The 72,089-nt window shown below is 43.1% G+C and overlaps 1 long non-coding RNA gene across 2 annotated transcripts; it reads right to left on the reverse strand.

Moving 5' to 3' along the window:
- On the reverse strand, positions 27,234 to 28,985 carry LOC110432321. 2 transcript variants are annotated; one of them, XR_002449748.1, is made up of 4 exons: positions 28,587 to 28,985; positions 28,369 to 28,517; positions 27,840 to 27,925; positions 27,234 to 27,469 (listed from the first exon to the last, which is right to left on the reverse strand). It is a non-coding gene; the product is annotated as an uncharacterized LOC110432321 (long non-coding RNA). The 2 variants fall into 2 exon arrangements; XR_002449747.1 differs by having other exon boundaries at positions 28,369 to 28,984.

Genomic DNA, 72,089 nt, shown 5'->3' on the forward strand with positions numbered 1-72,089 from the left:
AGTATAGGCACCGATGATCAACTTGCCGATATATTCACCAAGCCACTTGATGAGAAGAGGTTTTGTAAGATAAGAAATGAATTGAACATACTTGACTTCTCAAATATGTGTTGATGCACCCCCACTATATGACATGCCTCTCCTTCAAGCAAAGCAAGGTATAATTGTTTGACATGTCATTCATTCTTTGCTAAGGACTTGTTTAGTGCATCTTGTCATTCCTTACATGTCTTAAGATCATTCATGAAAATAAAATGAATTTGATGCTTGTATGTACCACTATTGCTTCTATGCTTGACTTGATCTAGTGGTAGCATATGACATGTTTGTGGTCTTGCAATCCTAGTGTTTGATCTAGAATATGAGCTATAAGTGTTTAACTCGACATGGTACAAGATAACCCATATTTGGAGGTGTGAAGAAGCTTGACCTTGGATCAAACCGAGTTAAATATCTTAGGCAAGTAATCTAGATTGGACCAACTTGGTAAAATGATCTCACTTCACATGGTTTTTACACTAACCTATCTAAAATTTGAGCTCACCTTTTGTGGTCTTTGATGACAAAGGGGGAGAGAATTTCCCAAAGATTTACTTAAGGAGGAGTGAAATCACAAAGAAATACAAAGATAGGGAAGTAACATGATAAAACAAGGGGATCAATTCAAATTTTGAAGCACACAAGTAGGGGGAACAAGCTCATAAACTTGTATGTTGCATTTGAATGTGCATCACATGTGTTTGCTTGCATTAGCATTAGCTTTAGAAGCTTTCTCTCCAATACCTTGCTTGTGTGGTATATGCTAGTTGTAGGCTTGATTGTTGAAATGAAGAACTAGCATGCATAGGTAGTGTAATTAGACTTTTAGTTGTTTCACAAGTGATACTAGAACCTTGTGTATAATGTTGATCTCACGAGGTGTTCTAGTATTTGTGAATGTCTAATTAATAATGGTGCTAAGGATGGTATACATTGGCAACTCCGATTGGTATCACGCTTCAAAGGTCCATTCTTTACACCTTAGCATCACTTGGTAGAAATTGACTCCTAATTTCCTATTTCAAGCATATGTGCAAGCTTTCAAATCCAAACTCTTTGCACATATGTAGGGGGAGAAATTGCTACCAATTTGGGTTTATGAAACTTGCCCATAACCTTTGCACATGGTAAAATGCTTGGGCAAGCAACATGAATCCAAGAAATTTTTTTATTGAAAATCTTTGTAAAAAAGGGTTGTCAACAATTACCAAAAAGGGGGAGATTGAAAGCCCTAGCTTGGTTTTGTATAATTGATGAAACTCTAGTACTAACCTCTATACTATGTGTGTGTAGACTTAATGAGGTTGGTACATGCCAAGTGATGAGGCAAGTGATGATCATGGTGATGATGGTGATGACCACAAGGTGATCAAGTGCTCAACTTGGAAAAGAAGAAAGAGAAAAACAAAACCCTATGGAGATCAAGGCAAAGGTATTGCTTAGGGTTTTAGTTTTGGTGATCAAGACACCATAGAGGGTGTGATGACATTTAGGATAGACAGCCGTACTATTAAGAGGGGTAATCTCGTTGTGAAAACGGTTGTCTAAGCGCCACTAGGTAATTGGATTCCTTGCATATGCATTAGGACCTAGTGGACTAATTAATTAACCCTTGAAAAGTGTTTTTGAAATATGCTAACACGTGCACAAGTGTTGAGACACTTTGTTGTTGGCACATGGAAGCAAGGGAAGAAAGTGCAGAGCGTTTAGTTGAAAAAATAGCTTTCTGTGCACATCAGACGCGTCCGGTATGAGGTCAGACGTGTTCGAGTTGAGCATTCGGTGTGAGCTCAATTTTATCGCACTCTGTGTTGAGTCTGGTGTAAATCGTCCGGAGCAGACGCTGTCTCGAGTAGCTCTCTGAGTTTGCGTCCGGTGCACACCGGACGCATCCAATGTGACACCGGACGCGTCTGAGTTAGCGTACAGTGCAAATTCTTCTTGCAGAGCTCTCTGAGTTTAGGTCCGGTGTACACCAGAGGTGTCCGGTGTGACACCGGACACGTCCGGTGTGTGAGTCCGGTGTAGCGTCCGATGTTGTGACGTATTGCAACGCTCCCTGAGTTTAGGACCGGTGCACACCGGACGCGTCTGGTGTGACACCAGACACGTCCTGTGCGTTCAAAAGTGAGAGTTCGGTGCCTTGTCAGCGTTGCGGGCAACGGCAAGTTTTCTAACTATCAAGAGCACCGGACGCTGGTCTCGTCAATACCGGACGCGTTCGGTGTGAACTAGGACACGTCCGGTGTGGACGGAGACAGTGGGGTAAGTGGCCAACGGCTATTTGATGCTTGGGGCTTCTATAAATATGCCTTGGCTGGTTTTTGCTCACCCTGTTGACTCTCTAACTTGTTGATACACCTTGTGAGCATACTCTCACACCTCCCACTCATCTTGTTCAAGTTTTGTTCATCCAAAGTGAGATTGGGAGAGATCCTAGTTGCATTTGCTTAGAGCTTGAGCATCTAGTGGCACTAGTGATCATTGAGCAGTGGGTTTGCTTGTTACTCTTGGTGGTTGCCGCCACCTAGACAGCTTGGAGCTGCAGAGGAGCTTTGGCACGAGTCGGTGATTGTTTGTGGCCATCTCCCGGTGATTGTGATGGGTCTTGTACCTTCCCCGTTGGAGAGCCAAAAGGTAACTCTAGTGGATTGCTCGTGTCATTGATTTACCTCACTTGTGGGTCGGTTCTTGCGGTGTCCTAGTGAGGATGAGGTTCGTGCTACACCTCTTAGCCGCCGAACCACCAAGTGTTGGTCGACACAACGGGGACGTAGCATGCCGGCAAGCACGTGAACCTCGGGAGAAAAATTGCTTGTCTGCATTGTGTTTGTTGATTGGATTTCTCCCGGTGATTGGACTTCATATTATTGATTGGTTCATCCCCTCTACGTGGCGCTATAAAGATCAAACCATCTCTCTTGCATTTCCACCAACTTGACTAGCTTACTTGTATAGAAACTTTAGATAGCTCTCTTTTGTAAGTAGTGACATAGCTCTTGTGTGCCTAGTGATCATATCAACTAGATTGTTGGATAGGTGGCTTGCAAACACCCCATTAGAGCTAGAGCAAAAAGCTACGCTTTGTTATTTACTAACCACTTGCTCTAGTGAGTTTTGTAGATTTTTTAAATAGGCTATTCACCCCCCCTCTAGCCATATTAGGAACTTTCAGTGGGCGCCCCTCCTGGCAAGGGCGGCCGCCCGGGGAGATCCACCAATTAGGGTGAACCTCGCGGATCATGCCTCCACCGACTTTGAGGATTAATCTTAAGTGCACATTTAAGTCGGTTTGATCCAAGAGTTGTGGTGCTTCCTAAAGGGCTATAAATAAAGACCTTGAACCCCCTGGAGAGGAGTTCATAATAGTTCTCTAAGAAGATCAAGAGAAGAAGTAGACAGAGAGGGGTCCCTCGAATGGATGTGTCTATATAGGATTCTTAGCCACCATCTCAGTTAGATCTCTATAGTTCTTTAGCATTGCTACATAGGAATAGATCTAGAAGGAGTCAAGTCAATCTTGCAGTCTGGATCTATCTACAGTTCTTGGTAAACTCTTATTCTCTTTGATATATTTATATTATTTCTTGCTACTATGAATACGACTTTGATCTATTTGATTATATCAGAATTTACTTTATTCTATTTGCTTATGTTCTTAATTATATTATTATTAGTTTACCATGATTATATGCTTAGTGTAGCTAGATTAGAATTATGTTTATGCATAGGATCGTATAGCGCTTACTCATTAGATCGATGGGTAAGTGGTAAATATTGTGTCAGCGTGGTGCCTAGACAATATTTATCTCTAATTACCCCTTATAGTCTAGAGCTTGAGGTAGATCGTGGGAGTGACAGTCCTGTTGAGTTCTTTGTATTCCTTCTCCTGATTATAAGGATTGTAGAGCACCATTATTTTAGGGAAGTGATTGCTATGTTCATGGTCTTTCTTGCTAATATCACTATGCATAGAATAACCTTTTCTAGTGATGATGCTAAGTGTACTTGCACTAATCAAAGTATGCTTTAATAGTATAGTTAGAATACTTAGGATTTATTCTTGTAGATTATCCAAATACCATGCTAGTGCTACAGACTTAGAGTAATCTAATTGAGATAATTATCATGTTTATCTTATGGCTATGAATTCTTATTTATCCTCTGTCACTTATTATTCATGTTCATATATTTATCTTATGTGACACTTACCCTGCATGAGAGATAGATAAAGACATGGTTAAGGTCTCCATGATTAGATGCAGATCTCATTACTCATTATCCATTGCTAGTCCCTTCCCACTTGTAAAAATATAAATAACGATACCTAGAATACTCCTAGTTAAAATGCTACATTGGTATTATCTGTGCGCTTGCGGATCTTTTATTTATTTATTTATTTATTCCTAGAAAAGCATATAGATTTAATACCAGCACTTCTACATCATGTTAGGGATGACAACCTAGCTTAAGTGATGTTAAGTAATTTTGAGGCCATTGCTAGGGATGATTTAAGAGTCTATTTTTAGTAGTTGCGTTAAGAAGTGTCAACAGGGGGTCAGGATTGTATTTATAGCCCTCTAGGAAGCACCACAGCCCTCGGATCAAACTGACCTTGATAGATGGCCAAGATTATTCCTCAAAGGTAGTGGAGATAGAATCTATGAGGTTGAAGCTGATTGGCTGAGAGGGCTAGGCAGCCACCCGTGTCCTTGGGCGCCGCCCCTGGCTCTCCGCTAGATGGGAGGGTTGCCTTCTCGAGTCTTCTAGAGTATTCTTGAGTTACCGACGTAGTCTTTTCTCTATGTAATTCTGACCTATAGACCATATTTGCTTGTTTTCAGCTGGCACCCTGCAAAAATAGACATTCACCAAAACTCATGGAATTATATTAGTGATAACCCTATATCTACTAAGTGTTTGTATGTAGGTCCATTTTCATGGTTATTGATGGTTAAAATTAGGAGTTATCTACCATCAACAGAGCAAAGGGTGCTGGCGGTGGCAGAAGCGATTCCGATGAGGTTCACTGAGCTCCACGATGACGTCCCCATGTACCTAGCCATGCACAGGAGATTGGAATGAGTGCATGAGCTTTAGCACAATGGGACAGAGCTAGAACACACTCTAGGGAGGCAACCCACCTCCTGGAACGACCTAGCCACGAAGGACGACACGGTGAAGTCTCGTCGGAGTATGAGCAGATGATAACGAGCGCATGCGGGGCAACCAGGAGCACGCGAGTAGGTTCAGCGGGTGCCTATGGTGTGGCAACTAAAGTAATTGGAGTTAAAGTCGAAACAAGCTGGGTCAGCGGAGAAGCATGCCAGCATCACTGGCATTCGGTGGTGGGTAGATGCGAGGTAAAGCTAGGAGGGTGTTGTGGCTCTCTCCTCGAATGAGAACAACACTAAAAGGGGCAGGAACAAGCAAGCACACAGCTTTGTGGAGATCATGCCAAGTGCCAACGTGGGCACAGCGATGCCAGAGCGCGGGCGTTGGCCGACAGCGATTGGTCGACTATTGTAGGTGGACTTATCCTCCTCTTTTGTTTGAGTTCAAAATTAAATTCAAAATTTGAACAAAATTTGAAATTTGGCCAAAATAAGGTTGTTAAAAATTTAGTGCTCTACAAATCATCTTTAATGACCTAGAGCTAATTTGAAGTGGAAAGAGGTCAATTTGATCAAAATAATTTGAAATTCAAATTTCCAATTTGGTGCAATTCAGATTTGAAATGGGGCAGAACTAAAATTCCAAAATTACTTTTGATCTCGCTCAATAACTTGAAAATTTTCCAAAATAAAAGTTGTTCATTTTGAAGAGCTCTACAACTTTTGTTTTGGCTACATTTCAAGATTCTGAACCAATTTGAAATGGATGTTCAAAATCAAAAGGGGACAATTTCTAGAAATCTATATTTTCAAAATTACATTGAATTTCATATTGAAACTTGAAACACTCAAAACACCAAATTTGTACATCTCAACTAGATGTACAACTTTGCTTTTAGGTTGTCCCCAAATTTGGCCAAGATTTTGAATTACACCAAAAGGGGTAAATCTAGGGTTTAAATTAGGGTTTTTCTTAAGTGCTTAATTATATCCCTCCTTAATTAAAGATTTCTTAACCATCACAAACATCATTTCAAAAAGTAAACACACTCTATTCCCTTAAGCACAAGCCAACTAAAAGAAAAACCGTATTTTAGGTTGATGCATTGTGGTGTGCTAATAGGTATGCTCTGCATTGCACATCATGACATGGTAGATTTTAGTATCCGTAACATTAGTGATGTAACACTTCCTCATCATGAGATAGAGGAATGGATCGTCATTCAAGGTTTCTACCATGGCCTGACTAGTTTGGCCTGAAGTCACCTTGATGCCACCGCTGGAGGGGCATTCTTGCAACACAATGTCAACGATGCCAAGGACCTCATAATGAAGATGGTCACAAACCAAGGATGGAATGAGAAACGTTTCTAGCTATAACACCCTAAATTTTGCTTCTTTGAAAATAGAGCTAAAATAATTTATTTTGTATTTCTGTGCTCATGAAAATATACTAAAATGAAAATTTTCCTTAAATTAAAATTCATCATAGGGTTTAGCAAAGTTGTTTTGCATACATGCTGGTATATATGTTTTATGTGATGTTTGTTTGTTGCTCCTTTGTGTGTTAAGACTAAGCAAAGTTTTTAAAATTGCATTTAGTAGAACGATCTTCCTTGGTCAGTACATCTTTATCTTTATCTACAACCAAATTCCTTATCTCTAAGCTAAAGTTTTTATTAGGAGCTTCCTAAAATCTTTTCTTTGTCACTCAAAGCACTTCTTTTAGTTCCTCGTCCATCAAGCAATTTCTACAAACTTTTCGGGAATTTTTCCAACTTCTGTTCTCACTTTTCTATGAGCATGATCTAGTTTTTAGATGCTCCAAACAATCTTATCATGAGCTCAAAAAAAACTTTATTCGGGTTCTCCATGTTCTATAATATCTTTGAGAAATTTCCCTGAATTTTCAGAGCTTTCGGAGTATTTTTCGTGGCTTAACTACTAATTCTGGACTTTTCTACAATTATTTTATCCATGAAAATAATTAATTCCGAAAATAATAAACCTCTTACTATTTTTCCAACGTCAAAGCCCATTTGCAATAATCATAATAAATCAAAAAGACCATGTATTTATTTACTAATGAGCTTTAATAATTAATTAGGTCTATTAGTAAAGATGAAGGTTGCAAATCAATTAGTACCATATCGCTAATTGATGTAAATGTGGAAAGTTTTTCTCCCTACATATGTGTACCAACCCCTTGGACAAAGCATACTAAAACTACTATATGGGACCAGGTAGTTTGGGAATCTACACGTCGTGTTGCCTCTTCGTCATCAACGAGAAAGCCGAGCACCATGCCCGATCGGCCCTCAGTCCTTGGTCCAAGGTCAAGCCGCCCTCGGCTGCTCTCCACCAGCCGAAACTCTAATTGGCCAGAGTCAAGTTCACGTACAACACAAGGAAGAGGGTGCATGTTGTGTAACTCATCTATTCATTCAATTATTCTAAAAATCTATACCATCTTAATCGTGTTTCATTTAGTTATTCTAACTCCAATTTAATCCATTCAACCACGTTAGAATTTTGTAGATTTAATCTACCTACTAGTACTGCATCTTCACGTGTTGCCCTATATTTGTAAATTTTATTAATTTAAATGCTAGATTGATTAATGTTTATGTACAATTATTTTACTAATTTAGAAGCGAACATACTAAATATTTCTGAATTTTATAATCTAAAATATACTAACGTTGATGTTTGTGTGCAACTGGTTTTCTAATTTAAAATCCATATAGATTTTATACTTTGGGGTTTCATATATAAATATTAATATGGTAAGTTACTAACATAATCTTATTTCTAAATAATAAATTGCTTAGCTCAAACATGTTTCATATACGAAATTCTAATTATACTAAATACTCTCACATATTTATTTCTTTTGCAATTTGCAAAGATAAAGCTTAATAACTTATTTAGTAAATTAGGTGATAACATTTATAAAAAATATATGATTAGCATCAACTCAGATTTTAAGTTTAAATATGTTTTATTTAATTTGAGTTAATGTTACTCACATTGTTTTTGTTAATTAATATAAATCAAGCTCATAGTAGTTTCATTTACGGTATAAATTTTTCGGCAATTGTTCCTTTTACATCGTAGCTTCGACCTCGATGGTTCTTGCGTTTTTGTGACCATGATCAAATTAGACTACTTTTCATGTCTTTGTGTTCGTAACGATAGATTAGTTTTAAACCTTTTTATTGTTTGGTGTATTGTTCTAATCATAGCTTTGTTTGTTTCATGTATGTTTGGCTCCTATTTGCTTGTGTGTTGCTATTCGATGATCGAGTTTAGATGGTGAGCAATTCATGGTGAACAAGAGTGCTTCAATGACCAAGATCAGAGCCTTGGCAAGTAAGACCGGCACAACCAAAAGGATCAGCAAGGGCAATTGGATCAAGGTAAGTATAGCATTTGGGTTTTATTTCTGTGACCATGATCCTGTGACTAGATTAATGTTATATAATAAACGATAAAAATGACTTTTTAGCCACCTGATGATTTATCTGTAAGTGATAACCGGGACAACAGTGCAACCATGAGGGCTATAATGGCTCTGGCTTTAGCTGAGTATGAAGACCTTTTCTAGCTTGTTAGCGGTTACCCAAAAGGGTGCTAGAGGGGCTTGCCGTTTTGGATATAGTGTGGCCTTTCTTTATGTGTATAGGCTACGAGTCATTGTCCCATTGGAAGGGGGGCTCTATATCTGCACGCCCGGAAAACATTGCGGCCCTAACATGTTAGACGAACTTTTGAAAGGCTTCATAGTGATCCCTACCGACCTTCCTTGGTAGTGGGTTAAGAGGTCGACGGGCCTCAGGCGAAAGGGTAAATTATGACTCATGGGTAAAGATGTACAACCTCTGCAGAGTGTTAAAACTGGTATACTAGCCGTGCTCACGGTCAAGAGCGGCCTTGGGGATTCTTGCATTAAAGATGATGATTCTTGTTGTGTTAAAATGTTCATGTTTATTGTTTAATGATTTACATTATTTATGTCATATTGATCATAAGATTGTGGGATCTATACAATCTAGTTGCTATACTTGTGGAGTTCGACATGGACTCACTCTTGCTATTTCCTCCACACTTCAGGAGATGCTTTAGGCTTGTTATCAACCAGTCAGTTGGATCCTATAGAGAGGAGTTAATACCCAAAGTTTGGAGTTGTCTATGCACTGTTTGCTATCAAATGTTATCTCTTTTATACTAAATACGTTATATAATTTATGCATTGTATTTTGATATTACCCCTTATTTGTAGCTATATGTGAGATTTGCCTCCTAAGACTCACATATGGTGCATATCTGGTTTTGTCCTTAAAATCGGGTATTACACTAGCCTGAGAATAGAGGTGTCCATGCCCTCAATGAGGTGGACATGCTCTATGCTAAAATGGACCTCTTGATGAAAAAGATCTAAGAAGGTTCCAAGAAGGAACAAGAGGCCATTCAACCTTATGCAACCACACGAGCCGTCAAAACTGATCCACGGTGCGAGGTGTGCGGAGGAGATAATCATTTAGGCAATATGTCCCAAAACAAAGGAAGAGATAAGCTTCATCAACAACAATAGTAAAAATAATGGGTACTAGCCCCAACAATAGCAACAAGGACAAAACTCGTGCCCCTTCTACTAAGGAAACCAAGGTAATGGTTACAATCATAATTTCAATAATTCTTTTGGTAACCAACCTTGTTTAAGAGATCTTATCTTAGGCCAATCTAAAAGAAATGATAGTATTAACAATAAAACAATGGCTAATGATAAGATTCTTAAAAATCTACGTGAGAAAATGGATAGCTTTATTTGTGCTATGAAAAATCAATTAATCTTCAATAAAATGTTAGAAACACAATTAGCTTACTTAGCAACAGTTGTCGCATCCTTTGAGCATGGTAAGATCCTAGGGAAACCTGAGGATCCAATTGAAGGTGTTAAATTAGTAATCACGAGGTTCGGTAAGCCTCCGGTGTGGTCCAACTAGAGTTATCTCTTTGATCCACCATTCATCGCTAAGAAGGTCGATCTAGGCCACCCAATCATCACCTGCGAGATTAGACCACAAATCTTCCACAATGTCTTCTGCGACCGTGGATCGGGTGTTAACATCATCGCCAAGGTAACCTATGAAAATCTACTAGGGGGCATTTGCACCCCAAATTTGTTCATTTGCAGATAGCCGATCAAACATTTCGATTCCATGAGGGACTGGCAAGGGATATACTAGTCAAGGTTCAAGGTGATTATGTCCCTGCCGACTTCATCATATTGAACATGGGGCCAATAATGAAGTCGCTTACATCCTAGTAAGACCATTCCTCAACATGATTAACACCGTCATCTACATGGGATCTGGCCAAATTCATTTACAATTCCAAGGAAAGAAGGTAAAGTGTCCATTCAATGGTTATAAAGCTAACATGCAGGTGAAGGACAAAGAACCAAAGAACAAAACGTGCTATTACTGAACATGGGGGCAACAATGAAGTCCCTATTATCCTAGAAAGGACATTCCTCAACATGGTTACCACTGTCATCAATGTGGGATCTGGCAAAATTCATTTCCAATTCCTAGGAAAGAAGGTAAAGTTTCCATTCAATGGTTATAAAGCTAACATATAGGTGAAGGACAAAGAACCAAAGAACAAACCTTGCTATTACCCATGCTAAAGGAACAAGACAGCTAAATAGGCTAAAAAGGCCGAAATAAAGAAGGAAGAACTCGCTAAACTGCAAGCCAAAATAAAGCAAGTGTGGCGGGAGAGAGGTGCAATCACGGTCCCATCTTCAGGACCAACCGAATCACCTGAGGAATGAACAAGACAGAGAGGTCCAACTCTATGGACCTAAAACATGGAGCCCTTGAAGGTAAGGTAAATCAGTATTTATCTCATATTTACTTTCCGCATTTCAATTCTTGCATTTCATTTTCAATTGCATTTTTATTTTTAATTCTGCATAGTTTATTTCCACAAAACACTTAGCCATATTAAATAAAACCTTGAGAATAATTTGCAATAAAATTTTGAGTTGTTGGATCACCCAAGGTGGGGTCGGCTGACCCCACCGTGGGCCCACGTCCATTATTTTCACTTTGGCTAGATGCTCTAGTTTAGGGCCAGCACATGGATGCCCTTGGGGCTCTCAAGTGGGGTTTGGCCGACCCCCATCTTGATCCCTTTTGCAGCCTGTTGTCTCCCATTCACCCCACATAGGAATCCAATGCATGCCACTATAGCCAATGTCTGAAAAGAAAGTCCCTTGGTTCATCATTTTAAGCATAAGATGCTCTTTTTCATCTTGGATGCTCTTGGGGCCAAACCACTAACTCAAAGTCTACAAAGTGGTTACCTATGCATGCTCTAGTGCTCTCATGGTTCATAGGAATCTCTTTTGGCATGTCTCTACTTTAGCCATTCATCTTTTCTCTTTCACCAAGCACTACGCCAGGGAATTTCTAAAAATTGAATCACTTTCAGTCCATGTTAGTATAAATTAACTGCACTCCATTAAATAAGTTTTAAGTAGGATTATCCGCAAGCGCACAGATATCATACCAGTGTCACATTGTACCCAAAGGTTTTAAATATCATATTCATAGGGAATAGTTGTGATGATGACAAAGTATATAGACTTAACCCTACAATTAGGCTAGATCATATCAAGAAAAAGGAAATAACTAATGCACTCTGGTTCTGATTCTGGTAAACTTTATATAATATCGTCTTATCGGACAAGTAACCCGAATAGGAGAAGAAAGAGTAATCTCCTACCAGGCACCTATAAGCCTATCAGTCCTATCAATGGGATGTTGACTACAAAGGATTCAACATAGCCATAAAGTCACCTACGCAAGCTACCACAGTCCAGCTAATCAGGGGACATGAACAAGTAAACCTAGCCTAGGCACCACGCCTACACTATGAAATACTACTTCAACCAAGTAATGATCAAGATCAAAGCACTCAATATGAGATGTGAACCAAAGAACGAATAAGAAGAGGTTGCTTACTTAAATCGGAATGGTAAGTACAAAAGTACCTTAGAACGCAGCTTCGGGCGAGGGAGCTGAATCCAGACGAATACAGCCATGAAGAAGCACCGATAGGCCGGAACTCCTCTACTCAATCTCTCTAATCTCTAAACAAGACTAAATCTAGAAGAACTAGTCTCTCCTAATTTCTATATCTAGATGAACTAGAACTAGATGAACTAGGACTAGATCAACTAAAGGGACCCTAACCCTAATTATGTAGAGAATATGAAGCACCGGGGTGTAGAATGCCTCTTGGAGGGGCCTTGGGGCGTCATTATATAGGCCGAGGTGGAGTAGGGGGTAAGGAACTGCCATGTCATCGATCCGTGTCTTCATCTTGCATGCACCATCGGATCAAACCGACCTAAAATCAACGTAGGGGTACTTTGCTTTGCTTCTAAGGAGGCGTGGGAGGAAGACTCTAGAAGGTGGCGGCCATCGGTTAGCCTAGGGCGCCGACTGGCCCTAGGGTGGGGCCGGCCGGCCCCACCTTCTCTCGTCTATGGGTCCCGCTGCTTTGGGTGTCTTCTAGACCCATCCTAAGCCCAATGATGATGTTTTCCATCGCGGATACGTTTCATGGTAATTATGCACTATAATCCCATCTTTTATGCTTTTCAGGAATAATCCCTGGAAAAATATAGAATCACCAAAACTCGTGGAAACTGTTAGTTAAAACCCTAGACTAGTGTGTATTCATGTGTTCCTTTGTGTCTAAAGTTCTAATAAATATTGACGTTATCAACCGTCAACAGTCCACAGCTAGCCTTTACTTTACCAGACACTTAATGTCACAATGTTTGAAGTGCCGGGATGCCTAGGATGGGGTTCTGCTGACCCCCACTTTGGACAATCTCTAACAAAGTTTTCAAACATCCAGCAAGATTCCATGTCCAAAGTTCAACATAATACCCCAACCTTCACTTCTCCTCCTATAATTACCCTTGAATTGTGAGCTCAACTCCATAGCCAAACTAGTAGAATCATCTCGAGCTCACAATCTCTCTTCTTCCCTCCATTGTTGCAAGTTCTTTCTAAATTTTAGTTTAGTAGTAGCCTTCCAAAAACAAAAACCCAAAATACTTGTCCCTTCTCTTGCATCATAGTAGTAGTAGTAGGAGCTTAGGCTCTCACTTGTGTAGCTAGATGAAGAAGTTCCTCACCTCCTGGTTCAAGAAGTCCAAGAAGGGTGAGAGTTCTTCCCAAGGCTGTCACCAAACCAATGAAGGAACCCATGGGATGAGGGAGGAGGAAGAGATCTACCACCAGATGGTACTATATGAGCCTCCATAAAGAGAAAGAGAACCTGAGAGTGGCCTCATGCTGAACCAAGAAGAGCTACAGAAGTACAACACCCCTCAAGCAAGCAGTTTCCAATGCACAAGCATCATCGATCTGGTCCTCTTGGAATGAATAGGTATGAGTGCAAAATTTAATACTATCTTTAACACAATTGGTTGGTGAGGATTTTGGCAAGTTCATGAATTCAGTATAAAAGTGCTTACCCAAGAATTTCTTTGCACCTTACAATTAACAAATAATGGGGTAGCCTTTTGCATGTATGGGGAAGAATATAGTTTAACTTGGAGCCTCTTAAACAGTGCATTAGGATGTGATCATGATTGGGAACTTAATCTAGACCTTGCCACTAATGGATTTAACAAAGATGAATTTTGGAAAGCAATTTCTGGCTCCAATGATTGCTCTAATCCTTCACCCTCTCGAATCCATAATCCAACGTTGCGCTTTCTTCATTACTAGATGATTGTTACTCTTTTTCCTGACACTAGAGGTTACACCTTAAGTGATGATGGTCTTAAACTGCTCTATGCCATGGTATGCAAAATTAAAGTCTCAACTGTCAAACTGCTAATAAACTTTTGGCTTAGTTCCATTGAGCATGAAAATCCCATCTATTTCACATCTTTCATTACTCGTATAGCTGATACATGGGGTTTGCTAGAATCACATACCTTTGAGTACATCGCCTCTGATAGAGATGTTTTAAATGAGTATTTCTTCATTCATATTAATATGCTCAAAAGAGGTCCAAGAGGTGGACTTAAATTGCTTTATCCTAGCCATACAGTCCAAGTTCCTCTCCCTTGTGAGAAACGTCGGTTGTATACCCTCTGTACACTAAAACCATTAAATTGGACAAAGGAGCAAGAGGCCAAAATGTTGTAGGAACAAGCAGAGTGACAAGAGGGATGTCACAGGCCACTCAAATGGAGCTTGGTGGCCCCTCACACCTTGCAGGAAAAGAAGTTGAAGAAGGCAATGAGGCGAGCACCATGGACATTTCAGGGTCCATGGGGAGTGTAACACCCTAGGTGTTAAGCATGCACTTAGTCTCACAAACTTACTCCTAATCATTCTCATTAAGCATGGGCATGAGCATAGCATCACATGAACATAGTAGCATTTAAATTGTGATTTTATGTGCTTGAGTTAAATGAAATTAAATATAATAAATTAATATACTTGTTTCAAAATTGCTTGTGATGACCAAAGTAGATTGAACTATGTTTTAGAAGATTTAAGAATAATTGTGTGAAATTTTTGGAGCTCTAGCATTTGAGAAATGAATTTTATACAAAAATCCCCAAAATGCAGACTAAGTGCATTTTTAGAAGACTAGCTTGGTGGCCCCTCACACCTAGGACTAGTTTTGAATTGCAATTAAAATTCTATTTGGAATTTGGGGTTACAATTTAAAGCAAAGTTGTAGAGCTATTTATTTTGGTCAACTTTTGTTTTAGGGACCAAGTCTGAAAAACATTTTTAATAAGTCAAAATGTGCTTGGAAAATAATTTGAGAAAAAGAAATTCAGAAAAAGGGAAAGGAGGCAGCCGCTGCTGAGCCGACCCGCCTCCCTTTCGGCCCGCTCGCACGCGCGGCCCAGCTCTCCCCCTCATCCCCACGTGCGGACGTGCCCGCCTCCACCCCGCCAACGGCCACCACGTGACAGCCGTACACCGGCGACGGGGGGCCACGGCCGCTCTGACCACGCCTTCTGGTCAGGAGCGCAGCCCCGCTGCCCAGGCCGCCCTCCATTATGTCCCTCCCTCTATCTCTCTTCTCCCCCGCTCGCGAGTGCAGCAGCAGCAGCCACCGCGGCGCTCCGTCGTGTGCCATCGACGGAGCAACAGAGCTCGCTGTCCCGACCACCCGTGCCCGATTGGACCCGCCTATAGCCCCGCCTCGACGAGCTCTATCCCGTGCGCGCTCTCTCGGCCGTCCACGTCAAGGTAATGGGCCAGATTCCACCACCGCGCCATGGCCGGAGCTCCGGCAAGCTCTCGGTCCGCGTGAATCTCCCTCTTCCCGACCTTCTTTCTCCTCGGTAGCGAGCGCATCTTGTTCGCTGCAACGCCGCGAATTCTTTGCGCCACTCCGTTCGCGCTATCTTTGCGCCACCGAGCTCTGTCGTGCACCATTCCCGCCGCTAGGGACCTCCTCAGGCGTTGTGAGTTAGCGCAATGCGGTCGTCTCGCCGAGACGAACCATAGGTAGGGGCCGCGCCACCAGACACCTCGCCGACGGCGAGAGCCGGCTGGTTGAAGGCGGCGGGAGCATTGGCGTGGCTGACCAGTGGGGCCACGAATCCCGGGTCCCGCCCATCAGCGTCTCTGCGGGTGTTGATCTGGGTGGATCTAGCATTTTTCCTCAGGTTTCCTGAAATAAAAGTTTCCAAAAATTCATTTAAACTTTGTTTATTTCATAATTTGAGTTCTATAGCTCCAAAAAGGGTGAAACAAAGTTTGACATGTTCTATAAACCTAGATCTACATCCTGGTGTATTTGCATGTCATGTTTGTACAACTTTTCTGTATAAATATATTTATTTCTTGATGTTGCTGATATTTAGAAAAGGCACAGTAAATAAAATATAGCTCAGAAAAATGTGATTCTTGTTTTACTAGCTTTGCATGGATGTGTAGTCTCTGGGATAAATATGTAACATATTATTTGCTGTAGGAATTAATTTATGATGATTTAAATGCTTGCATAGCAGTGGTTTATGATTTTTAATAAATAATTGGGTCATGCAATTAATCTGGAAATTCTTGTGGACATTTCTTATGTTAGTAAGTAATATATAAAAATATGAAATCTGTTGTTTGACACTTTGTCACCAGTAGGGTATTTACACTTAATTATGTGGTTAAACTTGTGATTTTTGTGTGGGCCAGGTTACCTGTCCAAATATTATTAAAATTTGGTGATAGAATTTATAAATCACCAGTGACCTACTGTAATTTTTGTAGAATTTATTGAATCACAGAGGTATATGCTACTGTTGTAGGCTTAATAATAATTAAATAAATAAACCCTTGTTATGCATGAGATGAATAGAATGCATGGGTGTTTGGTGTATCTTTGAAGCAACATGATAACATGTTGGTTAGTAATAATTTGTAGAAGAGAATGCAATAGATGCTTTGCTTGGTTAGATGTTCTTGGATGATGTTGACTACCTTGTAGAAATAAGTTTTCTGTTTTATACATTGCAACTCATCTCCACGGGAGATGGGGTTTGTACATACTCATCTATGCACCCTGTCGTGATCATCTTGTCTTAATTTGCATAAGCATTGCATTTCAGGCATCTTGCACTCCACTCATGAGCACACATGCATCATACAGGCTCGCAGGAGAACGAGGTGGGACCCAAGGAGCGGGAGGAGACACAGGAGCAGGAGCTTCCGGAAGGACGTGAGCCGGAAGGAGATCTGTAGGAGTGCCCGGACCACAGGCCTAGCACCTTCGAGAGAGGCAAGCCCCGAGGCATTCTAAGTCTCCCTATTCTCGCAAACTTAGTTTGTCTATCATGATTGATTTACTATGCTGCATTTAAGTGATAGGAGTTGCTTGATACCATTGATGCATATTTACTCCTTGATATCACCACGTATTTATCTACCTTGTCCTATGTAGATAGGCTCGGAGTCTATGCTTAGCTTGCTTAGTAAGGTAGAAGTCGGGTGATTTCCTATCACCTGCGAGATATAGGTGGATACCTAAATACTAGTTGTCAATGCTATGGTGAAAAGTAACCAAGTGTGGGAAAGAAACTGAGATCGGGTAGGGTCTTAAGGTGGTGTTTGACCGTTGTGCCCCTGCCTGTGTCGATTAAGGACCGATCGTTGACGGCCCCCTTGTCATGTTGAACGCATGCCCCACGCTTAGCTGGAAGGATAAGTCGTTCCGACCGTGAAGCATGAACACTATTCGGGCCGGGAGTCGAGCCACCATGCGTTGTATTGGTGATGGTTGAGTAGAACGACGAGGGCGCGATGCGCAACCTTGGTATAACTTGGATACCTCGGTCACTGGAACAATCCTCGGGTACTGGCGGTGCCTGGCGAACCCGCAAATTGGTACTGGATAGTGTAATATGGTGATTTGTAGCTCACTTGATCAATGAGTGTGGTTTGTGTGGGGAATAAACTCACCAGCTAGTCAGAAATCGATTCGAATCGCCATCGTTCCTGGATACGGAGCACTTGACTTGAGCTTCGTCCTCGTAGTAAGGACTATGGAACACTGTGGTTGCAGAAATGAATGATTTGTGAATGCCATGATAAGGTACTATCATATCATAACAAATTGTTTGTAATAGTACAGGTGCAAATCTAGATGATAGGTAATAATACCTAACTTGAGCTAAATAAAAGAAAAGGGGATGTCAAGATATACTTCTAGATGGTTAACGCTTTTACGCAAAAAGGGTTCAGCTATCCCACTATACAGCCTTCATGATCCTAGAAGAGTCATTTATTTCTGGTTTATGACAGGTAAGTCTAGCTGAATACCTTCTCGTACTCATGGTTCCATTACCATGTTGTTTTTGCAGATGGTCAGATGTACTATGGGTATTGCATCCACTACTTGTACCCAACAATGGGTGATGACTAGACCAAGGGCGATGGTCACTCTACCTCTTGTTTTGCTGTGGGAATGACCGAACTATGGCACTATATCAGACTAAGTGTGTGTTAATTTAAAACTATGATGCTTCCGCTACTCTTGAACTTGGTTTGTAATAACTATATTTGAACTCTGATGTAATCTCTGAATGTTGCGAACTAAATGTACTTGTGGATGGTGATTACTGGACTTATTACGAGGGCTGTATGTACGAATGTGGTTTGAAATCCTTTTAGATTTGACGGACTACCAGGATTATATGGGCTTAAGCTTGGCAAGTTGACTGTGCAAATGGTCGCTATCAGGCTTAATCTCTTATAATTTGGGCGGTTCTGTTACAGTTGGCATCAGAGCAAGGTTCAGTGGATTACTGTTAATAAGTACGTTCTAAAGCAAACTTAAACTGGTTAATAAAAGTTAATTGCCTATTAATGGTAATCAATGTGTTAAAACGAGTTTTTGGAAAACTACGCAGTGTGCCAATGGTCATATCCTTTATGCCTAGATAAGGACTCTAAGGTGGCTAGTTAAGTACTGACTGGGGGGTTATGCATTATATTTCTATTTCGTCGCTCATACGGCGTGTAATAGTATGAGTGCCATTCATTTGAGTGGTAATGTATGGATCATTTTCCCCTCTACGCCTCGGTAAGTGGGAGTTGTGAGAGCATGATCGGATACACTGCCGATCTAGGGAAGTACTTTGGGGTGTTGTGTCATGCATGCCTATCCGGTTTGCCTAGGAAGAGTACCACATGTTGGGTAATTCCATCTAGAGAGGCAATGCCGTCAATAGGGTGATGATGTGGGTAGTGGCACGTCACATGCATAGATGTGGTACCTATGTGCGGAGTGCATAGTTTAAATTCTTGTTCTGCATGTTCATACTGGGGTTGGGCTGAAATGAGTTTTCTACAGGTACGCTAACCACGTTCTCGCATAGAATGCTAGTTACGTTATGAGAGAACGTTGTGTGCCACCACATATACCGATTAGTATTGACTTTTGTTTCTAAGTTTGTGACATCGTAAGTTTCGTGCATGCATCATGTTTATTTCATATCATTACTTAATTCCTCCCCTTATTTAAATCTGTCCCAATTCCAATTAAATGATAAAAGATAATCCTCAGTCTTACCCAAGGTATTCTATTTTCAACAGATGGCACATACAAGACTCACCGCTTGCAAGTCCACTGGTGGGCGGGCCCCTCGCCATCAGTTGGCACCTAGGAGGTAGCGTCATAAGAGCAAGTTCCTAGGAGAGTTTGGGATGCCTACCTTGCTTTCGTTGGTGCTCAGTTCGATGGGGTATCCTAAAGGAAGGGAACCTCGCTACTATTGGAGCTGAGAGCAGCTTGGTGACGGGACCCTGGTGGGGATCGAGGCAGTGATTCCTACCAGTGGCGGTGACCCCGCCTGGGGTGGCTAGGTGTACGAGTCCTGAGGCAGTACACCTTTCTAGGGTGCCAGTAGGGTTGCTTTTGCAGTTCTCAGGGACATCATGGAGAGGTTTCCTTAGGAGCTAGCCCACACCTTCGCTGGGGTGTTTCCCCGGGGTGACCTCTACACTTTGGTGTGGGATCAGACCGAGGGGAGTGCTCTAGAGAGGAGTGCGGATGAGAATCAACATAATGTTAGTACAACTATGAGTGCTATGTTTGCCATGATGAAGACTTATGGAGGTCTAGAGCGCTGTTTGGGACTCTTGTGTGGGTCTCTACTGACAGTTCAGGATGAGAAGCGCCAGCTACAGTTTGAGTTTGAGAGTGAGGTTTTGAGGCTGGAGGCATTGTTGGCCCATGTGACTCTAGAGAGGGACCAGGCAGTCTAGCAGAACAATGTGCTAAGTCAGGATCTGCTAGCAGTGAGAGAACAGAAGGACAGGGTGACCACAGCTCACAGGAACTGCGAGCGCATGCTAGTTCATGTGCTTGGTCACAGGAATGAAGCCTGGCACGAGGAGGACACCCTGAGGGCCCGACAACTGGAGCTTGAGCAGCAGCTAGCTAATGCTAAGTAGTACAATGAGAACTTGCATGAGGAGATCCACCAGCTACATAACCAGCTCCACCCTCACCACCTACCTGGAGCAGCTGAGTTAGACTCTAAGGATGAGATGGATGAGGATCCAGAGATGGAGGCAGCCGCCAGTGGAGATGAGGACGAGGAAGGTTCCGGCATGGACAGCGACCATAACGAGTAGATGCTAGGGCTCTAGAGCTAGTCCTTCCTCTTTTGCTGTTGTTGTTTGTTGGGTATTTTAAACACAAACAGAAAAATCCGCAAGCGCACGGATACCGATGTAGCTTTCACCCAGGAGTATTCCAGAGTATCAATTTTCCACAGAGAACGTGAGTGTACTAATTAAGATCCAAGATCGCCCAAGGATAACTATATAATTATTTTTGGTGGGAATAGAGGAAGTTTCCTGAGAGTTCTCTAGTTGATCTAAGAATCAAGAATTACTTCAAGATTATTTATATCAGGACATCAGAGCACTAACCACAGAAAGAGATAAGAAGGGGGCTAGGAAGGTCTGACTATGGTCCTACAAACACCGATCCGAACGAGGTGGAATACGTCGACCGTTAGGGATGTCACTACCCTAGGGCTACCACAACAATCCGTAGGATTAGGTGCAATTCCAGGTAATTGCAAGACTAAACACCATGTCTAATCTATTAATTACTACTCTAATGTTTCAAAGATTAGAGCACTTGATGCAAGCGGGAATCCAATAAATAACTTGAATGTAAATAAAAGTAATTAAAGAACTCAGGAATTATGAATTGAAGAACTTGGAGAACGATGAAGAACGAACCAGTTGCTGTAAAAGTATAATGTTGAGGAATATCCGACAGATCTGGCTCCTCCTCTGCTCTCCTCTTCTCTCTCCCTATTTTGTAGATTACAACTAGAACTAACTAGAACCAAAACTAGAGGAACTAGAACTAGAACTAGATGAACTAGAACTAGAACTAGATGAACTAGAGGTAGAACAAGAAGAACTAGAGGGATCCTCTCTACTTGGATGAAGAATTAAAACCCTAACTTTGATTCTGTAGAACAGGTATGATCTCCAGGTGCCAGGGGGCCTTGCTTATATAGTCTTTTCGAATGAATCTGGGCCGTTGGATCAAACCGACATTGATTGAATGGTTATCCTTGATCCTTTAGGTCGGTGGAGCAATATCCCGAAAGAGAGTCCGGATTAGACTCTATGTGTAATCCCTTCTCGTGGCTTCTGGAGTCTTCTAGATGGTAGAAAATTGCGTGGCACATTAATACCTCTATGTAATCCCGACGTGTGGGCCTTTCCTCCATATTTCCTGATAACCCCCTGCAGAAATAGACAAACACCAAAACTCATGGAATTCTGTCAGATAAAACCCTAAGTCTAGGTGTTGGTTGCATTTGGATCCTTTTCCATGATTAGTTGATGGTTAAATATGAGCATTAAGGACTGTCAACAAGCTCCCCCAAGCTTAACCTTTGCTCGTCCCTGAGCAAAGATGAACTCAAGAGTTTCTGTAGTGGTTTCATGCTTTAAAGATACACATGCGTTCAAACAAGATCTCATCTCTGGGTTAGGGTAAACTGTTAAGATTTAAATTTACTCATTTTACCTTCCACCATGGGACTTGTAACCGTCACTTCTGTCTTAAGTAGTTAAAAGATAAAACGGTCTAGTCAAGCACCATGTCTCTTGTTCTTCGATTAACTATAGCTCTGGAGTTTTTGATGATTTTCAAATAAAACTCAGAGATTCCTTGTATGACTCTCTCTAGTCTCTCTTTTGTGGTATTTCTGGATCCTTACCAAGGCAGTAATGGTGTATGCCTTCTCTCAAAGTATGTGGTATTTTTGGTATGAGGCATAGTGGCATTGCCTTCTCTCTCACCCTACTCTAATAAGGCTTTGATATCATGAGCTCATAGGTGTGCATGTGTGGCGAATGAATGGTGTATGGTGATGATGGTGATAACAATAGTGAAAGTCTAATTCTACTTATGCTCTTTGGAGGGGATACATACCTTTCTTGCTCTTTGAAGCTTTTTGAGGGGAATGATATGCTCTATATTTTCTTTTTCTTTCCTCTCAGGTGGGTATCTTGTACCCCTAATTCTACTGTCGGACACTTGTCCATTTTTAGCTCTCGTCTCACTTTTTCTTTTCTTTCGATGTTCCGGGCACTTGTCCCTTTTTATTTCCTCGTATCTTTTTTTCTCTTTTTTTAGAGCACTCATCTCTTGAAATAATGTAGCAAGTGGTAGTAACCAAGATAACTTGAGCATTTATTTCACAGGGGAAAACAGAAATGTTTTTGGCTATTCTCTCCCAGATTAGGAGTAGAATACTTTTGGGTGAATCTAGAGATGGAAATGGATGGATGGATGTGAATGTGTACTTCCGGAGTAGAAGCAGTATGTATGAGTGAACGGGCAAGTGAATCTTGACTTAACCACATGACAAGCTCCTAAGAGTCTACACAGCTTGACCACACTCAATGCTCACAAGCAGTAAAAAAAATAAATGTGTGGCTCAAAGTCTAGCAAGCATGTATATATGGCTGTGGTAGGAATTTAAACTCTCATCATACAGGAACTCATCATGTGATATTTTAAAGATTTTTAAAGATAAAATTCTCCAAAATTCTAGCATCTCTAAGAACAGATAAACAACAGCTCAACCTTCCCATATCATATCCGTTAACGACTTAGACTTCAGATCAAGTACTCTTCCCACAAGTTCACGTTTAGAGAAAATCTTAATAACAGTCAGGCCTAAACTTGAGAGAGATTTCAATTTTGATAACTAGTCATGGCAGACCAACTATTCATCATTTCCATGTGAGAGCTTATCATGAGGGTTCATAGCAAACTTTATTTATTTATTTATTTAGCAAACTAAGCAAATATATATATATATATAAGCACAAAATCTTTAGTTGGGTTTTTATAATTATGCATCTTTTTATTATTTGAGTAAAATATAAACGTGAGTAGAACACTTAGCTGGATAAATGGGGGTGCTCTCCCCCAAGCTGGATTTTGACATAATTTCTCTTGATGTAGCTAGCAGGTGGCCGAGGTGTATTTGAATGTCGGCAGCATCCTGACAGCGATTAGGATGTCCTCCGTCTGCTAGTCTTTGATCATTGAATTCTATGGAGCTCAAATAGACAACAAAGCTTTGTGGAACTAGTTAAGTGTTAGCACAAATATCTAGCCTTTATCATGTTGAGCCTCCTCAATAAATGTTACTCTCTTTGGTAGGATCATAATTTTATTTTTATAGGACACGAATATATTTATTTCATTTTTACGCCACCACAGTGAATGTACTTATCGGTTTTATGCCATGAGCATAATCACATGGGGCTTACTATTTTTAATATTTTTATTTTCTTTTCAAGATGATATGAACCTGATTAACTAAGCAAACTATTTTAAATAATTGAAAGGAAAAAGATAACTACCAAGTTTACCTCTTGGCAAGGCGTTCGGTGTCTTTAAGTCCTCCGAACGGGAATCTCCATTTTCTCAGTCATCCTGGGATTTGCTGGATGGCGTAGTCGGTGGTTCTGGCGGCGCCTGCTCTTCATGTATAACTATCTTCTCTCTACACACCTGACTCGGTGCTACAGTCTCCTCAGGATAGTTCTGTTCAAGTTGTATGTCTTCAGACCTTACCACTTCTCCTTCGTAGTCTGCCCATTCGTCCTTGATGATTTGCCTCCTCTGGTTGCGGTTCCGTCGTCGTCTTCTTGTCCTGACCTGCTTAGAGTCTTCAACTATATAGTTAGGGTCAGTAAAATAGTGGTGTACCTTCTCAGAGGGTAAGTGCATGTGGACTACTCCGGTTCTAATGTAAATGATTGCTTTAACGGTGCTGAGGAACAGTCCCCCAAGGATGATGGGTGGATCGTACTTGTCTTCTCCCATGTCAATAACCTTCAACCTTTCGGAATGTCTGATCAGCCATCTGGAGCTGAATGTATGTCGATTTTAGGGGCATGGTTCCGAACAGGAGCTGATAGGTGACTAGGTCGTCCTTTTTGGTCAGGAACGGTGACTTAAGTCGACGATCTTGACCTCCTTGAACTGCAGTGACCATCTTAGCTGACTCGGTCTACCTTTGCTTATTCCTATTCCTCATGTTGGTCCTCTTCCTTGGTTTATGTCGGGATTGCTCTGAGATTTATGTAATCTTGTTCTCGAAGGAAAACGTCTCCTTCTTCCCCTTGATGTAGAAACTGATCTTGGCAACACTAGCGTAGATGACAGCTCCCGAGGTATTTAGGAATGGCCTCCCTAGGATGATGGGTGCCCTCTCATTAGTACCAGTCTCTATCACCACGAAGTCTGCTGGGGCGTATAAGGTACCAAGTCAGACGCAGAGGTTCTTCAATATTCCATTTGGGAAACTTAGTGTCTGATCTGCAAGCTGCAACACATGGTTGTTTCTAGGAAAGGATATGTAAAGAATTTTTCATAGAGTACCCTGAGCATCATGTTGACGCTAGAGCCAAAGTCGCAGAGTGCTTCTGGGAAGTCCACCATGCCGATGGAGATCGGGATGACGGAGCGTCCTGGATTGCCTCTCTGAGTAGTTAGGCCTCCGTTGATTTCAACCTTGGTTTTGTTGAGGACGGTTGTAGTAGTTGTTGTTTCTGTTGTTGATGTAGTTTACATCCTCAAGCATCTCAGTGCAGTGATTGCCTGATTGTCCTGTATCTCCAGTGTGTTTGTGCTTTTAGATCTAGATTCTTCACTTGGTGGAGTCTGGGAGTTGTAATACTCCTCCATATTTTGCTGGAAGTGTACCTGCTCATAGAGACAAGGCAGAGATCAAGTGCATGGGCCCTGTTGGTGGAAAACACCAACAGAACCAAAAGTGTATTTGTTCTTCTCTAACCTTTAGCATAGTAAGCAAGACAAAGTTGATGGATAATAGGATCATGAGTGTAGCATTTAAAACATTTGTCAGATCAGATCGCTCAACCAAATGGAAAGATAATCTATCTATACTTATGTTATATATATATATATCTTCCAAAGATTGAGTGTGCATTATTTTAGCTCATATGATTAGGAGTGTGGGATCACAAAGGTGGAAGGACTAAACATATTGAATCGATTGGGTTGGTTAATCTAGAGTTGTAAATCATACATGTTTGTCTCTTTTATCCATGTGAATGCCAGAACCAAGGAGAAGCTTATAAAAAGTGATAGTCAAGTACCTTAAGATGTTACCTTACTTGAAGAGTGATGGTACAATATCACCTTGTGGAAGCTTTCCTTTCTTAGCGGTTGTGCATCGTGTTTCTGGCACCCTCCATGGATCATCTTTTGTGAGCTATGTCTTCCTTGTGTAAATTGTTAAACTTCATGTGTCTCTCTCTTTGTCTCCAATGTGAGTTTATCTCAGGACTTCCTAGGTCGATTTTGAAAGTTTTCCTGCAGGGGTTAGTCCAACAAAATATCCAATATCTACTATAGCATACTATCAGCTCAAAAATCAACCTAGACACCATGTCTAATTTGATTCAGGAGGGCATTTTAACCTAAACACCATGCTTAATTTAAAACCCCTTGGAAGTAAGATCATCATTGCTAAACTAAGCACCAAGCTTAATTAAGAGATAAATGAAACTACTCCAAACCTAGACATATAGTAAAGCAAATAAAGGTAGCATGAGAGCATTTATAGAGTTCTACTCAAGTGGAGATATAGTAGTGTGATTAGTATTTAACAAATTGAGCATGTCTCAAAGGTAGGGATAACTAACATAGCAACATGGCAAAGGATGTTTTTATGTAAAGTACTCCCCCAAGCTTGAATTTTGCAAAATTCAAGTTTGGATGAGTTTAATTCAATGTTGTATGATGATTGGTTGGACATACCTTTTGCTTGTCATTCATCCGATCTTCTTGCTCCAATCCTAGAAAGGTTAGTGACAAGAATACCCGAAGGAATATTTTTACAATTACCCTTATATGCTCAACACATAAGGTAATGTTGCAAATAATTAAAAGCTCATGTTACAATCTGATCAGTGCTTGTCCTTGGGAAACCATCAATTTATGTCAGCGAAGTGGTTTCCCCTCCAACGCTGACCTATATCAAGATCAACTCAACGAGATCTGCAATATTTCATATAGACATATGCATCGACAACCGCCCTTTTAAAGTTTTTATAAATAGAAAGGAAGAGGAGGTTGGAGATCTCGAATGTGGTGATGTTGGAAAAACCAATGGATTGGGAAGATTTTGCATATGAGCATGGAGTAAATGAAGTGGCTATGAAATAAATTCCATGCTCATTAATGCTTAGAGTGAAATCCATGTGGTATGGTGAAAATGATAAGGTGATTGTGGTAAAAAAGGAAAATAAAAAGGATACACAGATGACTTGGTTCGAAACTGCACAGCTACCGTTCCCCGGCAACGGCGCCAGAAAGCACTACAAGAATCCTGGGCTTCTGTGACAATCAGATTATGATGATCAGAGCCTGTTTCCTGTCACTGTCTGCCTGCGGTGACGAAATGACTGTCATCACAGAAGGTGGGTCACTAACCAGCTTCTGTGACCACCAGGAGACATCGTCATTGATATAGTGACAATAGCTCTCACGTCATTGATATAATGACGGGACAAAATCGTCATAACATATTAAACAAAATATTACCATGTATATTGTGATCACTACTGGACCCCTCGACAAAGGCCTAGAAACCCTCGGCAAAGGCTTTGCCGAGGGCTGCCCTCAGCAAAGACCCCTCGGAGAATTTTTAGACGGCAAAGGGGTCTTTACCGAAGGCTAAGATGGCCATCGGCAAAGAAAAGCAGCCGTCACGGCGCCGGCACCGTTGGCGGTTTCTTTGCCGAGGGCCGGCCCTCGGCAATGAAATGACTTTTTTTAAAAAAAATTCTTTCCCGAGGGTTCCCCAGGCCCTCGGCAAAGAAATAATTTTATTTTTTAAAAAAAAAACGTTTGCCGAGGGCCTCATCCCTGACCCTCGGCAAAGAAATGCTCAGGATTTTTCCAAGCTATTGCCAGGGCCCTCGGCAAAGACATTGCTACAGCAAAAAAAATTACAATAATCAAATGAAGCAGTTAGCATAACATACATATATAATTTCAAATCCACGAGCACTTTTATCATACAAGTTATCAACAATGAACTAGCCTGGCTCACATCAAATAAGTCTGAAATTAAAGATTGCATCTCTAATCTAAGGAGTCTAAAATAACTAAACATTTGTATCCACGAGCACTTCAATTGGCTTGTTGTCCATATATATAAGATGTGCTACCTGAAAGTCAAATGCATATAAGATAAATCAGTTTTCAGCAGAGATTCTAAAGCAGTTCAATGCACATATTTTCGAGAGCCCAATAAGTTCATGAGAGTCTAAATATCAATTCAAAACTAAGTTCATATTTTTCAGAATGGCAGCAGTTCAATGCACAATTCTGTTATACTACCAAGTTATTAACTAGTATAAAATGCCATACTTTCAGGGCAATACTTTCAGTGCATATATATGAGAATATCAGAGAGGTAAACTTGACTGAACAAACAAGTTTCCAAAACTGCAACAGTATCTGTTCAACAGATATATAGCAGATAGTCCTAATGAAATATAAGCTAAGTAGTCTATACAGGTAGATCAAAAAACATACAGTATAGCAACATCCTCATTTCATGTAGCTCCAATCTTCGTTCCACACAGCATCCTCATACCTCCAGGTTAGCCAATAATAACAATCTGCAAGTAGTCTGTACATGTCACAGGAAGGTGCAGAAATATAATTCAGCCAAAGAACAATTTTAGAGTCTATGTGCATACATAGAAATCACTAACCACAGGAAGCTGCATGCACAAAAATTACAAAACACAGGAAGCTTCATGCACAGAAATATATATACATTTCGTTAAACCAAAAGGATTTGGATCTACCATCCCCACTACCATGACAGTTGTTCCTCTACCCAAACAGGTCTTCATCAAATTGTAAGCTACTGAAGGGATTATCAATTTCACAAAAGGAACACAGTGAAGTTATTAGATAGTATAATCTATATGGCCACAGAAGCCCTCTAAAAAAATGTCTTACAACATTCTAGATCTACCACCACAATTCTCCCTCTACCAGAATAGGTCTTCAAATTGTAAGCTACGCAAGAACAGGAATGCTCAGCCACACGCACCTGAAGTTTTTGCAAATCTCAGGCACTTGCATCTTGTGCCGAGGCTCATGGGCGACTGCTTGAGATCCAGAACACGGTCGCCGGCGAGGCCTGCTGCGAGGCCCACTCCACCACCAGCACCCACAGGATTCTAAGGATCTCGATGCACCCTGCAGGACAGACAAGATGATGTGCGGAGCCAAGGACCTACAGAGCACGAGCGGACACAGGGGCTATACCTCATTATGCTTGTCGTCATCGTTCCCCTCGCATCTGGCCATCCTTGCTCGACACCGATGAGGACACGAGGGCTGTGCGCCGCCACTGGATCTCCCAACGCAGACACCTTCTCCATGGTCGGATCCCCAATAGCCTTTGTGCCGCCTATACCCACCTCCTCCATGGCTAGGAGTGGTGGATCTGCTGCTCGAGGAGTCGATGAAGCGCCAGCCGCCGCCGCTCCCGCCCCTGCCGCTGCTTGTTAGGAGTGGAGCACTGTCCCCTACAGTCGTTCGCTTGCTCGGGATGAAGGATGGGAGTCCGCGCCGAAGGGCACGGTTTGGAGAAGACGCGGCGCGGAGCTGCGGAGAGGGCACGGCTGTGGAGAAGGCGCTCGGTGCGGGGCTGGGGGGCTAGGGTTTCTGGTCCTTTTTATGTTTCGTGGGCGCAACGATGGCCATCGGATCTTGAATCGGGGGTCAAGATGACATGGGCTGAGCATAGTAACTTGCTTATTTTAAAGTTGGCCCATTACTGTGGTGTTACTTCTATTTTTAATTTCTTTTAAAGTTCATAGTTATTATATAATTAACTTTGTAAACTATAATAAATAAATTCAAATGTAAAAACTATGTGATATAAAGTTTCAGAAAAATTTTGGTCATCGCTCCATCCGAATAATAGAGAACTACAAAGTTTCAAAAATTGTCTCATATTATCAAGACACACATTTGGTGTAATGGTCAACTTTTCATCTGAGAAGGTTTGGATCACTCAAATTTTGAAATTTCAAATTTTTATGGCTACACGCACGTTTTCGGGAACCTAGACGGCCCCAACTCGAAAAGTCATGAATAGCAAGTTTGTTCCACTCATCAAGATCTACATTTGATACATTGGAACTTTTACATTTGACAAAGTTTTACGAAAGTGCAGTTTTAAATCCACATGTCCCACATATATTTTCATAAAATCCATGTGTGATTCAAGACTATAGCTAGAGTTTACAAACAATTTCTCAAATGCAAAAATGTCATATGTATGGAATGTGTATCTTGATGAGCTCTAAATATCTTGTATTCAAAAGATTTTCATTTGATGTCATTTAGTGCATTGTTTGACCAGGTTTGACCAAGTCACGCCTTGGGTTTTCAAAAATGTGACTAGAGTTTATTGGAACTTTTCCAAATGCAAAAATGTACTATGTTTAAAAGGTAGACCTTGGTGAGTTCTAACTCCTTTATATTCAAAAGTTTTTCATTTGAGGTCTTTTATTGGCTAGTTTGACCTAATTTGACCAAATCAAACATTGGATTTCTTAGAAAAAACACTTTGACCGGACCCTAGATGGTCCCAGCTACAAAAGTCATGAATAAACAAAGAATATATATTGGAAAACCTATTAAATGTATAAATAAAACTAAAAACAAAACTGAAAAGAAAATTGGAGGTGTGGATCTCCATCCGGCGACGTCCACCGTGGAGTAAGGGATACGATTTTGGATCTCTTTTTGCAGCCAGCGGTGGACCTGCAGCCTGCCAATGTGGTCAGCAGACATGCCAAATTTTGGATCTCTTTTTGCCAGCATCCAAACTCTAGAGTACAAAACATATAGAACACTCACCCTTAGCAAACTAAAGGGACTTGTGTTTAGTGGTTAGAGCAGTCGGCTGATGGCTAAATGGTTGCAGGTCCCAGGTTCAAAACCTGTGGTAGCCGACATTTTGGTGTTTTTTGAATTTTTTTTATCCAATCGTACGTGGGGCTATAACTAGGTTGTTTTTTTGAAATTTTTTCATCCAATCCTACATGGGGCTATAACTAGGGCATATGGTACTATGCACCAACTACTAAATAGGATAATATAACATTTTAAAAATAATTATAATAGATTAATATATATAATGATCAATTATTGTTACAATCTATCATCGCAAATACCAACATTTTGGTATTTTCTTTTGAAATTTTCTTCCTTCAATCCTACGTGGGACTAGGAGTTAACTAGGATAAAAATAATTCACCTAGGACATATAATAGTATGCACCAATGGCCATGTGGGATAACAAGATATTTTAAAAATAATTATAATAGATTTATATTTTATGACAACTAACTATTGTCACAATCTATCGTCATAAATCCCATGCAGCTAGATGCTATGACGTTGTTTATGATGAAAACACAGTTTGGTCATAAACAGTTGTCATCCACTAAACAGTCGTCATAAACAGCCTGTGTTTATGACAGATAGGTGTTCTGTCATCTGGTAATCGTCACAGAAGCCCAAATTTCTTGTAGTGAAGCTTGTTGGGTATTTTAAACGCAAATAGAAAAATCCGCAAGCGCACGGATACCGATGTAGCTTTTACCCGGGAGTATTCCAGAGTATCGATTTTCTACAGAGAACGTGAGTGTACTAATTAAGATCCAAGATCGCCCAAGGATAACTATATAATTATTTTTGGTGGGAAGAGAGGAAGTTTCCTAAGAGTTCTCTAGTTGATCTAAGAATCAAGAATTACTTCAATATTATTTATATCGGGACATCAGAGCACTAACCACAGAAAGAGATGAGAAGGGGGCTAGGAAGGTCTGACTACGGTCCTACAAACACCGATCCGAACGAGGTGGAATACGTCGACCGTTAGGCTGTCACTACCCTAGGGCTACCACAACAATCCACACGATTGGGTGCAATTCCAGGTAATTACAAGACTAAACACCGCGTCTAATCTATTAATTACTACTCTAATGTTTCAAAGATTAGAGCACTTGATGCAAGCGGGAATCCAATAAATAAGTTGAATGTAAATAAAAGTAATTAAAGAACTCAGAAATTATGAATTGAAGAACCTGGAGAACGATGAAGAATGAACCAGTTGCTGCAAAAGTATAATGTTGAGGAAGATCCGACAGATCCGGCTCCTCCTCTGCTCTCCTCTTCTCTCTCCCTATTTTCTAGATTACAACTAGAACTAACTAGAACTAGAACTAGAGGAACTAGAACTAGAACTAGATGAACTAGAACTAGAACTAGATGAACTAGAGGTAGAACTAGAAGAACTAGAGGGATCCTCTCTACTTGGATGAAGAACTGAAACACTAACTTTGATTTTGTAGACGAGGTATGATCTCCAGGGGCCAGGGGGCCTTGCTTATATAGTCTTTTCAAATGAATCTGGGCCGTTGGATCAAACCGATATTGATTGAACGGTTATCCTTGATCCTTTAGGTCGGTGGAGCAATATCCCGAAAGAGAGTCCTGATTGGACTCTATGTGAGGGCGGGCGCCCAGGTCAACTGGGCGGGCGCCCAGTGCCTGGCCCCGTTCGGCCTCCGCTTCCTTCCCGTGGCTTCTGGAGTCTTCTAGATGGTAGAAAATTACGCGGCACGTTAATATCTATATGTAATCCCGACGTGTGGGCCTTTCCTCCATATTTCCTGATAACCCCCTGCAGAAATAGACAAACACCAAAACTCATGGAATTCTGTCAGATAAAACCCTAAGTCTAGGTGTTGGTTGCATTTGGATCCTTTTCCATGATTAGTTGATGGTTAAATATGAGCATTAAGGACCGTCAACATTGTTGCATGACATGTGCTTGTAATCTATTTGGATCTTGGATGTGTAAGACTTTATGTGCTGAGTTGTGTTGACACTGAGAGTCTAGTGTATGTATGCTGGCAATTTTTGATGTATGCGAACCCTGTTAGCTAAATGTTAAGTAATCAGTTAGTGATGTTGTGTGTGGATGATGAATTATTGTGCCTCTATTTATTGTGTAGATTAATTCTTGTTAGTAAATTCAGTGTGGCATGATTTTGCATATGTCTACTGGTTGATAACAACTCCTAACGACTGCTTATTGTTGACGCATGCAAATGGTGCAAACGCGTGGCGGGGGTAACCGCAACCCCGGTGCTGGAGAAGGTTCCTCCAGAGGTGGGGCTCACAGGAATGAGGAAAGAGCACCATCACCGCCACCACAACCACCTCCTCTGTACATTGCGGAAGTGTTCTTCGCACAGTTTCTAGGAAGCCAGTGGAACATGGAACAGATGCAGTGAAACATGGAAGCTGTCCTACACAACATCGCCGACAACACCCATCATGGGGATAACCAGGGCGGCCGAGAAGTGAATCAGTACAGCTCTTTCAAGGAATTCATGGACACGAAACCACCGGTCTTTAAGGAGGCCGTGGAACCACTTGAAGTGGATGAATGAATTAACACCATGGAGCAGAAGTTCCATCTCCTTCAGATGACCAAAGAGCTCAAGGTAGAGTACGCAGCGCATCAGTTGTAGGGACCTGCTGGGATTTGGTGGTCCCATCCTCGTACCACCTATCCAGAGGGAACCCCGATCACCTGGAACCGTTTCACCACCGCTTTCTGGGGAAATTATATTCCTCCGGGTCTGGTGGAGATGAAGATTGGAGAATTCATGAAGCTGTCTTAGGGAACCAAGACCGTGAAAGAATATTTGCACGCTTTCAACAACCTTGCTCGATACGCTCTAGAGTTCGTTAACACATATGCTAAGAAGATTGCTAGTTTTCAGAGAGGCTTGAGCCCAAAGATGCTACAGACTATGGGTACTGGGACCCAAGCTACTTTCAGTGACTGTCTGACTCAAGAGAACAACAACTACTACTACAGTGCATCCAAGTCACGTAAGAGGGCTTTTGAAGCCAGATCATCTCAGTCCAGGGCACCAGTGGCAGGACGTCAGCAGTATCATCATCCTACCCCGGGTGCTAGGTTCCAACCTCCGCATAAAAGAAACACAGGACATCAAACTCAGTAGTACAAGGTAGCAGTGGCTCCAGCAAAGCCAAGGGCGAATCAAGCTGCAGCACCAACTGCCAACACCATGACCAAGGGGCCGTGCTACAACTGTCACAAGATGGGGCACTTTGCTAAGGAATGTCCCTACCCCAAGAAGCAGTAGACAACCTACCGAGCCCGTGTGCACCACACCTCGATCAAGGAGATCTCGGAAGGAGAACCGGTAACAACTGGTATGTTCCCTGTCAACCAACATCTTGCAGTTGTTTTGTTTGATTCTGGATCATCACATTCATTCATGAGCCAAGCATTCACACAAAAGCATGATCAAGCAGTTATAGATCTGGGTTATGGCTATCGCATTAGCTTAGCAGGGGCAGATGTGTTAACAAATAGAGTGGTTCGAGGGGCAACCTTGGACATAAGTAACCGTGTGTTCTAAGTGAATCTAGTGGTCATGCCTGGTTTAGTCTTGGATGTCATCATGGGCATGAACTGGATGAAAGAGTGGGACACAGTTATAGATGCAGGGAAAAGGGTGTTATCTCTTAGGGAGCCTCGGGGCAATGGTTCTTTTCATGTACCCCTGCCTTGTCGGTTTGACTTTGCTAGCATATCTTGTGCAACGCAAGTGATTCCTTTAACCCAGATCCTCGTGTTTTGTGAGTTTCCTAATGTTTTTCTGGAAGAGATGCCAGAACTTCCTCCAGATAGGGAAGTAGAGTTTGCTATAGAGTTGATACCAGATACAGCACCAATCTCTAGAAGACCATACCAGATGCTGCCAAACGAGCTCACTGAATTGAAAACTCAGTTGAAGGAGTTTCTGGATAAAGGTTTCATCCGGCCAAGTTCGTCTGAATGGGGTTGCCCGGCGCTGTTCGTGAAAAAGAAGGATCAATCCTTACGCATGTGCGTGGACTACCGTCCACTCAATTTGGTGACAATCAAGAATAAGTATCCTCTGCCACGGATTGACATCCTATTTGATCAGTTGTCTAAGGCAAAAGTGTTTTCCAAGATAGATTTGAGGTCCGGGTATCACCAGATCAAGATCCACCCGCAAGATATACCAAAGACTGCTTTTTCTACCAGATATGGGTTGTATGAGTATCTTGTCAAGTCCTTTGGATTGACAAATGCTCCTGCATACTTTATGTATCTGATGAACTTAGTCTTTATGCCAGAGTTAGACAAGTTTGTTGTAGTGTTCATGAGCAAGATCATGCTGAGCATAGGGTCGTGCTGACACGACTGCGAGAACATCAGTTCTATGCGAAGTTCAGCAAGGGTGAGTTCTGTCTTAAGAAAGTTCAATTCTTGGGGCACATTCTATCAGAAGATGGGATCATCATAGATCAAGCAAAGGTACAAGAAGTCATGGACTAGAAGGCACCAACTTCTATCTCGGAAGTTTGAAGCTTTCTTGGCTTAGCCGGGTATTATCGTCGATTAATCCCCAACTTCTCCAAGATTACTAAATCGATGACCAGTTTGCTGCAAAAGGATCATAAGTTCGCTTGGACAGAGGGGTGTGAAGTAGCCTTCCGCACCTTGTGAAAGCTACTGACCACTGCTCCTGTTCTAGCACAACCGGATGTTGGGCATTCTGAACGTCACTACCAATAGACTTAGTTTTCTAATTCTGATAACGGCGCCAAAAATGCCAAACCTATCCCTCATGCCACTAAAGCCAAGTTGTCATCCCCAGCATGACATAAGAGACGCGATATTGAAATATGCAATTGCTCAACTAAATAAATAATCAAATGGGATATGCAAGCGCACAGATTAATACCGATGTAGCATTTTAACCGGGAAGTATTACAGGTATCGTTATTTATATTTTTACCACTGGGAAGGGATTAGTAATCATCAATGTTGATTATAGAATTGAGTATCTATCATTGCATGTATAATTGAGAGCATCTATCTATATCTTTCATATAGGAATAAGTGTCACATAAAGGATATATACAAACTAATGAATGATGACAAAGATAATTAATCTGATCAGCATAACTTAGCCACATATAAATATGATAAGCACCACAATTAGATATTCTAGCAAGTCATTAGCATGGAATTAGGACGAACTACAAGAATATTTCCTAAGTTATTCTTAACTATACAGTCTAGCATATCATAGTTAGTGCAATTATACTTAGCAATCATTGTGAGACAGGATTACACCCATACATAGTGATATTATCAAGGAATACGAGAAACATCGCAATCACTCCCCTGTAATAATGTTGCTATGCCAGCCCTATACACGAGAGGGGGACTATATAAGAATCAATGGAGCTGTCACTACCACGAACTACCTCGCGATCTGGCATATAGGGTACAATCGCAGATAAATACGGTATAAGCACCACGCCTACATAATATCTATCATTTACCCATGGATCCGATGGATAAGCGCTATACGATCCTAAACATGTGTATAATTCCAATCTAACTAAGCCAAGTATATAACTATGATAAACTAAGAACTATATAATTGCGAATATAAACAAGTAGAGCAAAGTCATAATTAATATATTGAAGTAGAACAAAGTCATATTCATAATATCAAAGAACAAAGATGAATAATTGAAGAACAATAGAGAATTACCAAGAATCCTCTTGACAGATCTGGAAACTTATCGAAGCTTGACTTTTTGTAGTTCTAATCTTATGTAGCTATGCTAATCTAGAGATCCAATTGAGGCTCTAGGGCTTGATCAAAGGCTTCTTCTCCCTAATGAATAATGAATTAGGGTTGAGAGGTGCTCTCCTCCAGGGCCAGGGGGTCTGGTTATATAATCCCTCCAAGTGAATATGGGCTGTCGGATCAAACCGACATTGATTGAACGGTTATCCTTGATCCTTTAGGTTGGTGGAGCATGATCCGCGAGATTGGCCGTGATTGGTGGAAAGGCCAGGGCGGGCGCCCTAGGGGGAGGGCGGGCGCCCTACCCCCGAGCCCGTCCAGTCTCTCGTTCGTTCCCGTGGCTTCTCGACTCTTCTTGATGTAAGATAATTGCGCGGCACGTTAATATCTCTATGTAAACCTGACGTGTGGGCCTTTCTTCCATAATTCCTGATAACTCCCTGCAGAAATAGACAAACACCAAAACTTGTGGAATTCTGTTAGATAAAACCCTAAGTCTGGGTGTCGGTTGCATTTGGATCCTTTTCTTTGTTTATTTGATAATTAAATTTGATACTTAAGGACCGTCAACAAACTCCCCCAAGCTTACCTCTTGCTCGTCCCAGAGCAAGGATAATCTCATCGATGGATCAGAAGTTGCTGAAATACCTTTGAAAATTGACGGTACACATGCTTCTAAATGAGGTCTCATCTCTGTGTTAGAGTAAACTGTCAAGACTTAAAACTTATTCATTTTACCTTTTACCATGGGACTTGTAATCGTCACTTCTGTCTTGAGTAGTTAAAAGATAGAACGGTCTAGTCAAGTGCCATGTCTCTTATTCTTGATCAGCTATAGCCCTGGAGTTTTTGCAGATTTTCAAACAAAACTCAGAGATTCCTTGTATGACTCTCTCAGATCTCCCTTTTGTGGTATTTTTGGATCCTTACCAAGGCAGTTATGGTATATGCCTTCTCCCAAAATATTCTCTCTCACCCTACTCTTAATAAGTCTTTTTATATCTGGAGCTCATAGGTGGGAGATAAAGTATACATACTTACAAGACATTTATTGCATAGTCAAACCATGGATCCAAAGAAACTTGTCAATAAATCAAATCAAGATGCATGTGTGGCGAATGAATGGTGTATGGTGATGATGGTGATAATAATGGTGAAAGTCTAATTCTACTTTTGCTCTTTTGAGGGGATATATACCTTTCTTGCTCTTTTGAAACTTATGAGGAGAATGAGATGCTCTATATATTTTCTTTTTCTTTCCTCTCAGGTGGGTATCTCGTACCCCTAATTCTACTGTCGGACACTTGTCCATTTTTACCTCTCGTCTCACTTTTTCTTTTCTTTCGAGGTTCCGAGCACTTGCCCCTTTTTATTTCCTCGTATCTTTCTCTCTTTTCTTCTCTCTTTTTTTAGAGCACTCATCTCTTGAAATAATATAGCAAGTGGTAGTAACCAAGATAACTTGTGCATTTATTTCTTAGGGGAAAAACAGAAATGTTTTTGGCTATTTTCTCTCGGATTAGGAGTAGAATATTTTTGAGTGGTTCTGGAGATGGAAATAGGTGGATCTATGTGGATGCATACTTCCGGAGTAGAAGCAGCATGTGTGCGTGAACGTTGTTGACGATCCTTAATGCTCACATTTAACCGTCAACTAATCATGGAAAAGGATCCAAATGCAACCAACACCCAGACTTAGGGTTTTATTTGACATAATTCCACAAGTTTTGGTGTTTGTCTATTTCTGCAGGGGGTTATCAGGAAATATGAAGGAAAGGCCCACATGTCGGGATTACATAGAGATATTAACGTGCCGCGCAATTTTCTATCATCTAGAAGACTTCAGAAGCCACGGGAACGAACAGGAAGCCGAGAGGGCTCAGGGACAGGGCGCCCGCCCTACTCTCCTTGGCGCCTGCCCACTTCCAGAGTCCAATCAGGACACGTTTCGCGGATCACGCTCCACCGACCTAAAGGATCAAGGAAAACAGTGCGATTAATGTCAGTTTGATCCAACGGCCCAGATTCATCTAAAAAGACTATATAATCAAGGCCCCCTAGCCCCTGGAGAGCATACCTCTTCTACAGAATCAAAGTTAGGGTTTCAATTCTTCATCCAAGTAGAGAGGATCCCTCTAGTTCTTCTAGTTCTAACTCTAGTTCATCTAGTTCTAGTTCTAGTTCATCTAGTTCTAGTTCTAGTTAGTTCTAGTTGTAATCTAGAAAATAGGGAGAGAGAAGAGGAGAGCGAAGGAGGAGCCAGATCTGTCGGATCTTCCTCGACATTGTACTTTTGCAGCAACTGGTTCGTTCTTCATCGTTCTCTAGGTTCTTCAATTCATAATCCTGAGTTCTTTAATTACTTTTATTTACATTCAAGTTATTTATTGGATTCTTGCTTGCATCAAGTGCTCTAATCTTTGCAACATTAGAGTAGTAATTAATAGATTAGATGTGGTGTTTAGTCTTGCAATTACCTAGAATTGCACCCAATCCTACGGATTGTTGTGGTAGCCCTAGGGTAGTGACAGCCCTAACGGTCGATGTATTCCACCTTGTTCGGATCGGTGTTTGTAGGACCGTAGTCAGACCTTCCTAGCCCCCTTCTCATCTCTTTCTGTGGTTAGTGCTCTGATGTCCCGAAATAAATAATCTTTGAAGTAATTCTTGATTCTTAGATCAACTAGAGAACTCTCAGGAAACTTCCTCTCTTCCAACCAAAAGTTAATTATATAGTTATCTTTGGGTGATCTTGAATCTTAATTAGTACACTCACATTCCCTGTGGAAAATCGATACTCTGGAATACTCCCGGGTGAAGGCTACATCGGTATCCGTGCGCTTGTGGATTTTTCTATTTGCGTTTAAAATACCCAATAAGCTTTCTGGCGCCTTTGCCGGGGAACGGTAGTTGTGCTAGTTTCGAACCAAGTCGTCCGTGTATCCTTTTTCTTTTCCTTTTCTACCACATTCACCTTACCATTTTCACCACACCACATGGATTTCACTCCAAGCATTAATGAGCATGGAATTTATTTCATAGCCACTTCATATGTAATATCTTCACAATCCATTGGTCTCTCCAACATCACCACATTCGAGATCTCCAACCCCCTCTTCCTTTCTATTTATAAAAACTTTAAAAGGGCGGTTGTCGATGCATATCTCTATAATAATTTTTGCAGATCTCGTTGAGTTGATCTTGATATAGGTCAGCGTTGGAGGGGATACCACTTCGCTAACATAAATTGATGGTTTCCCAAGGACAAGCTTAGTGTCCTAAAATAAGCACTGATCAGATCATAATATGAGTTTTTAATTATTTGCAACATTACCTTGTGTGTTGAGCATATAAGGATAATTGTAAAAAATTTCCTTCGGGTATTTTTGTCACTAACCTTTCTAGGATTGGAGCAAGAAGAACGGATGAATGACAAGCACAAGGTATGTCCAACCAATCATCATACAACATTGAATTAAATTCATCCAAATTTGAATTTTGCAAAATTCAAGCTTGGGGAGTACTTTACATAAAAACATCCTTTGCCATGTTGCTATGTTGGTTGTCCCTACCTTTGAGACATGCTCAATTTGTTAAATAACTAATCACACTACTTCATCTCCACTTGAGTAGAACTCTATAAATGCTCACATGCTACCTTTAATTGCTTTAGTATATGTCTAGGTTTGGAGTAGTTTCATTTTTCTCTTAATTAAGCATGGTGCTTAGTTTAGGGCTGATGATCTTACTTCCAAGGGAGTCTAAATTAAGCATGATGCTTAGGTTAAAATTCCCTCCTAAATCAAATTAGACATGGTGTCTAGGTTGATCTTTGAGCCGATAGTATGCTATAGTAGATATTGGATATTTTGTTGGACTAACCCCTGCAGGAAAACTTTCAATATCAACTTGGAAAGTCCTAAGATAAACTCACATTGGAGACAAAGAGAGAGACACATGAAGGTTAACAATTTACACAAGGAAGGCATAGCTCACAAGAGATGATCCATGGAGGGTGCCACAAACACGATGCACAACCGCTAAGAAAGGAAAGCTTCCACAAGATGATACTGTACCCTCACTCTTCATGTAATGTAACATCTTAAGGTACTTGACTATCATTTTTTATAAGCTTCTCCTTGGTTCTGGCATTCACATGGATAAAAGAGACAAACATGTATGATTTACCGCTCTAGATTAACCAACCCAATCGATTCAATATGTTTAGTCCTTCTACCTTCGTGATCCCACACTCCTAATCATATAAGCTAAAATGTTGCACATTCAATCTCTGGAAGATATAAACAAAACATAAGTATAGATAGATTATCTTTCCATTAGGTTGAGCGATTTGATCTGACAAATGCTATAAATGCTACACTCATGAGCTTATTATCTGTCAACTTTGTCTTGCTCACTATGCTTAAGGTTAGAGAAGAACAAATACACTTTTGGTTCTATTGGTGTTTTCCACCAACAGGGCCCATGCACTTGATCTCTGCCTTGTCTCTATGAGCAGGTACACTTCGAGCAAAATATGAAGAAGTTTTACAACTCCCAGACTCCACCAAGTGAAGAACCTGGATTTACGAGCATAAACACACTAAGAAGGATGCTGCCAACACCTAGACACGCAAGAGAAGTGGAGGTATGCACCAGCTCAAGGAAGTAGACATGTTGTCTGCCAAGCTAGACCTGCTCATGAAGAAGCTCGATGATAGAGCTAGAGATAAGAAGGAAGTCATGCATGTCTACGACTCTCACATGACTTGTGAGGAGTGTGGAGATACTGGACACTCAGGAAATCACTGCCCTGAGATGCTTGAGGACGTGAACTACATCAACAACAACTACAACTACTACTACAACTGTCCTCAACAAAATCAAGCCTGCAGATCGGACACTAAGTTTCCCAAAGGGAATATTGAAGAACCACTGCGTCCGAGTTGGTACCTTGTATGCTCCAGCAGACTTCGTGGTGATAGAGACTGATACTGATGAGAGGGCACCCATCATCCTTGGGAGGCCATTCCTGAACACCTCGGGAGTTGTCATCTACGCTAGTGCTGCCAATATCAGTTTCTACATCAAGGGGAAGGAGACGTTTTCCTTCGAGAACAAGATTACACAAATCACAGAGCAATCCCGACATGAACCAAGGAAGAGGACCAACAGGAGGAACAGGAACAAGCAAATGTAGACCGAGTCAGCTAAGATGGTCATTGCAGTTCAAGGAGGTCAAGATCGTTGACTTAAGTCACCGTTCCTGACCAAAAAGGACGACCCAGTCACCTATCAGCTCCTGTTCGGAACCATGCGCCTAAAATCGACATACATTCAGCTCCAGATCGCAGATCAGACATTCCGAAAGGTTGAAGGTTATTGACATGGGAGAAGACGAGTACGATCCACCCATCATCCTTGGGAGACTGTTCCTCAGCACCGTTAAAGCAATCATTTACATTGGAACCGGAGTAGTCCACATGCACTTCCCCTCTGAAAAGGTACGCCGCTATTTTACTGACCCTAACTATATAGTTGAAGACTCTAAGCAGGTCAGGACAAGAAGAAGACGACACAACCGCAACCAGAGGAGGCAAATCATCAAGGACGGATGGGCAGACTACGAAGGAGGAGTGGTAAGGTCTAAATATATACAAACAGAACTGTCCTAAGGAGACCGTAGCACTGAGTCAAGTGTGGAGAGAGAAGATAGTTATACACGAAGAGCAGGCGCCACCGGAACCACCGACTACGCCATCCAGCGAATCCCAGGACGATTGAGAAAACAGAGAATCCCGTTCGGAGGACTTAAAAACACCGAACGCCTGGCCAAGAGGTAAACTTGGTAGTTATCCTTTTCCTTTCAATTATTTAAAATAGTTTGCTTAGTTAATCAGGTTCATATTATCTTGAAAAGAAAATAAAAATGTTAAAAATAGTAAGCCCCATGTGAGTATGCTCGTGACATAAAACCCATATGTACATTCACTGTGGTGGCATAAAAATAAAATAAATATATTTATGTGCTATAAAAATGAAAATATAAAAAAAAATTATGATCCTACCAAAGAGTGTAACATTTATTGAGGAGGCTCAACATGATAAAGGCTAGATATTTATGCTAACACTTAACTAGTTCCATAAAGCTTTGTTGTCTATTTGAGCTCCACAGAATTCAAGGATCAAAGAAGACTAGCAGACGAAGGACATCCTAATCGCTGTCAGGGTGCTGCCAACATTTAAATACACCTCCGCTACCTGCTAGCTACATCAGAAGAAATTACGTCAAAATCCAGCTTGGGGGAGAGCACCCCCATTTATCAGCTAAGTGTTCTACTCATGTTTATACTTTACTCAAATAATAAAAAGATGCATAATCACAAAAACCTAAATAAAGATTTTGTGCTTATATATATATATCTTTGCTTAGTTTACTAAATAAATAAATAAATAAAATTTGCTATGAACCCTCGTGATAAGCTCTCATATGGAAATGATGAATAGTTGCTCTGCCATGACTAGTTCTCAAAATTGAAATCTCTCTCAAGTTTAGGCATGACTGTTATTAATTAAGATTTGCTCTAAACCTGAACTTGTGGGAAGATTACTTGATCTAAAGTCTAAGTTGTTAACGGATATGATATGGAAAGGTTGAGCTGTTGTTTATCTGTTCCTAGAGATGCTAGAATTCTCGAGAATTTTATCTTTGAAAATCTTTAAAATATCACATGATGAGTTCCTCTATGATGAGAGTTTAAAATCCTACCACAGCCATATATACATGCTTATGAGACTATGAACCATTCATTTACTTTTCAATGCTTATGAGCATTGAGTGTGGTCAAGCTGTGTAGACCTTAGGAGCTTGTCATGTGGTTAAATCAAGATTCACTTGCACGTTCACTCACACATGCTGCTTCTACTGTGGAAGTACGCATCCACATACATCCACTCATTTCCATATCCAGATTCACCCAAAAATATTCTACTCCTAACCCGAGAAAGAATAGCCAAAAACATTCTCCTATTTCTGTTTTCCCTTATGAAATAAATGCTCAAGTTATTTCGGTTACTACCACTTGCTACATTATTTGAAGAGATGAGTGTTCTAAAAAAAAGAGATACGAGGAAATAAAAAGGGGCAAGTGCCCGGAACCTCGAAAGAAAAGAAAAAGTAAGACGAGAGGTAAAAATGGACAAGTGTGTGACACTAGAATTAGGGGTACAAGATACCCACCTGAGAGAAAAAAAAGAAAATATAGAGCATCTCATTCTCCTCAAAAAGTTTCAAAAGAGCAAGAAAGGTATGTATTACCTCAAAAGAGCACAAGTAGAATTAGACTTTCACTATTGTTATCACCATCATCACCATCCACCATTCATTCGCCACACATGCACATCTTGATTTGACTTTTTGACTTGTTCTTCTGGATCCATGGTTTGACTATGCAATAAATGTCTTGTAAGTATGTATTAGCTATCTCCCACCTATGAGCTTCAGATATCAAAAACTTATTAGAGTAAGGTGAGAGAGAAGGCAATGTCACTATGTCTCATACCAAAAATACCCTAACCCAGAGATGAGAATCTTGATTTAACCACATGACAAGCTCCTATGGGTCTACACAGCTTGACCACACTCAATGCTCATAAGCAGTAAAAAGTAAATGTGTGGCTCAAAGTCTAGCAAGCATGTATATATGGCTGTGGTAGGAATTTAAGCTCTCATCATACAGGAACTCATCATGTGTTAAAGATTTTCAAAGATAAAATTCTCCAAAATTCTAGCATCTCTAGGAACAGATAAACAGCAGCTCAACCTTCCCATATCATATCTGTTAACAACTTAGACTTCAGATCAAGTTCTCTTCCCACAAGTTCAGGTTTAGAGCAAGCTTTAAATTATAACAGTTATGTCCAAACTAGAGAGAGAACTCAAATTTTAAAATTAGGCAGAGCAACTATTCATCATATACATGCTAGAGTTTTATTATTAAGATTCAGTTTAGCATAGCCACCTTATTTATTTATTAAGCACACTAAGCAAAAGATATATATATATATATATAAGCACAAAATCTTTATTTGGTTTTTCATAGTTATGTATATTTATATTTTAATATAGTATAAGTATAAAGATAGATACAAATACTTAGCGAGATAAATGGGGGTGCGCTCCCCCAAGCTGAATTTTGACGTAATTTCTCCTGATGTAGCTAGCTGGTGGCAGAGGTGTATTTGAAAGTCGGTAGCACCCTGACAGCGATTAGAATGTCCTCCGTCTGCTAGTCTTCTTGATTCTTAAATTCTGTGGAGCTCAAATAGACAATGAAGCTTTGTGGAACTGATTAAGTGTTAGCATAAATATCTAGCCTTCATCATGTTGAGCCTCCTCAATAAATGTTACTCTCTATTTTTATATTTTCGTTTTATAAAGTAGAAAAGAACTATTTATTTTATTTTTATACCACCACAGTGAATGTACTTATGGGTTTTATGCCACTCGTATACTCACATGGGGCTTACTATTTTTAACATTTTTATTTTCTTTTTAAAATGATATGAACCTGATTAACTAAGGAAACTATTTTAAATAATTGAAAGGAAAAGAATAACTACCAAGTTTACCTCTTGGCAAGGCGTTCGTTGTTTTTAAGTCCTCCGAACGGGACTCTGTTTTCTCGGTTGTCCTGGGATTCGTTGAGTGGCGTAGTCGGTGCTTCCGACGGCGCCTCTTCATTGTGTATAGTTGTCTTCTCTTTCCACACCTGACTCGGTGCTAGGTCTCCTCAAGATAATCTTGTTCAAGCTGTATGTCTTCAGATCTTATAACTTCTCCTTCATAGTCTGCTCATCCGTCCTTGATGATTTCCCTCCTCTGGTTGCGGTTGCGTCGTCTTCTTCTTGTCCTAACCTGCTTAGAGTCTTCAACTATATAGTTAGGGTCAGTAAAATTGCTGCGTACCTTCTCTGAGGGTAAGTGCATATGGACTTCTCTAGTTCCAATGTAGATGATTCTTTTAACGGTGCTGAGGAACGGTCTTCCAAGGATGACAGGTGAATCGTATTCATCTTCTCCCATGTCAATAACCTGAAAGTCTGTGTAGACAAAATGATCTTCTATTTTGACAGGGACATCAGTTACTATACCTTTAACCTCTCGAAATGTCTCATCTGCCTTCTGGAGCTGAAAGTATGTTGGTTTTAGGGGCATGGTTCCGAACAAGAGCCGATAGGTGACTGCGGCCATTATGTTGACGCCTGATCCGGTGTTGCAAAACGTCTTGTAGAAGTTGTATCCATTTATGGAGCAATAGATGCTTGGCATTCCTGGGTCGTCCTTTTTGGTCAGAAACGGTGACTTAAGTTGATGATTTTGTCCTTCATAAACTGCCGTGACTATCTTAGCTGACTCAGTCCACACTTGCTTGTTCCTGTTCCTCCTGTTGGTCCTCTTCCTTGGTTCATGTCGAGATTGCTCTGGGATTTGTGTAGTCTTGTTATTGAAGGAAAACGTCTCCTTCCTTCTCTTGATGTAGAAACTGATCTTGTCAGCGCTAGCGTAGATGACAGCTCCTGAGGTGTTTAAGAATGGCCTCCCTAAGATGATGGGTGCCCTCTCATCATTACCTATCTCTATCACCATGAAGTCTGCTGGGGCGTACAAGGTACCAACTCGGACACAGAGGTTCTTCAATATTCCCTTTGGGAAACTTAACACCTGATCTGCAAACTGCAAACACATAGTTGTTTCTAATAAAGGATATGTAAGGAATTTTTCATAGAGTACCATGGGCATAATGTTGACGCTGGAGCTAAAGTCACAGAATGCTTCTAGGAAGTCCAACATGCCGATGGAGATCGGGATGACGGGGCGTCCTGGATCGCCTCTCTTGACCGGCAGAAGGTCAGCAGTAACTTCAGTGACGGGGTTACTCCAGTAGTTACCTGCATCAAATATGTCTACAAGATTTGTAGATTCTAATCCTTCCGGTTGTGATGATATACCGGGGTTAGTTGCAGGAACAGCAGCAGCTATTTGATTTAACTGAGATTCAATCATTTTATTAAAGCTAATTTGATTCTTGATGGCAGTAGAGAAATTATCCATTCTATTATTTATATTTTCTAGCATTTTATCATTAGATGCCAATTTCTTAGATAGGCTATCCATTAGCTTTCCTTGATTAGACACTAACTCTCTCAGAGGTGGAAAAATATTATTATTATAAGAACTGTTACCTTGATAATTACCTGAGTAGTTAGGCCTTTGTTGATTCCAACCTTGATTTTGTTGAGGACGGTTGTAATAGTTGTTGTTGTTGATGATGTAGTTCACATCCTCAAGCATCTCAGGGCAGTGATTGCCTGAGTGTCCAGTATCTCCACACTCCTCACAAGTCATGTGAGAGTCGTAGATGTGCATATCTTCTTTCTTATCTCCAGCTCTATCATCCAGCTTCTTCATGAGCAGGTCTAGCTTTGCAGAAAACATGTTTACCTCCTTGAGCTGATGCATACCTCCACCTTTCTTGTGTGTCTGGGTCCTCTCTTCATTCCAGCCTTGGTTGGACGCCATCTTCTCCACAAGAGCTGTGGCTTGTGGTATGGTGAGTGATAAGAATGCTCCTCCAGCTGCAGCATCCATGGTTTCTCGGGCACTGTTGCCGAGCCCATGATAAAACATCTGCATGAGTAGCCAGCTCTCAATTCCATGATGGGGACATTCTAGGATGTAGTCTTGGAAGCGCTCCCATGCTTCTGGAACGGATTCATCATGTTGTTGCTGAAAATTTGTAATTTTCCCACGGAGAGCATTGGTCTTGCCCATGGGAAAGAATTTAGCCAGAAAGTTCATGGAGCAGAGTGCCCACGTAGTATTCTTCTCCTTTGTAGCGTAGAACCACTGCTTCGCTCTCCCTAACAGTGAGAATGGGAAGAGGCGAAGTAGTATAGCATCTCTGGGTACTCTTGATATGGTGAATGTGCTGCAAATCTCCAGAAAGTGTTGGAGATGAGCACTAGCATCTTCATGTGCCTTCCCACAGAACTGGATGGATTGCACCATGTTGATAAGTCCAGGCTTGAGTTCAAAGTTGCCGTCGATCTCTGCAGCAGGTCCAGTGCGGATGTTGTCTGTAGTTGGAGCTGATAACTCACGGATCGATTTGTTCTCCATGGCTTCGAACTCTGAAGATAAGTTCCGGGTGAAACTTCGGTGATCTTCTTGATTGGATGAAGCTTCGTGCTGAAGTGTTGATGATCTCTTCTTGAGCTTGGCTCTAGTTTTTCTGAATAATGCTTCGAGATTGTCAACAAAATTTCCTGGAAGGTGTCTTCTATTCATACATTACACTGCATAAGATAAAAGAGAAAAATATCGGAGTAAAACTGTATGAGAGAATTGATAGCCTCAATCATATTAGTGATGCAAATGATGACTCAAAATTCCATATTCATTCCTGGTTAGTAATCAACCTTCCCCGGCAACGGCGCCAAAAATGCTTGTTAGGCATTCTTAACGTCACTACCAAAAGTAGACTTAGTTTTCTAATTCTTATAACGGCGCCAAAAATGCCAAACCTATCCCTCATGCCAGTTAAGCCAAGTTGTCATCCCCAACATGACATAAGAGACGCGGTATTGAAATATGCAATTGCTCATCTAAATAAATAATCAAATGGGATCTGCAAGCGCACAGATTAATACCGATGTAGCATTTTAACCGGGAAGTATTCTAGGTATCGTTATTTATATTTTTACCACTGGGAAGGGATTAGTAATCATCAATGTTGATTATAGAATGGGGTATAGAATTGAGTATCTATCATTGCATGTATAATTGAGAGCACCTATCTATCTCTTTCATACAGGAATAAGTGTCACATAAAGGACATATATAAAGTTATGAATGGTGACAAAGATAATTAATCTGATCAGCATAACTTAGCCACATATAAATATGATAAGCACCTCAATTAGATATTGTAGCAAGTCATTAGCATGGAATTAGGACGAACTACAAGAATATTTCCTAAGTTATTCTTAACTATATAGTCTAGCATATCATAGTTAGTGCAATTATACTTAGCAATCATTGTGAGACAGGATTACACCCATGCATAGTGATATTATCAAGGAATATGAGAAACATCGCAATCACTCACCTGTAATAATGTTGCTCTGCCAGCCCTATACACGAGAGGGGAACTATATAAGAATCAATGGTGTTGTCACTACCACGAACTACCCCGCGATATGGCATATAGGGTACAATCGTAGATAAATATGGCATAAGCACCACGCCTACACAATATCTATCATTTACCCATGGATCCGATGGATAAACGCTATACGATCCAAAACATGTGTATAATTCCAATCTAACTAAGCCAAGTATATAACTATGATAAACTAAGAACAATATAATTGCGAATATAAACAAGTAGAGCAAAGTCATAATCAATATATTGAAGTAGAACAAAGTCATATTCATAATATCGAAGAACAAAGATGAACAATAGAAGAACAATAGAGAATTACCAAGAATCCTCTTGACAGATCCGGAAACCAATCGAAGATTGACTCCTTCTAGTTCTAATCCTATGTAGCTATGCTAATCTAGAGATCTAATTAATGTGGTGGCTCTAGGGCATGATCAGAGGCTTCCTCTCCCTGATGAATAATGAATTAGGGTTGAGAGGTGCTCTCCTCCAGGGGCTAGGGGGTCTGGTTATATAGTCCCTCTAAGTGAATATGGGCCGTGGGATCAAATTGACATTGATTGAACGGTTATCCTTGATCCTTTAGGTCGGTGGAGCATGATCCGCGAAATTGGCCGTGATTGGTGGAAAGGCTAGGGCGGGCGCCCTAGGGGGGAGGGCGGGCGCCCTGCCCCCGAGCCCGTCCGGTCTCCCATTCGTTCCCGTGGCTTCTGGACTCTTCTAGATGTAAGATAATTGCGTGAGACGTTAATATCTCTATGTAAACCCAACGTGTGGGTCTTTCTTCCATAATTCCTGATAACCCCCTGCAGAAATAGACAATCACCAAAACTCATGGAATTCTGTGAGATAAAACCCTAAGTCTGGATGTCGGTTGCATTTGGATCCTTTTCTTTGTTTATTTGATAATTAAATTGGACGTCGAGAAGCCTTTTGATGTGATCTGTGACACATCTAAAAGTGGTTTGGGGTGTGTGCTAATGCAAGAGGGCATGGTTATAGCTTATGCTTCACGGCAGTTGAGAAAACATGAAGTCAACTATCCAACCCACGACCTTGAAGTTGCAGCTGTTGTGCATGCTCTAAAGATCTAGAGGCATTATCTGCTTGAGAATAAGTGTCATATCTACACGGATCATAAAAGCCTTAAGTACATCTTTACTCAATCTAAGTTGAATATGAGGCAGTGGAGATGGTTAGAGTTAATCAAGGACTATGATCTCGAGGTCCACTACCACCCAGGCAAAGCTAACGTGGTAGCTGTTGGGCATTCTTAACGTCATTACCAAAAGTAGACTTAGTTTTCTAATTTTGATAACGGCGCCAAAAATGCCGAACCTATCCCTCATGCCACTTAAGGCCACTTGTCATCCCCAGCATGACATGAGAGACGCGGTATTGAAATATGCATTTGCTCATCAAGATAAATAATAAAAGGGGTCTGCAAGCACATAGATTAATACTAATGTAGCATTTTAACCGGGAAGTATTCCATGTATCGTTATTTATATTTTTACCACTAGGAAGGGATTACTAACACCAATGTTGATTATGGAATGAAATATGGAACTGAGTATCTAACATTGCATGTGTAATAGAGAGCATTCATCTGTCTCTTGCATACAAGGATAAATGTCATATAAAATATAGATAAAGTATGAATGGTGACAAAGATAACTAATATGATCAGCATAACTAGCCACATATAATAATGTTAAGCACCTCAACAGATATTCTAGCAAGTCATTAGCATGGGATTAGGATGAACTACAAGAATATTTCCTAAGTTATTCTTAACTATAAAGTCTAGCATATCATAGTTAGTGCAATTATACTTAGCAATCATTGCAAGACAGGATTATGCCCATGCATAGTGATATTATCAAAGAAGATAAGAAACATAGCAATCACTCCCCTGTAATAATGTTGCTCTGCCTGCCCTATACACGGGAGGGGGACTATATAAGAATCAACAAAGTTGTCACCATCGCGAACTACCCTGCGATTGAAATAGAGCAAAGTCATATTCATAATATTGAAGAACATTGATGAACAAATGATGAACAATAGAGGAATTACTAAGAATCCTCTTGACAGATCCGAAACCAATCGAAGATTGACTCCTTCTAGTTCTAATCCTATGTAGCTAAGCTAAACTAGAGATCTAGTTGATGTGGTGGCTCTAGGGCTTGATCAGAGACTCTCCTCCTTTGATGATTGAATGAATTAGGGTTTCAGATGTGTCTTCTCCATAGGCCAGGGGGCCTGCTTATATAGCCCCTCTAATTGAACGTGGGCTGTCGGATCAAACTAACCTTAATCGCACGGTTTTCCTTAATCCTTTAGGTCGATGGAGCATAATCCGCAAGGCGGAGCCGGATTGGCCGCCAGAGGAGGGTGGGCGCCCTAGGGGGTAGGGCGGGCGCCCTGTCCCCAGGCCCGCTCGGCCTCCAGTTCGTTCCCGTGGCTTCTGGACTCTTCTAGATGATAGAAAATTGGTGCACACGTTAATATCTCTATGTAAACCTGACGTATGGGCCTTTCCTCCATATTTCCTGATAACCCCCTGAAGAAATAGATAAGCACAAAAATCATGGAATTCTGTTTGATAAACTCCTAAGTCTGGGTGTTGGTTGCATTTGGATCCTTTTCTTTATTTATTTTATGATTAAATTTGGTACTTAAGGACCATCAACAAACTCCCCCAAGCTTACCTCTTGCTCGTCCCTGAGCAAGGATAGTCTCAGTGATGGATCAGAAGTTGTTGTAATGCCTTTGAACGTTGACGTTGCACATGCTTTCAAATAAGATCTCATCTCTGAGTTAGAGTAAACTGTTAGGACTTAAGACTTACTCAATTTACCTTTCACCATGGGGCTTGCAACCGTCACTTGTGTCTTGAGCAGTTAAAAGATAGAACAGTCTCTTATTCTTGATCAGCTATATCTCTGGAGTTTTTTGCGGATTTTCAAATAAAACTCAGAGATTCCTTGTATGACTCTCTCAATTCTCTCTTTTGTGGAATTTCTGGATCCTTACCAAGGTAGTGATGGTATATGCCTTCTCTCAAAGTATGTAGTATTTGTGGTATGAGGCATAGTGACATTGCCTTCTCTCTCATCCTACTCTAATAAGGCTTTGATATCATGAGCTCATAGTTGGGAGATAAAGTATACATACTTACAAGACATTTATTGCATAATCAAACTGTGGATCTAGAGAAACAAGTCAATAAGTCAAATCAAGATGTGCATGTGTGGCGAATGAATGGTGTATGGTGATGATGGTGATAATGCTGAAAACAATGATGAAAGTCTAATTCTACTTTTGCTCTTTTGAGGGGATACATACCTTCCTTGTACTTTGAAGCTTTTTGAGGAGAATGAGATGCTCTATATTTTCTTTTCTCTTAGGTGGGTATCTTGTACCCCTAATTCTACTGTCGGACACTTGTCTATTTTTACCTCTCGTCTCACTTTTTCTTTTCTTCGAGGTTCCGGGCACTTGCCCCTTTTTATTTCCTCGTATTCATATTTTTTTCAGAGCACTCATCCTACTAGAATAATATAGCAAGTGGTAGTAACCAAAATAACTGGAGCATTTATTTCACAGGGAATAATAGGGATAGGAGAATGTTTTTGGCTATTCTCTCCCGGATTAGGAGTAGAATAATTTTGGATGAATTTGGAGATGGAAATGAGTGGATGTATGTGGATGCGTACTTCCAGAGTAGAAGCAGCATGTATGAGTGAACGTGCAAGTGAATCTTGATTTTAATCACATGACAAGCTCCAAATGGTCTACACAGCTTGACCACACTCAATGCTCATGAGCAGTAAAAGTAAATGTATGGCTCTTGGTCTAGCAAGCATGTATATATGGCTGTGGTAGGAATTTAAACTCTCATCATATAGAAACTCATCATGCAACATTTTTAAAGATTTTCAAAGATAAAATTCTCTAGATTTTTAGCATCTCTAGGAACAGATAAACAGCAGCTCAACCTTCTCATATCCTATCCATCAACGACTTAGATTTTAGATCAAGTTCTCTTCCCACATGTAGTTCAGGTCTAGAGCAAGCTTTAAATTATAACAGTTATGTCTAAACTTGTGAGAGAGAGCTTCAATTTTAAAAACTAGGCAGAGCAACTATTCATCATATCCTTGCTAGAGTTTTATTATTAAGATTCAGTTTGGCATAGCCACTTTATTTATTTATTAAGCAAACTAAGCAAAGATATATATATATATAAGCACAAAATCTTTATTTGAGTTTTCATGATTATGTATCTTTTTATTTTAATATAGTATAAGTATAAACGTAGATAGAAATACTTAGCGGGATAAATTGGGGTGCTCTCCCGCAAGCTAGATTTTGACGTAATTTCTAATGATGTAGCTAGTAGGTGGCAGAGGTGTATTTGAATGTCGGCAACACCCTGACAGCGATTAGAATGTCCTCTATCTACTAGTCTTCTTGATCCTTGAATTCTGTGGAGCTCAAATAGACAACAAAGCTTTGTGAAACTAGTTAAGTGTGAGCATAAATATCTAGCCTTTTATCATGTTGAGCCTCCTCAATAAATGTTATTCTCTTTAGTAGGATCACAATCATATTTTTATATTTTCATTTTTATAGAGCAGAAAAAATATTTTTATTTTTTTTGTGCCACCACAGTGAATGTACTTATGGGTTTTATGTCATGAGCATACTCACATGGGGCTTACTATTTTTAACATTTTTATTTCTTTTTAAGATGGTATGAACACGATTAACTAAACAAGCTACTTTAAGAAAAAGTAAATAATTTAAGAGAAAATGGATAACTACCAAGTTTATCTCTTGGCATGGTGTTCGGTGTTTTAAAGTCCTTCAAACGGGACTTCTTGTGTTCTTCGTCATCCTGGGGTTCGCTGGATGGCGTAGACGGTGGTTCTGTACAGGTGCTGATAGGTGACTGCGGCCATTATGTTGACGCCAGATCCGGTGTCGCAAAGTGTCTTCTGAAAGGAGTATCCATTGATTGAGCACTTGATGCTTGGAACACCAGGATCGTCCTTCTTGATCAGGAAAGGTAACTTGAGTCGATGATCTTGACCTCTATGAATTGCAGTGACCATCTTAGCTGATTCGGTCCACACTTGCTTCTTGTTCCTGTTCCTCCTCTTGTCCTCTTCTAGGAAGTCCACCATGCCGATGGAGATCGGGATGACGGGGCGTCCTGGATCGCCTCTCTTGACTGGGAGAAGGTCATTATGTACTTCCACAACGGGGTTACTCCAGTAGTTACCTGCATTAAACATGTCTATAAGATTTACAGATTCTAATCCTTCCGGTTGTGATGGTATACCAGGGTTAGTAGCAGGAACAGGAGCAGCTATTTGATTTAAGTGAGATTCAACCATTTTATTAAAGCTATTCTAGTTCTTGATGGCTGTAGAAAAATTATCCATTCTATTATTTATATTTTCTAGCATTTTATCATTAGATACCAATTTCTTAGACAGGTTATCCATTAGCTTTCCTTGATTAGACACTAACTCTCTCTGGGGTGGAAAATTATTATTATTGTTGTAAGAATTATTACCTTGATAGTTACCTGAGTAGTTAGGCCTTTGTTGATTCCAACCTTGATTTTGTTGAGGACGGTTGTAGTAGTAGTAGTAGTAGTTGTTGTTGATGTAGTTCACGTCCTCATGCACCTTAGGGCAGTGATTGCCTGAGTGTCCAGTATCTCCACACTCCTCACAAGTCATGTGAGAGTGCATGACTTCTTTCTTGTCTCCAACTTTGTCATCAAGCTTCTTCATGAGCTGGTCCAACTTTACAGACAGCATGTTTACCTCCTTGAGCTGGTGCATACCTCCACCTTTCTTGCATGTTTGGGTCCTCTCTTCATTCCAACCTTGGTTGGATGCCATCTTCTCCACAAGAGATGTAGCTTGTGGTATGGTGAGTGACAGGAATGCTCCTCCAGCTGCAGCATCCATGGTTTCATGAGCGCTATTGCTGAGCCCATGATAGAACGTCTGCATCAGTAACCAGCTCTCAATTCCATGATGGGGATATTCTAGGATGTAGTCTTGGAAGCGCTCCCATGCCTCTAGAACAGATTCATCATGTTGTTACTGAAATCTTGTAATTATCCCACAGAGAGCATTGGTCTTGCCCATGGGAAAGAACTTGGCCAGAAAGTTCGTGGAGCAGAGTGCCCACATAGTATTCTTCTCCTTTGTTGCGTAGAACCATTGCTTCGCTCTCCCCAATAGTGAGAATGGGAAGAGGCGAAGTAGTATGGCGTCTCTGGGGACTTCTGACATAGTGAATGTGCTACAAATCTCCAAGAAGTGTTGGAGATGAGCACTAGCATCTTCGTGTGCCTTCCCGCAGAACTGGTTGGCTTGCACCATGTTGATGAGCGCAGGCTTGAGCTCAAAGTTCCGGTCGATCTCCACAGTAGGTCCAGTGCGGATGTTGTCCATGGTGGGAGCTGAGAACTCGCAGATCGTCTTGTATGCCATGGTTTCGAACTCCGTCGACAAGTTCCAGATGTAGCATTTTAACCGGGAAGTATTCTAGGTATCGTTATTTATATTTTTACCACTAGGAAGGGATTACTAACACCAATGTTGATTATGGAATGAAATATGGAACTGAGTATCTATCATGCATGTGTAATAGAGAGCATTCATCTATCTCTTGCATACAAGGATAAATGTCGCATAAAGTATGAATGGTGACAAAGATAACTAATATGATCAGCGTAACTAGCCACATATAATAATGATAAGCACCTGAACAGATATTCTAGCAAGTCATTAGCATGGGATTAGGATGAACTACAAGAATATTTCGTAAGTTATTCTTAACTATAAAGTCTAGCATATCATAGTTAGTGCAATTATACTTGGCAATGATTGCGAGACAGGATTATGCCCATGCATAGTGATATTATCAAAGAAGATAAGAAACATAGCAATCACTCTCTTGTAATAATGTTGCTCTGCCTGCCCTATACACGGGAGGGGGACTATATAAGAATCAACGAAGCTGTCACCATCGCGAACTACCCAGCGATCCAACATATAGGGTATAATCACAGATAAATATGGTATAGGCAGCACGCCTACACAATACTTATCATTTACCCATTGATCTGATGGATAAACGCTATATGATCCTAAACATGTATATAATTCCAATCTAACTAAGACAAGCATATAACTATAATAAACTAAGAACGATATAATTGCAAATATAAACAAGTAGAGCAAAGTCATAATCAATATATTGAAATAGAGCAAAGTCATATTCATAATATTGAAGAACAATGATGAACAAATGAAGAACATTAGAGGAGTTACCGAGAATCCTCTTGACAGATCCGGAAACCAATCGAAGATTGACTCCTTCTAGTTCTAATCTTATGTAGCTATGCTAAACTAGAGATCTAGTTGATGTGGTGGCTCTAGGGCTTGATCAGAGAATCTCCTCCTTGGATGAATGAATGAATTAGGGTTTTAGAGGTGTCTTCTCTAGGGGCTAGGGGGCCTGCTTATATAGCCCCTCCAAATGAACGTGGGCCGTCGGATCAAACCGACCATAATCGCATAGTTTTCCTTAATTCTTTAGGTCAGTGGAGCATAATCCGTGAGGCGGAGCGTGATTGGCCGCCAGAGGAGGGCAAGCGGCCTAGGGGGGAGGGCGGGCGCCCTGTCCCCGGGCCTGCTCGGCCTCCCATTTGTTCCTGTGGCTTCTGGACTCTTCTAGATGATAGAAAATTGTCGCACACGTTAATATCTCTATGTAAACCACGTGTGGGCCTTTCCTCCATATCTTCTGATAACCCCCTGCAAAAATAGACAAACACCAAAACTCACGGAATTCTGTCACATAAAACCCTAAGTCCGGGTGTTGATTGCATTTGAATCCTTTTCTTTATTTATTTGAAGATTAAATTTGGTACTTTAGGACCATCAATAGTAGCAGATGCTTTAAGTCCTAAACCACACTATCAAGTGGTCCTGCCTTTGTTTGAAGATGGGTTTAACCTGATGCATCCTGAAGTTCTATGTCATATACAACTCAGTTGTTCACTCAATAGTCAAGTTATCGAGGATCAGAAAACAGATAAGGGCATTTTTCACATTAAGGAAAAGATTAGGGACAACACCAAAACTCAATTTCGAGTGGACGAAAAAGGGGTACTTTGGTTTCAACATCGATTAGTAGTTCCCAAGAATCGAGAACTAAAGAATCAAATCATAGATGAAGCACATCTTTCAAAACTTTCCATCCATCCCGGGAGTAGTAAAATGTATCAAGATCTCAAATCTCACATTCGGTGGACCAAAATGAAGAAAGAAATAGCAGCATATGTGGCCCGATGTGACAAGTGTTGCCAAGTCAAAGCTATACACATGAAACCTGTAGGGTTGTTTCAACCGTTGTCAATCCCAGAGTGGAAGTGGGAAGAGGTCAGTATGGATTTCATCACAGGATTACCGACTACACGAAAAGGGAATGACTCAATTTGGGTTATTGTTGACCGACTAACCAAATCAGCTCATTTTCTACTAGTGAAGAACTCGTACAGAACTCCCGAGTATGCTGACTTATGCATGGGTGAGATTGTGAAGCTGCATGGTATTCTCAAGACCATCATATTAGATAGAGGTCCGCAGTTCACCGCTCACTTTTGGGAACGAATGCACAAGAGTTTGGGGACTAGTCTCGTGAGAAGTATAGTGTATCATCCTCAAACTTTAGGCCAAACAGAGAAGCTCAATCAAGTGTTAGAAGATATGCTGAGAGCTTGTGTGTTATCTTCAAAAGGATCTTGGGAAGTATGGTTACCTTTGGCTGAATTCTCTTACAACAATAGCTATCAAGAGAGTATAAAGATGGCTCCGTTTGAAGCTTTGTATGGTCGGAAGTGCAGGACTCTGTTAAACTGGGTCGAACCTGGTGAAAGAAGATACTACGGTATTGACTTCGTGAACGATGCTGAGAAGAAAGTACAAATCATACAGCAACACATGAAGGCCACGCAATCACGCCAAAAGAGCTATGCTGACAAGAGAAGAAGGCCGCTTGAGTTTAACGTGGGTGACTATGTTTACCTTAAGGTTACACCAATGAAGAAGGTCCAGTACTTTAGGGATCGAAGTAAGCTTGCACCTAGATACGTGGGGACGTATGAGATAATAGAACGGAAAGGCCCTGTGGCCTACAAGATCGAGTTACCTGAAGAGCTATCTTTCCAGGTTTTAATGTATCCCAGCTAAGAAAGTATCTAATGGTACCCGAGCAAAGGTTTAATCCTAGGGGAATCAAGATAAAGGCAGATTTGGAATATAAAGAACAACCCATGGGTATAGTAGATACCAACGAGTGAGTAACCAGAAATAGAGTTGTCAAAACCTAAAAGGTGGTGTGGAGTCATCATGATGATAGAGACGCCACCTGGGAAATAGAGGATTAACTAAAAGCAGTTTACCCAAAATTTCATAAAAAATGGTTAGTAACTCAAAATCTCGGGACGAGATTTCCCTAAGGGGGAAGGGCTGTAACACCCTAGGTGTTAAGCATGCACTTAGTCTCATAAACTTACTCATAATCATTCTCATCAAGCATGGGGATGAGCATAGCATCACATGAGCATAGTAGCATTTAAATTGTGATTTTATGTGCTTGAGTTAAATGAAATTAAATATAATAAATTAATATACTTGTTTCAAAATTGCTTGTTATGACCAAAGTAGATTGAACCATGTTTTAGAAGATTTAAGAATAATTGTGTGAAATTTTTGGAGCTCCAGAATTTGAGAAATGAATTTTATACAAAAATCCCCAAAATGGATTTATTTAAAAACCTAGAACTAGTTTTGAATTGCAATTAAAATTCTATTTGGAATTTGGGGTTACAATTTAAAGCAAAGATGTGGAGCTATTTATTTTGGTCAACTTTTGTTTTAGGGGCCAAGTCTGAAAAATATTTTTAATAAGTCAAAATGTGCTTGGAAAATAATTTGGGAAAAAGAAATTCAAAAAAAAGGAAAGAGGGCAGGCGCTGCTGGGCCGACTCGCCTCCCTTTCGGCCCGCTCGCATGCGCGGCCCAGCTCTCCCCCTCCTCCCCGCGCAAGGACGTGCCTGCCTCTCCCCCGCCGACGGCCACCAAGTGGCAGCCGTACACCGACGACGGGGGGCCATGGCCGCTCCGACCACGCCTTGTGGTCGGGAGCGCAGCCCCGCTGCCCAGGCCGCCCTCTATTCTGTCCTTCCCTCTCTCTCTCTCTTCTCCCCCGCCCGCGAGCACAGCAGCATCAGCCGCGGCGGCGCTCCGCCGTGCGCCATCGATGGAGCAGCAGAGCTCGCTATCCCGACCACCGGCGCCCGATTGGACCCGCCTATAGCATCGCCTTGACGAGCTCTATCCCGTGCGCGCTCTCTCGGCCGTCCGCGTCAATGTAATGGGCCAGATTCCGCCACCGCGCCATGGCTGGAGCTCTAGCAAGCTCTCGGTCTGCGTGAATCTCCCTCTTCCCGACCTTCTTTCTCCTCGGTAGCGAGCGCATCTTGCTCGCTGCACCGCCGCGAATCCTTTGCGCCACTCCGTTCGCGCTCTCTCGGCCGGAGACGGCCGGACGCCAGTGAGCAGCGCCACCGAGCTCCACCGTGCGCCATTCCCGCTGCTAGGGACCTCCTCAGGCGTCGTGAGTTAGCGCAACGTGTTCGTCTCGTCGAGACGAAGCCGTAGGTAGCGGCCGTGCCACCGGAGACCTCGCTGACGGCGAGAGCCGGCCGGTTGAAGGCCGCCGGAGCATTGGCATGGCTGACCAGTGGGGCCATGAACCCTGGGTCCCGCCCGTCAATGTCTCTACGGGTGTGGATCTGGTTGGATCTAGCGTTTTTCCTCGGGTTCTCTTAAATAAATGTTTTTAGAAATTCATTTAAACCCTGTTTAATTCATAACTTGATTTCTATAGCTCCAAAAAAGGTGAAACAAAGTTTGACATGTTCTATAAACCTAGATCTACAACTTGGTGTATTTGCATGTCATATTTGTACAACTTTTCTGTATAAATATATTTATTTCTCGATGTTGCTGATATTTAGAAAAGGCACAGTAAATAAAATATATCTCAGAAAAATGTAATTCTTGTTTTACTAGCTTTGCATGGATGTGTAGTCTCTGGGATAAATATGTAACACAATATTTGCTGTAGGAATTAATTTATGATGATTTAAATACTTGCATGGTAGTGGTTTATGATTTTAATAAATAATTGGATCATGTAATTAATCTGGAAATTTTTGTGTACATTTCTTATGTTAGTAAGTAATTTAGAAAAATATGTGTCGAGGGTATCAGTAAGGAGTACCCTAACTGACGCGCATAGCGAGAGCACCCGTACGAAAATCGAGGCCCCCGACTCGACGCCCCCCGGTCGCACGCATGGTTATCGACGTCCATAGCCCCGAACACGGAAAGAGCATCGTGCGAATCGACTGGGGGTCGACCAAACGGTGACCGTCGAATACGAAAATAGGCTTGTACGAATCGAAAGGCCTTGAGCGCAAGGACGCAGCCCACCGCCTGGCGCGGGCATGGGAACCAGGGCATTTAATGCGCCTGCCGCGTTCTCACCTAACCCGTCAGTCACGGGAAGCGTGATAGGAAACAAGCACCCGTCCCATCGTTCTTTTTTGCAGCCTTGCCCACCAAACAGGCCAGAACACGCCACGGTGCAGCGAGGTGGTCGGAACGTCCCGTCAAGACCCCCTCGAGACGTCCAAAGTCAGCGCCTTGCTCAGCAAGGCTTTGCACGGCACCTGACCCTCGAGCAGGCGTGCTCCTTCCAGGGGAAGGGTTGGGCGATGAAGGACGGCACCTCAACCACTCTGATGCGGCTGCAGTCATGACGTACAAGCGTGCAACGGATAAGCTGGACCAGGACGATGCACAGGAGCAGGATACAGGGGCACGCATAATCATCATCAAGGTACCAAGACAAGACGGTTCGAGGCCACGCCGGTACGGAGGCCTCGAGTAGGTCAGCACGCCACACCCCTATCGACCCATACTCTGCCGCCTATGCATGTAACCTAGACCTCCCCTTGGAGCTATAAAAGGGGAGGCTTAGGAGCGGATACAAAGGGGAGGAGATACGTAGAAAAACTACCATACTTCATCCTCATCCTGCCATCCACACCGACTTGTATTCACCCCTGTACAAAAACTTAGGTGCAAGATAATACAAACACTCCCCTCCGCTAGACGTAGGGCCTTCTCTTGCCCGAACCAGGATAAATCTTTGTGTCTTTTCTTGCATCACCATCTAGAAAGGGGAACACGCACTAGTTTTACTCGTTGGTTTGACCCCCCGGGGGGAAAACACCGACAGTTGGCGCACCAGGTAGGGGTCCTGCGTGTTTTTCACCAATTTCCCATCTCTTTCCAGATGGCCACTCTCATTTCGCCGATTCCGCGCTCCACAGTGATTTGGTTCGGGAGCCTCGAGTTCATGTCCAACAGTTTCGGTTATGACATGATACTGCTCTCGGTCAAAGGACCAGGAGGAGCTCGCATTGCGCCCGCATGATTGAGGGCTCCGAGACAGCTTTGCCACCATGCCTCCCCGCCCAAGAAGAGGCGTGGACAGCGCCACCGTCACTCCTCTGCCTCCTCATGGTCGCCAGCTCACGCCAGGCGGGAGGTGACGCAGGAGCTGACAACCCCGCACGCCGGAGCCGTGGGTATGACGGCTCGACGTCACGAGGATCGCGCGATGACGTTGGGTGACGACGCGCCTCGCGCGGTCCCGTCCTCCACGACACTGCTACCACATGGGCTGTTCGCCCCAAGGAGAACGCTACCGCTCGGCCTGGACAACGCCGCGACATCGCTCGCCAGGACGATATGTCCGAACGCTCAGACGTACGTGGAGCGACCAATGGTCCTCCCGCGTGACGTTGGAGCACGGCAGCAAGCTGCCGATTTACCAGATTTCTCCCAGATGCGAGGCCTCCGACGCCTAGGACCTGGGCGATACACGATCACCTCACTCAGGCAACGGCTGCGGGAGGAGGCATGTGGATGCTTCTACGCCGCCGAGCCGGACTCCGACTCTGAGTCCGACAGCTACGACCCTACTAGGGAATGCTTCAATATCGACGGGTGTGGGGGTATAAACCCCTATACCCTTACGGCTAGACTTGGGCCAGAAGGCTCAGCCCATCACGAGATAGTTCGAGGCTTGATCCAACTGCTCGGAGTCTCGCGCAAGGAAACAAGACGTAGAGATCAAGCAGGATTCTAGTCCGTTAGAATAGGAATAGATATCGTACTATCTATGGCAATTGTAACCGACTAGGATTAGTTTCTAGATTTGTAACCCTGCCCTCCGGACTATATAAAGAGAGGCAAGGGACCCCCCTAGACAATTCATCTCATCTCAACACAATCTATAGCAATACAATCAGACGCAGGACGTAGGTATTACGCCCACACGGCGGCCGAACCTGGATAAAAACCGTGTCTGTGTCTTGCGTCACCATCAAGTTCGTAGCTTGCGCACCGTCTACCGATAAACTACTACCATGGGTATACCCCAGGGTAGACTGCCGACTAGCTTTCGTCGACAGTGGCGCGCCAGGTAGGGGGTGTGCGTACAGCTCTCCCGACGAACAAGATGGTCATCGTTGCAGCTTCCGCGGCCGTGGAGGAAGGCCTTACGTTCACCGTCGGCCAGATCACGTGGACGACTCATGGCGGCGGCCTCACGACCACGACCTCGGAAGGAACCCAGATTTGATCTGGGACAGCAGGGGCGTGGATTCTGATCACACCGGCTCCGAGCACCCGACCTCTGCTCCCTCGTTACAGGGGAAAGAAGGTCGACGACTCGGATCTTTTCCGAGCTCTTGATCGCGCCGATCTCAGGCTCCTTGAAGCTTCAGATCTCGTGGATTCGATTTCGCGTAAACCCGATCAAGCGGCATCAACAAACTTTTTTGACTCCTGCCGGCCAACTCGTGTTGTCACACACGAACAGCCGGAGACGTCCCAAACAATAACATCGACCCCCGCGGGACTGTTCGTCAAGCTCAAGACAGCCCAAGACGAGAACCACCCTTACGGTCTAAGCAACTCGGCCGACCAATATTCACGGCACACCCGATCTCTTTTTGGAAGGGCGGGTTTGTCATTGGGACAGAGCAGCCAAACGGCTCGCCATTACGTCAACATGGTGTCCATCCGAGTCTTGCCAGATGACAAAGTCACCAGTACAAACTCCAGCATAGGGTCCGTCCCCACCGAAGTTTTGCACTCCGAGGACGAAGATTATGACCTAGATCTACCACCATATCCTCCTGGTTTTTCTTGTTTCCCGGTCTTTCCACCTCGGCGAGGAGACCTTATTTTTAACGTCAGCAATGACGAACCAGTTGTCGACGGCGAAATAGACGAGCAGAAACAACTCCGCGAACAGCGCAACGCTGATCATCCTCGGCAGCGCGCAGATGAAGCACGACAACTCGCGCCGCACAACCTCAGTGATGCTTTCGATATGGTCGGAGATCAGCTAGTCTACAAGACGCCAAGCGCCAACGTGGCTGTCGCCATGGCGAATCTGGACCGACTCCTTGATACCTCGGAGTGTCAGGGTGTCCGATCCAGTATACGAGCACATCTGATCGCCGCGATGGGACAGACAGCCACCTTGCTCAAAAGAGTCCAAGCTGTCTCATACACAGAGCTTTCTTCTGACCAGACTCATCGTAGCTGGACCTCACCTCGACCCAGCGGGCGCCATCATAGCCACTCCCCCAACGGTCGCAGGAAGATCACTGGACACGACAACCGTGCCCAGGACATGGGTGGCTACCGCGAGCAGAGGCGCGGGCGCGGTCAGGAAGTAAACCAAGACAGGGATTTGCGCTACAACATCCCTACCAAGGACGCTCGCGACCACATCAACAGGCGCGCTATGGAAAGTGCGGTACACGAAAACCTTCGACGTATCGAGTATGATGCAGCACACGGCCCCCCCGACCTAAGACAGTTCTCCTCAAACCTTCGCTAAGTTGTATGGCCCCGCAACTTCAAGCTCGAGAAGCTTAAAAATACGACGGCAAGGAAAACACTGAAAACTGGATTACTCTCTATGAGATTGCAGTCCGGTCAGCTGCAGGAGACGAGCACATCATGGCAAACTACTTCCCAGTAGTCCTCCGCCAGGCGTTTATTGACAATTTCATCGCTACCTGCGAACAGCCCGGGAACAAATACGATCTCGAGAGAATAAGGGACAGGAAGAACGAGCCTCTACGCGATTACATCTGATGGTTCTCGGATATGCGCCTTAAGATTCCAAAAATTTCTCACGACGAGGCCATATCAGCCTTCATCAAAGGCCTACGCTTCCACGAAGCATTAAGGAATAAGCTACTGCGCAAAAGGACGACCACGATGGTCAAGCACCTCGCCATGGCAAAAAACTACGCTGTCGCTGATGACACAGAAAAGCTCATCTGAGAGGATGCGAGAGGTCCCGACCAGCCTCCTCGACAAGACGACAGTCGTGGACGTTTTGACAACACGAACCATCATCGCACTGACAACCGCGACCATAGAGAAGGTTGGGACAGGCGGCGTGACAGTCGCGATGACTTCATGGGGCAAGCACCCTCGTGACCATGACCACGAGGTGAATACGGTCAAGCGCCCCAATGGGCGACGAGACTACCAAGAAGATTACAACACGACGTTGTAAGGACTGTGCCAACTATATCCCAAGTCCAGTCACACGAAGGAAGAATGTCGTGTCCTCAAAAGCATCTACACACAGCGGGCCGCTCAAGATGACTCCGCCAAGAAAAATGGGAAGCAGGACAGGCGTGGTCACGAAGACGAAGACGACGACCAGGATAGGGACCCACGACACCAGTATGTCAGTCCCACCGATGTGGTCCACTCCATCTTCGAAGGCAAAGTTTCCATCGAATCCAAGCGAGAAAGAAAGCTCCTGAAGAGGGCCCGCCTCAACGTGGATAGCGCAGACAGTCTGGTCGCCGACCCGAAATTTCCTCCCTGGTCACACAGGGAGATCTCCTTCAACAGGAAGGACCAATGGGCCGCCATCCTGGAACCAGAACGTTTCCCTCTAATCCTGGATCCTTGCATCAATAGCGTCACATTTGAGCGTTTGCTCGTTGACGGGGGCAGCTCCATTGACATCCTTTTTCGCAATAGCTTGCCTGCTCTCAAGATAACCCCGGCGCAGCTAACACCGTATGACGCTCAATTCTGGGGAGTTCTGCTAGGTCAAAGTTCAGTACCCCTCGGACAGATAACACTGCCTGTCCAGTTTGGAACACCTGACCACTTTCGAACAGAATTCATCAACTTTGCAGTCGCCGACTTTGACGACACTTACCATGCAATTCTGGGCCGACCATCACTGACAAAGTTCATGGCAGTTCCACACTACTCATACCTGATCCTCAAAATGCCAACAGAGAAGGGTGTCCTAACTGTCAGAGGCAATGTCTACACCGCATACACTTGCGAGGAGGAAAGCTTCAAGGTCACTGAGGCAATCGATCTCTCGATCCGCATGGCAGAAACTGTAGCCCAAGCTATGCAGATTCCACCCGACCAGCTCCAACTACCCGAGCTGTAGACTCCGAGGAAAAATTCAAAGTCCAAAGAGCACAAGGAGGTGCAGCTGGTCGACGGTAGCCCCGAGAAGACACCTCTCATCGGGGCCAATCTGGACCCCAAATAGGAAGACGCGCTCGTCAGGGTTCTAAGGGACAACGTAAGCGTTTTTGCATGGAAACCCGCACACATGCCCCGCGTCCCACGAAACCTGATCGAGCACTCCTTAAATGTCTCGAGGACCACAAGACCCATCAAGCAGAAACTACAATGGTTCGCTCGTGACAAAAAGGAGGCTATTAGGACAGAAATAACATGGCTACTAGCACCCGGATTTATTAAAGAAGTGTATCATCCTGATTGGCTCGCCAATCCAGTTCTTGTAAGAAAAAAGAATAATGAATGGAGAATGTGCGTTGATTACACCGATCTCAATAAACACTATCCTAAAGATCCTTTTGGTCTCCCTCGCATCGACGAGGTGGTCGACTCAACGGCCGGATGCGAACTCTTTTCTTTTCTCGACTGCTACTCTGGTTATCATCAGATCTCGTTAAAAGAAGACGACCAGATCAAAACATCTTTCATCACCCCTTTCGGTGTGTATTGCTACACGACCATGTCCTTTGGACTCAAAAATGCTGGGGCTACTTATCAACGGGCCATTCAGCAATGCCTCCATGACGAGATTCGTGACGACCTCGTTGAGGCTTATGTAGATGACGTCGTTGTCAAAACAAGGGACGCGAGTACTCTAATCGACAACCTAGACCGAACCTTTAAGGCACTAAATAAATACAAGTGGAAGCTTAACCCCAAAAAGTGTATCTTTGGGGTCCCCTCTGGACTACTACTTGGCAACCTCGTCAGCCGCGACGGATACGACCGAATCCCTCAAAAGTTAAGGCAGTGCTCGACATGCGACCACCCAAGAATGTCAAGGACATTCAAAAGCTCACTGGTTGTATGGCTGCTCTCAGCCATTTTATCTCTAGACTGGGAGAAAAAGGCCTCCCCTTCTTCAAACTTCTAAAGGCGTCGGAAAAATTCTCCAGGACAGAGGAAGCTGACACTGCGTTCACCCAGCTCAAAACTTTCCTCACCTCACCACCCATTCTCATAGCACCTCAACCTAATGAGGACCTACTCCTTTACATAGCAGCAACCGATAGGGTTGTCTCCATGGCAATGGTGGTCGAGCGGGACGAGCCAGGCCACGTATACAAAGTCTAGAGACCCGTTTACTTCATAAGCGAAGTCTTAAATGAGTCCAAGACTAGGTACCCTCAGATACAAAAGCTCATCTACGCCATCTTAATAACTTCAAGGAAGCTGAAGCATTACTTCGACGGTCATCGGGTCTTGGTAACCACTAGTTACCCTCTGGGGGACATTTTGCATAACAAGGACGCCAACGGCAGAATTGTAAAATGGGCAATGGAATTATGCCCATTCTCCCTAGATTTCCAGAGCCGCACTACCGTCAAGTCCTAGGCCCTGGTCGATTTCATCAGAGAATGGACGGACCTCAACGAGCTCCCCCCTTTGGACACTTCCGACCACTAGTCAATGTTCTTCGACGGGTCCCTAAACATCAATGGCGCCGGCGCCGGAATACTCTTCGTGTCGCCTAACAAGGACAAACTACGCTACGTCCTTAGGATCCTCTTTCCGGCGTCAAACAACGTCGCCGAATACGAAGCATGCCTACATGGCATACGACTGGCTGTCGAACTGGGAGTTAAACGCCTCTACGTCCACGGCGACTCCGCCTTGGTCATCAACCAGCTAAACAAGGAATGAGACACAACCCATGAAAAGATGGACCTCTACTATAAAGAAATTCGGAAATGGGAATTCAACTTCTATGGCATAGAATACATCCATGTGGTCTGGGATAGGAACCAGGCAGCAGATGCGTTCTCAAAGATAGGGTCATCTCGGGCCCAGATTCCACAAGGCGTTTTCGTTCAAGACATCCACGCGCCAAGCGTCGGTACAGACCTGGTCGACAAGCAACCCTATGAGGCAATGGTCATAGACGATACCAATCCGACAACCAGCAGCCGCGATTGGCGTACTCCCTTCATTAAGTATATGTTGGATGGATCAGGTTTTCAAGATAAAACGGAGAATGAGCGCCTCATCAGGCGGTCTAAGAATTACACAATGGTTGATGGTAAACTTATGCGAAAGAATGCAAGCTCCGAAGTATTGCTCAAGTGCATATCCCAAGATCATGGCGTCAAGCTCTTAGATGACATACACGCCGGGTCCTACGGCAACCACGCCGCCTCCAGAACACTTGTCGGGAAGGCCTTCCGAGCAGGCTTTTACTGGCCAACCGCGGTCGCCGACGCCGAGAAACTGGTCCGACACTGTGAAGGATGCCAGTTCTTTGCCAAGAGGACCCACGTACCTACTCACATGACTCAAACTATTCCGTCGTCCTGGCCTTTCGCCTGCTGGGGCCTTGACATGATCGGGCCATTTAAGCCGGCCCCTGGCAACTTCAAGTTCCTCTTCATACTAATCGACAAATTCTCGAAGTGGATCGAGTACATGCCACTGGTCAAAGCAACCTTCGAGAAGGCTGTGGAGTTCCTCAATCAAATCATACACAGATTCGGATCCCCAATAGCATAATCATTGACCTGGGCACTCAGTTCACTGGCACTACATTCTGGGACTTCTGCGATGACAGGGGCATAGTAATAAAGTACGTGTCAGTAGCTCACCCACGGGGCAACGGTCAAGTAGAGCGAGCAAATGGAATGATTATCGATGCTCTAAAGAAAAGGCTGTATACTGAGAACGACAGAGCACCAGGACAATGGATGAAAGAGTTACCGACTGTGGTCTGCGGTCTCTGAACACAGGCTAGTCGCAACACAGGCACATCACCCTACTTCATGGTTTACGGCACCGAAGCAGTGCTTCCGTCCGACGTAACCTTTGGATCTCCAAGAGTCGAACATTTCGACCAGTCTTCGGCTGACCTCGCCAGGGAGCTTGAAATCAACTGCACAGAAGAAGAGCGCCTAATCTCGTGCCTTCGAATAGCAAAGTATCTCGAAGCCATTAGGCGGTATCACAACAGGAACGTCAAAGACCATTCCTTCATGGTCGGTGATCTGGTACTCAAGTGGAAAACAAGCCAAGAAGGAACGCACAAGTTATCCACACCTTGGGAAGGACCTTTCATGGTCGCCGAAGTCACATGCCCTACATCCTATAGACTGGCATACCCAGACGGAACACGCCTGCCTAACTCGTGGCACATAGACAACCTGCGCTGTTTCTATCCATAAGTTCCAGTACATTTCGTTTGTAAATCTCATATGTTAGTAGTAATAAAATTTTTCATTCTTGCTATATACCTCTTTTATATGCAGAACTTTTGACAAATGCTACAATCCTCTTTTAGGACGAAGGTCCTTAAGGGTTATTAACCCGACTCAGTGATACATCACTCAGACAACATTACAACGCTCAAAACCATGGTTATGATAAATTAACCTTTATTACAAACTTTATATATAAAGTTTACAATAAACACCCCTCTGGACGGTCCCTAGTCTACTCCTACAGACTATTCGACAGGCCTACTGCTCGGGCTGATCACCCGCACGGCCTCTCTGTCCAGTCGAATGGGTCGGGGCCACCGACGTCTGGCTGGTCGAGACCGCAGGCGTCGACCGCCCATCTCCCACAATGGACGCCTCCGACAACTCCGTGGCCGACCTATCTGACCCGGGCTGGTTAGGGGGGGTTGCCATCCCGCAGAGGTTAATGTCGCCGATCACCGTTGATGACAGGTCGAGCAGACCAACACGAAGGATGTCTGCCTCTTGTGGACCCACCTCCTTGGGATACCCCCTCTCCAGTCGTTACAAGTTGACCAAGGGGTAGTGGGCACGCACCATGCTAAGGACATGTGCACCGGCAAACTCCCTGGCGTCCTTGACAAACTGCTGAAGCCAGTCCCACGCTCGTTGCGCCTTTTCTACCGGGGTCACCTTTGGTGCGCGGGGCTGGTCTTCAGGGAGCTCGGGGCTGATCAGTTCAAGAACCGGGGCCACTCCTTTCAAGAGTTGATGCAGTTGGTCTTCTAGGAGTCCCGGTCCTTGATCAGTTCGTCGAGGTGCTTCTTGGTATTCACTTTAAGCACTATGAACCGAGTAGGACGTTAGCATAAACACAAGAAAAGGAACGTTGAGTAATCAAAAAAGAGGGTGACACGGTTCTCACCAGACAACTCCTGACTCTTGCTCCTTAGCTCTTCATCTGCTTGGCGCCCAGCCTCCAGCGCGCCGACACGCTCCTGGTCGAGCCTCTCCTTTTCTTGACGGAGGCGTGCAACCTCCTCTTTCAGGTCTACAGGAGCAATTCCTGGTCAATGAAAATGACTACGCGATTATATACAACTGTTTGGAACGCATGACTGACCTTTCCTTTCCCGATCCCTGTCGGCTAGTCGCTGATTGAGATCGAGCAGGCGCTCTTCCTGAGCACTCATCTCGGCCGTCTTCTTCTCGGCCTCCGACCGAAGATGGTCTACTTCCGCGGACAGGACCTTATTCTCAGCCACGATCCCTTCAATCTGGTCGAAGCACCTTTTCCGGTACTTCACCGTTTTCATTGCGCCCTACAGGAATCACACATAATGAAGCAAGCAACAACGCATATACATTTCGAGCAGAATGCAAGACGACTTACCTTAACCTCATCAACGAGCCGCTTGGCTGCGCGCTCCACCCTCGTGGCCTCCTCCGTCTCCGCGAGCTCCTCATGACCAATAAAATGGTCCCCATGTTGGCGCCACACGTAAACGTGCTGGCGACCGTCATGGGGGCGACCTTGGATTTTTTCAACTTTGTCGTTGGAGGCCGCTTGAGTTTCCTCGCCTCCTGCGCTTCCCCCAGCTATGGTCACAGGTATCACTAGACCTTTATCCCGACCAGTTGAGCCCTTGGGCGAAGAGGCCTCTGCTCGGGGTGGAGTTGAGACCCTTCTTTCTTCATCAGGCGGGGGAGTCAGAGCTCTATCTTCCTCCTCCACGAGACTGCTCCGGTGAGGCGTCCTCGCAGCCGCATCATCCCTGGCAGGGGTGCTCACTCCGGTCCTCGCTGGAGCTGGGTGCTCCTCGGCACTCTCAGCCATGGTCACCACCGTGGGCTGCTCCTCGGATTGCTCCTGGGCGGTCTGTCGCGCTGCGTCTTCGACGACAACCGCCGGCTCGGCCGTCTTCTGGCCAGCAACGTTGTCGGGGTCAACGTCAGACGCCGCACTAACAAAATTACGACATTTTCTCAATGTCAAAAGCAACAGCAACAATACAAAACACAAATAGGAGGAAGTGCAAAAATGAGATTGAAAAACTTACAGATCGGAGCGCCTGTGTGTTGCTGTGAAGAACCTCCTCCTGGTCCTACCAGTCGCTGCTGCCGCCCTTGTCTCTCCAAGACACGTTGGCTCAGCGTGTGGGGTAGGAGGATCACTGGTCACCCAACCAGTAGTGGCCGGTGCGACGTCCCTCATCGTCGTCAATGATCCTCACGAGCCGACGACGCTTTGGGGCTTGGCTGGTCTCCGCTGGCAGCGCTTCTGCAGGAGATGGATCCACAACTATTGGCCTTTTCCCCGCTACCGTATCCTCGGTAGTCGGGGCAGCACGGTTCTGTTCCTCCTCACTGCTGGTGTATTGAGAACACCGAGCAACGTCGCCCTCTGGCGAGCCAATCCCCGCAGGATTCTCCATACCAGGTGCCAGCGATACGTACACTGCGCACCAGTCAACGTCTCCAATCTGCAGTAGAACCAACGACAAGTCAACAACTAGGAGGAAACAATACTCAAATAGCAATACTAGACAATAACATTATTTATTTACCTTAGGAGCTGGTCGTCCCAGCTTGAAGGCGTGCATCCGATCACTGCTTTGAATGAGGTTGTCATCCATTAAGTTGAACAGCTCGTTCATCAACTGCTGCACCTCCGCTTTCTCCAGACCATCAGGGCTCATTCTGGTCGGGTCCTGGCTCCCCGCGTACTCGTACGCCGAGTGTACCCTCCTCTGGCAGGGCATCAACCGACGCACAATGAAATTGCCGACCACTCCTGGCCTGTCTAAGCGGGAACAGTCGATCAGGCTCATCAGGTCTGCTACCTGCCCAGCGAACTCCGGGCGGTCCGTCCAGCTGAACCTCTTCTCGGGGATATAGGCCACGTCGCAGAACGTGGCGCTGCCCGGCTCTTCCCTGATATAGAACCACTTATTGTACCATTCGGTGAGAGAAGTGTTCCATGGGTAGCTGAGGTACCGGTTCTTCATCCCATCGGGTAGATTCAGGTATACTCCACCTGCAATCTTGGAGCCTCCAACTGCCCCTTTCTTCCTCAGACAGAAAAGGTAACGGAAGAGGTCGAAGTGCGGCTCTATTACAACATAGGCCTTGCACAAGTGAATAAAGGTGGAGATGAGAAGAATAGAGTTTGGGTGTAGGTTGCAGATCCCGATCTCATAGTAAAGAAGAAGGCCCTGGAGGAAAGGATGGATAGGAATCCCAAAGCCCCTCTTGAAGAAATCTTCGAAAACGACAATCTCATCGGTGCGGGGGTCGGGGTAGCTTTCCCCTTCCGGTGCCCTCCAGCCGCCGAGCTCTTGGTTATGAAGTAGACCCATTCCGACGAGGTCGTTGAGGGACCTCGTGCTGCTCCAGGACTTCTTCCACTCCTTTGCCATTACCTCGGCCCTTTTCTTTGAGTCACTCTTCGCCATTGATGCCGTAGAAAATACTTTGAGCTCGAAGTTAAAGATGGAAGTTGAAGGAAGCAGGAATGGCAAGAGCAGAGGGTTTGTAGGCAAAGGCAGGATAAAGAATATGGGCGCTGTGTTGAGCTTTTTATAACAACAGCTCCACCTCTTCCACTTCCCGTATTCTAGGGAAGTGGGCGGGCCCTGCGGCGGATGCGGCGTTTCGGTTTTCAATAATTACCGGCAGTTAATATGGTGGCTTTTCTGCATAATTGGTGGTTTCCTTTTCTTGAACCAAGCAAAGAGCGGCTGCACAGTTACCAGGCGCAGCTTTTTATGCAACCGTTTGATAATACGCCAGGATGCCTTGTCACATCACGCATTAATGTGGCGAGATGCTTTTTCCAAAAGACAAG

The sequence above is a fragment of the Sorghum bicolor genome, chromosome 2 (assembly GCF_000003195.3).
Source record: "Sorghum bicolor cultivar BTx623 chromosome 2, Sorghum_bicolor_NCBIv3, whole genome shotgun sequence".
NCBI lineage: Eukaryota > Viridiplantae > Streptophyta > Magnoliopsida > Poales > Poaceae > Sorghum > Sorghum bicolor.